Consider the following 72089-nt stretch of genomic DNA (forward strand, 5'->3'; position numbering starts at 1 on the left):
CAACAATTCCCCTGCATGGGTTTCTGTGAAAGCTCCAAATACTGCATTTGACTCCGTGAGGAGGCCATTTATGAACTGTACTTTGTTGTTTGTTCTTGTTTTCAGGCCTTGTATGTTGGCAAAGATGAATGAGGTTACTCTATTAGTGATAGTTTGAATGGGAGACTTTTTCGGCAAGTCCATTATTCGTGGACATAATGAGTTTGTTCTGACCAGTACTGATTGTTGTAGGGCAGTTTTCTGTCGTAGTTGTAGTTCCCTTTCGGTGGGTAATTGTATCTGTAATTCTGGAATGCAAGTGGATCTGGCATCCAGTTCCATACACTCTCCATGCTGCTCCTTTTGAATTTTCTGCCGGTCTGGTATAAAAAATTTATAGAGTTTCCTCCAAATTCATTATCCTGCTTTCCACTCTTTATGTAGCGTTCCGTGCCTTTCACGTGAAAGTGTGGGCAGCTAAGGTCATAGCATTTTCTGTCCTCCAGTGAGGTTTGGCACATGTCAGGATGGAAAAACCTACATATTGATCCAAATCGACACTCACCTGTCCTAAGCATATTTAAACATTTTTTGGGATGTTGGTAACTGCATTCTAATCCTTTCTTATTACCAGCATATCTATGTCTGCATATGCCCTTTGCATAAAATTTGCATAAGTCTGTCCTTCTGTTCTGAATTGCTCTATCGAGAACCATCGTGGTGTCTGTACCTATCGAGCTGTCAGCCAGAAAAGAGTCATGGAAAAGAGCGGAGGTTTCCACACTGCAGTCTACACTAAGGAAACGAACATAGGAATGTGCCTAAATGCCAAAAGCGACTGCCCAGATAGGTACAAGAGGAGTGTTGTTAACGCATATGTCGACCGTGCTCTCAGCCACAGCTCAGAATGGAAGCAAGTCGACGAAGAACTCTGTAGGGTAAGGCAGGTCCTAGTCAACAACGGCTTCTCCAATGGTTTCGTCGAAGACATCATAAGAAGGAAAGTGAAACGCCATGCAACCTCTGAAGAGACAACCAACACAACACCTATATCCCCTATTAGACTATTTTACAGGAACTTCTTTTCCACAGCTCATAAAACGGAGGAAAGGGTCCTGAAAGATATTGTTAATAGAAACGTTATCCCTACAGACAAAAATCAGAGGATACAACTGACGATTTACTATAAAACCAGAAAAACGGCCAGCCTACTCATGAGAAACTCTCCAGACACAAAACAGAACGCTTTAAAAGAGACCAACGTCGTCTATGCCTTCAAATGCCCTCTTGGGGACTGTAAGCTCCAAAAAAACAATATATAGGCAAGACAACATCTCTTTCTAGGCGTTTAACGATGCATAAGCAACAGGGCTCCATTAAGGAACATATATTCTCTTCCCACAACCAAACCATCGCCAGAGAAATCCTAGTAAACAACACAGAAATCATCGATAGATACAGCGATAGCAGGCGGCTTGACGTTTGCGAGGCACTACACATCAAGAAGTCAACACCAGCAATCAACAGCCAATTAATGCACAACTATATTCTACCCACCTCAAGACTCCGCTCCAATATAGAAGCATCAAGAAATATGGACCAATAGGCTTTCTACAATCACTTCTATTCAATACCCATTGTTTCGTGTTCTGTCTTGTGTTGATGAAATTAATACCTTATTAAATACCACCTCACTCCATCCACCTCACTCAAAAGTAGATATAAACAAATCGGAGATGTGTAAGTTCTATTCAGTTGTGTATGTTTAAACTAAAGTCTTTGAAAATGTAATAAGCTTTACGAAACGCGCTCAAGTGTCGCGTCAGACTAGAAATAAAAATGAATTTTGGAGAATTGATTTTTGAATTACCACCAACAGTGAAAAGAAATGTACGAAAGATTGAGAAAATTCGTGTTAGAATTATTAATCTTACTTTTTCGGTCATATTTAATAATATATGTCTACAGGAAAGACTGCTACCAAAATATACTAATATTAAAACGCACGACCCAGCAGCAAGGAATCAAGCCTTCACGATAAAATATCGCCAGGATCTGATTCGTGATCAGATATACAAGGCAGAGAATGAAATCAAAGACAACAAAACGCAACTACTTCATGCTACGAACGAGTGGAGAAATAGCAACATCGACGAAAGTATCCGTACCCGCATTGAACAAAACCTCGACATCCTCACAGACCGACATAACCTCATCACTGAAACAAGGATTATCAAGAAACTAACAACGTTATATGGAGGACCTATGGCAATTCCACGACCAAGAGATGGCTTCCTGAACCTTGCAGGAATTAACCTCATAGAGGACCAAGTCACTCTCCTAAATCTGGGCATTAACTGTCACGTTATGTCCAGACCGAGTGAGAAGGCCCGGAAAGTGGAGTTGGAAATTCTGTTGGACGACATATTCGACCTCGAGACACAAAAGAAGGTCACTACCAAAGACACCTTACAAGCAGAACTTATTGCGGAAGGAGGAAAGAATCGAGGCAATTACAGAAGCACCATACTGTCCCCCGAGCTCAAAGCGGCAGCCAAAAGCCTTCGTGAGAACAAGGAGATAGTTGTCAGGAGAGGTGACAAGTCGCCAATATACGTCATTCTTAAAAAAGACGAATATCTGGCGAAAATGAACCTCATACTCTCTGACCAAACTAAATTCCAAAGGGTAACGAAGGACACTACAGCCGAATTGAAAGCAAAGGTCAACAAACTAATCGAAACTGTGAATGCCAAGAAATCAGAACTCCACCTGCCAAAGATTATTGGGGAATATAAACCTGGATATGCGTATGGAATTGTCAAGACACACAAGCCTGAAAACCCACTTCGGCCAATCATTAGCCAGATACCCACACCCACGTACAGACTAGCGAAGCGACTCAATGGCCTGCTGACTCCTTATGTCCCTTGAGCCTTCAGCCTGAAGTCGCCAAAGGAATTTGTTGACATACTGCGGGGCACACGGGCCACAGGAATAAGAGCCTCGTTGGACGTAGAATCGCTGTTCACCAACGTACCAGTGGACGAGACAATCTGGATGATAGCCGACAGAGTGTATCGTGATCCAGCCTGTACTCCTCTTGACATACCAGAAAATATCCTAAGGAAACTACTCCAAGCTTGTACTAAAGAGGCACCCTTCTTGAGCCCGGATGGGCACATGTATAAGCAAGTAGATGGGGTCGCCATGGGTTCTCCCCTAGGTGTCCTGTTTTCAAACTTCTACATGGGTACCATCGAGCAAAAAGTCTTAGTCGACATGAACTTGAAACCTGCCATATACTGCAGGTATGTTGACGACATTTTTACACAGGTATCTGATGTCAGACATCTGCAGGAGCTGAAGGAGGCATTTGAGCGGAGTTCCGTGCTGCGTTTCACTTACGAGATGGAAAAGGATGGGAAGCTGCCCTTTCTAGATGTAACAGTCATGGAAAAGAGCGGAGGTTTCCACACTGCAGTCTACACTAAGGAAACGAACATAGGAATGTGCCTAAATGCCAAAAGCGACTGCCCAGATAGGTACAAGACGAGTGTTGTTAACGCATATGTCGACCGTGCTCTCAGCCACAGCTCAGAATGGAAGCAAGTCGACGAAGAACTCTGTAGGGTAAGGCAGGTCCTAGTCAACAACGGCTTCTCCAATGGTTTCGTCGAAGACATCATAAGAAGGAAAGTGAAACGCCATGCAACCTCTGAAGAGACAACCAACACAACACCTATACCCCCTATTAGACTATTTTACAGGAATTTCTTTTCCACAGCTCATAAAACGGAGGAAAGGGTCCTGAAAAATATTGTTAATAGAAACGTTATCCCTACAGACAAAAATCAGAGGATACAACTGACGATTTGCTATAAAACCAGAAAAACGGCCAGCCTACTCATGAGAAACTCTCCAGACACAAAACAGAACGCTTTAAAAGAGACCAACGTCGTCTATGCCTTCAAATGCCCTCTTGGGGACTGTAAGCTCCAAAAAAAACAGTATATAGGCAAGACAACAACATCTCTTTCTAGGCGTTTAACGATGCATAAGCAACAGGGCTCCATTAAGGAACATATATTCTCTTCCCACAACCAAACCATCGCCAGAGAAATCCTAGTAAACAACACAGAAATCATCGATAGATACAGCGATAGCAGGCGGCTTGACGTTTGCGAGGCACTACACATCAAGAAGTCAACACCAGCAATCAACAGCCAATTATTGCACAACTATATTCTACCCACCTCAAGACTCCACTCCAATATAGAAGCATCAAGAAATATGGACCAATAGGCTTTCTACAAACACTTCTATTCAATATCCATTGTTTCGTGTTCTGTCTTGTGTTGATGAAATTAATACCCTATTAATACTCTTGTTCTGTCTTGTGTTGATGAAATTAATACCCTATTAATGTTACATCTTGTTCTGTCTTGTGTTAATGCCACATCACCCCTTCCACCTCACTCAAATGTAGATATAAAATCGGAGATGCGTAAGTTCTATTCAGTTGTGTATTTGTGAACTAAAGTCTTTGAAAATGTAATAAGTTTTACGAAACGCGCTCGTGTCGCGTCAGACTAGAAATAAAAATGAATTTTGGAGAATTGATTTTTGATTTACCTCCAACAGTGAAAAGAAATGTACGAAAGATTGAGAAAATTCGTGTTAGAATTATTAATCTTACTTTTTCGGTCATATTTAATGATATATATATATAATCACACACAATATATGTGAGGGACTAATTTTAAAATGTGTACCAAGGACGAGCATGTGAATAAGTGACATGAAATGAGAGGTCGATATTATGCTGACATGATGTGAGGCACGCAAGGACGTCTTGACCCTTGAGCAAAAGAGGTCGTGAGAAGGGGTAGTGCTGTGCTGAGCACTAGGAGGCAGAGGAAGAAAACCCCTAGTTGTGTGCTCCTACAAGAGGCGGTAATCAAGCAGGGGATTATGTGTGAGGCCTGAGGACAATTTAAAGTGTTAAAGTCAGGACTAGAAGAAGCCTTGTGAGGCAGTTCTATAGCGATTTTGTGGACGACATGTGTGGGCGTCATTGTGAGGACCAGGACCTGAGAGCCCTAGAAACACAAATGTTGTGGTAAGCTATTATACCAGTTGTTGCAGTGGTTGCCTGTGTTTGATCGTGTTCCCAGCGATCATGGCAAGTTTTTGTATATATATTTTATTAAGGCAGTGAGCTGAAATAAGAGAGTAAAGATAGAACATCCCCTCGCCAGAGGTCAGTGGCTGACTGAGTGAGGGAGGCCCCTGCCTCGCAACCAGGGCAGGCGGCGGCCTGCAACATAAGAACATAAGAACAAAGGTAACTGCAGAAGGCCTATTGGCCCATACGAAGCAGCTCCTATTTATAACCACCCAATCTTACTCATATACATGTCCAACCCTCGCTTGAAACAATCAAGGGATCCCACCTCCACCACGCTACGCGGTAATTGGTTCCACAAATCAACAACCCTGTTACCGAACCAGTATTTACCCACGTCTTTCCTAAATCTAAACTTATCCAACTTATACCTATTGTTTCGTGTTCTGTGTTGTGTTGATACTTTTAATACCCTATTAATATCCCATTTGCTACGTCCATTCATCCACTTGTAAACCTCTATCATGTCACCCCTAACTCTTCGCCTTTCCAGTGAATGCAATTTAAGCTTTATTAATCTTTCTTCATATGAAAGATTTCTAATTTGGGGAATTAACTTAGTCATCCTACGCTGGACACGTTCTAATGAATTTATATCCATTCTATAGTACGGCGACCAAAACTGAACTGCATAATCTAAATGGGGCCTAACCAGAGCAAGATATAGCTGAAGAACCACACCAGGTGTCTTGTTATTAATGCTTCGATTAATAAATCCGAGTGTCCTATTTGCCTTATTACGAACATTCATGCATTCATCCTTTTGTTTTAAATTCTTACTAATCATAACTCCCAGATCCCTTTTGCAATCTCAACACCATCTAGCTCGTATTTTGTAACTCTATCATCATTACATAAGAACAAAGGCAACTGCAGAAGGCCTGTTGGCCCATGCGAGGCAGCTTCTATTTATAACCACCCAATCCCACTCATATACATGTCCAACCCATGCTTGAAACAATCGAGGGACCCCACCTCCACAATGTTACACCGCAATTGGTTCCACAAATCAACAACCCTGGTACTGAACCAGTATTTACCCAAGTCTTTCCTAAATCTAAACTTATCCAATTTATACCCATTGTTTCGTGTTCTGTCTTGTGTTGATACTTTTAATACCCTATTAATATCCCCTTTGTTATGTCCATTCACCCACTTGTAAACCTCTATCATGTCACCCCTAACTCTTCGCCTTTCCAGTGAATGCAACTTAAGCTTTGTTAATCTTTCTTCATATGAAAGATTTCTAATTTGGGGAATTAACTTAGTCATCCTACGCTGGACACGTTCAAGAAAATTTATATCCATTCTATAATATGGCGACCAAAACTGAACTGAATAATCTAAATGGGGCCTAACAAGAACATAAGAACATAAGAACAAAGGTAACTGCAGAAGGCCTATTGGCCCATACGAGGCAGCTCCTATTCTATAACCACCCAATCCCACTCATATACTTGTCCAACCCGTGCTTGAAACAATCGAGGGACCCCACCTCCACAATGTTACGCGGCAATTGGTTCCACAAATCAACAACCCTGTTACTGAACCAGTATTTACCCAAGTCTTTCCTAAATCTAAACTTATCCAATTTATATCCATTGTTCCATGTTCTGTCCTGTGTTGATACTTTTAATACCCTATTAATATCCCCCCGGTTATGTCCATTCATCCACTTGTAAACCTCTATCATGTCACCCCTAACTCTTCGCCTTTCCAGTGAATGCAACTTAAGCTTTGTTAATCTTTCTTCATATGAAAGATTTCTAATTTGGGGAATTAACTTAGTCATCCTACGCTGGACACGTTCAAGAAAATTTATATCCATTCTATAATATGGCGACCAAAACTGAACTGAATAATCTAAATGGGGCCTAACAAGAACATAAGAACATAAGAACAAAGGTAACTGCAGAAGGCCTATTGGCCCATACGAGGCAGCTCCTATTCTATAACCACCCACAAATCAACAACCCTGTTACTGAACCAGTATTTACCCAAGTCTTTCCTAAATCTAAACTTATCCAATTTATATCCATTGTTCCATGTTCTGTCCTGTGTTGATACTTTTAATACCCTATTAATATCCCCCCGGTTATGTCCATTCATCCACTTGTAAACCTCTATCATGTCACCCCTAACTCTTCGCCTTCGCTTAACATTTATCAGCATTAAACTGCATCTGCCAATCCTTTGACCATTTCAAAACCCTATCTAGATCAACTTGAAGTGATAGTGAGTCCTCCTCCGAATTAATTTCCCTACCGATTTTCGTATCATCGGCAAATTTGCAAATGTTGCTACTCAAACCTGAATCTAAATCATTTATATATATTATAAACAACAGAGGTCCCAGGACAGAGCCTTGAGGCACTCCACTTACAACATTTTCCCACTCTGACTTGATTCCATTTATACTAACTCTCTGTTTCCTTTGGTATAGCCATGCCCTAATCCAGCTTAATATAGCACCCCCAATACCATGAGACTCTATTTTTTTAATCAGTCTTTCATGTGGCACTGTATCAAAAGCTTTGCTAAAGTCAAGGTATACAACATCGCAATCCTTACCACTATCAACTGCCTCAACAATGCTAGAATAAAAAGATAACAAATTTGTTAAACATGAACGGCCATTTATAAAACCATGTTGCGACTCAATTATTAATTTATGTTTTTCAAGATGAAGACGAATTTTATTTGCTATTATAGATTCGAGTAACTTTCCCACAATAGACGTTAGGCTAATTGGTCGATAGTTAGACGCAAGTGATCTATCTTTACCAGCAGTAAAGGGACCTCGTCTTGGAGAGTTACGAAAGACAGGGGCCTTAAGAAGACTTTGATAAAGCCGCCTTCAAACGCCATAGCAACTTCAAATTCATTTGACGTTTTGGAGGACGAGTGCTGTGGAGAGACTGTGGATCGCGCAAAAGGGAAAGCAACGAAGAGAAAGGAAGCGCAGGCCCCTCAGAAAGTAAAGGAAGTACCTAAGCAAACATTAGTTGTGGGAGATTCCCAGATAAGGTATTTGGATAGAACGTTTTGTGCTAGAGATAGGGGGAACAGGTTAAGGGTTTGCTATCCCGGAGCTGGCATTGGTGATATTATAAACAACATGAATGATATTATGGCTGGTAATGGGAACAATCCCATTATTTGCATTAGCGTGGGAGGAAATGATGTTGGTCGAGTCAGGAGTGAGGAACTGATTCAGAGGTATAAAACAGCCATAGAGTTAGTTAGGAGCAAGGGAGGAATCCCGATCATATGTGGCATTCTTCCAAGAAAGGGAGTGGGAAATGAATGGATATCGAGGGCACTTGGTGTCAATTGCCGGCAGGAAAGATATTGCAAATCAAATGCAATATCTTTCATAGACAACTGGGAACACTTCTATGGAAGAAATGAAATGTATGCTCGTGATGGGGTGCATCTATCGAGAGCTGGGGTTGTTGCTGTTGCGAACTCGCTAGAAGAAGTGGTTAGAGGTGTTTGTTTGGGTTTAAACTGTTAGTAGATAGAGGTATGGGAATTGATTTGGAGGAAGGAGGTAATAAAAGTATGTGTTTGTGGGAGAAAGGAATTGGCAAAACGATCAGGGAAAGAGAAGGTCCGCAAAATAACAATTCACTTAGGGTATATTACACTAACAGTAGAAGTCTAAGAAATAAAATTAACGAATTAAATGCTCTTGTCTGCACAGAAAAAATAGATATTATTGCACTTACCGAAACGTGGATGAATGTAGAAAATAGAGAACTATTAGCTGAATATCAAATATATGGATTTAAACTATTTCACACAGATAGATATATTAGACGAGGAGGTGGAGTAGCCATATATGTTAGGGACAATTTGAAATGTAGTCTCAAAGAGGGAATCAAAACAGAGCCACACACAGAAACTATTTGGATTGAATTAAACGAAAAAGCTAATAATATTATAATAGGAGTAATATATAGGCCACCAAATTTATACAGAATGGAAGCAAAGCATCTATGGGATGAAATATCTAGAGCATCTAGATCTAACAGTATTTATGTCATGGGTGACTTTAATTTTAGCGGAATAAACTGGTTGAACAAAACAGGGAATAGTGAAGCAGAAGATTTTCTAGAATTAATTGACGATTGCTTTCTTACGCAACACATTAAGGAACCAACACGGGAAAATAATATTTTAGATTTAGTGTTAACTAACAGGGAAACGCAAATTAATGACATCGAAATAGGGAGTGAGCTAGGGAGCAGTGATCACAAAGAAATCAGATTTAGCATAGAATGGAATAGACCAGTAGGAAAAAATTCTGTTAAAGTGCCAGATTTTCGAAAAGCTGATTTTAATAGCCTAAGAAATTTTTTGGGTCAAATTGATTGGAAAAGCTTGGGTATGGGGTGTGGGCCGGTCTTGGAGCGAGACATGAACCCAGCGATAGGTGACTTAAATGGGGATTTCGATGTGGATTCAATATATAACTTATTTAAGAATATTCTAAACAAAGCACAGGAACGTAGTATACCATACAAATTGAATAGATCGTATACTAATGACCCAAAGTGGATAACAAAGAATTTGAAGAACCTTATAGGTAAAAAGAGAGCTTGGTACAAAAGGATTAAAAATGGGGAGGTCACTTTAGAACAGGAATTCGTACAACTGGTTAGAAATGTTAAAAAAGAGATAAGGAAAGCAAAAAGAAACTATGAAGTTCGCATAGCAGGGCAAGCAAAGACAAATCCTAAAGGGTTTTTTCAGTTATATCGTACTAAGACTAGGGAAAGGATAGGTCCATTAAAAACTGAGACAGGTCAAATAACAGATAGTGATGAAGAGATGAGTAGTATTTTTAATAAATATTTTGTATCTGTATTTACTAAAGAGGAACTTAACAATATGCCTTCAGCCGAACAAGTCTATGTGGGTGGGGACGAGGACAGGTTGACGAGTTTAGCAGTTACCAGGGAGGATGTTCTTAAACAAATAGTAAAACTCAAACCAAACAAATCCCCAGGGCCGGATGAAGTGTTTGCTAGGGTGCTTAAAGAATGCAAAGAGGAGCTTTGTGACCCACTGTCAACCATATTTAATAAATCAATAGAGTCAGGCAGAGTGCCAGAGTTTTGGAAAGTTGCTAATGTGATACCAGTTTTTAAGAAAGGAGATAGATCACTTGCGTCTAACTATCGACCAATTAGCCTAACGTCTATTGTGGGAAAGTTACTCGAATCTATAATAGCAAATAAAATTCGTCTTCATCTTGAAAAACATAAATTAATAATTGAGTCGCAACATGGTTTTATAAATGGCCGTTCATGTTTAACAAATTTGTTATCTTTTTATTCTAGCATTGTTGAGGCAGTTGATAGTGGTAAGGATTGCGATGTTGTATACCTTGACTTTAGCAAAGCTTTTGATACAGTGCCACATGAAAGACTGATTAAAAAAATAGTCTCATGGTATTGGGGGTGCTATATTAAGCTGGATTAGGGCATGGCTATACCAAAGGAAACAGAGAGTTAGTATAAATGGAATCAAGTCAGAGTGGGAAAATGTTGTAAGTGGAGTGCCTCAAGGCTCTGTCCTGGGACCTCTGTTGTTTATAATATATATAAATGATTTAGATTCAGGTTTGAGTAGCAACATTTGCAAATTTGCCGATGATACGAAAATCGGTAGGGAAATTAATTCGGAGGAGGACTCACTATCACTTCAAGTTGATCTAGATAGGGTTTTGAAATGGTCAAAGGATTGGCAGATGCAGTTTAATGCTGATAAATGTAAAGTTCTGAGGTTAGGTAATGATGATAGAGTTACAAGATACGAGCTAGATGGTGTTGTGATTGCGAAAGGGATCTGGGAGTTATGATTAGTAAAAATTTAAAACAAAAGGATCAATGCATAAATGTTCGTAATAAGGCAAATCGGACACTTGGATTTATTAATCGCAGCGTTAGTAACAAGACACCTGGTGTGGTTCTCAAGCTATATCTTGCTCTAGTTAGGCCCCATTTAGATTATGCAGTTCAGTTTTGGTCGCCATATTATAGAATAGATATAAATTCACTTGAACGTGTCCAGCGTAGGATGACTAAGTTAATTCCCCAAATTAGAAATCTTTCATATGAAGAAAGATTAACAAAGCTTAAGTTGCATTCACTGGAAAGGCAAAGAGTTAGGGGTGACATGATAGAGGTTTACAAGTGGATGAATGGACATAACCGGGGGGATATTAATAGGGTATTAAAAGTATCAACACAGGACAGAACACGAAACAATGGATATAAATTGGATAAGTTTAGATTTAGGAAAGACTTGGGTAAATACTGGTTCAGTAACAGGGTTGTTGATTTGTGGAACCAATTGCCGCGTAACATTGTGGAGGTGGGGTCCCTCGATTGTTTCAAGCACGGGTTGGACAAGTATATGAGTGGGATTGGGTGGTTATAGAATAGGAGCTGCCTCGTATGGGCCAATAGGCCTTCTGCAGTTACCTTTGTTCTTATGTTCTTATGTTCTCCTTTCTTAAAAACTGGTATCACATTAGCAACTTTCCAAAACTCTGGCACTCTGCCTGACTCTATTGATTTATTAAATATGGTTGACAGTGGGTCACAGAGCTCCTCTTTGCATTCTTTAAGCACCCTAGCAAACACTTCATCCGGCCCTGGGGATTTGTTTGGTTTGAGTTTTACTATTTGTTTAAGAACATCCTCCCTGGTAACTGCTAAACTCGTCAACCTGTCCTCGTCCCCACCCACATAGACTTGTTCGGCTGAAGGCATATTGTTAAGTTCCTCTTTAGTAAATACAGATACAAAATATTTATTAAAAATACTACTCATCTCTTCATCACTATCTGTTATTTGACCTGTCTCAGTTTTTAATGGACCTATCCTTTCCCTAGTCTTAGTACGATATAACTGAAAAAACCCTTTAGGATTTGTCTTTGCTTGCCCTGCTATGCGAACTTCATAGTTTCTTTTTGCTTTCCTTATCTCTTTTTTAACATTTCTAACCAGTTGTACGAATTCCTGTTCTAAAGTGACCTCCCCATTTTTAATCCTTTTGTACCAAGCTCTCTTTTTACCTATAAGGTTCTTCAAATTCTTTGTTATCCACTTTGGGTCATTAGTATACGATCTATTCAATTTGTATGGTATACTACGTTCCTGTGCTTTGTTTAGAATATTCTTAAATAAGTTATATATTGAATCCACATCGAAATCCCCATTTAAGTCACCTATCGCTGGGTTCATGTCTCGCTCCAAGACCGGCCCACACCCCATACCCAAGCCATTCCAATCAATTTGACCCAAAAAATTTCTTAGGCTATTAAAATCAGCTTTTCGAAAATCTGGCACTTTAACAGAATTTTCTCCTACTGGTCTATTCCATTCTATGCTAAATCTGATTTCTTTGTGATCACTGCTCCCTAGCTCACTCCCTATTTCGATGTCATTAATTTGCGTTTCCCTGTTAGTTAACACTAAATCTAAAATATTATTTTCCCGTGTTGGTTCCTTAATGTGTTGCGTAAGAAAGCAATCGTCAATTAATTCTAGAAAATCTTCTGCTTCACTATTCCCTGTTTTGTTCAACCAGTTTATTCCGCTAAAATTAAAGTCACCCATGACATAAATGAAGAGCAAGATATAGCTTGAGAACCACACCAGGTGCCTTGTTACTAATGCTACCATTAATAAATCCAAGTGTCCGATTTGCCTTATTACGAACATTTATGCATTGATCCTTTTGTTTTAAATTCTTACTAATCATAACTCCCAGATCCCTTTCGCAATCCGACTTCGCAATATCAACACCATCTAGCTCGTATCTTGTAACTCTATCATCATTACCTAGCCTCGGAACTTTACATTTATCAGCATTAAACAGCATTTGCCAATCCTTTGACCATTTTAAAACCCTATCTAGATCAACTTGAAGTGATAGTGAGTCCTCCTCCGAATTAATTTCCCTACCGATTTTCGTATCATCGGCAAACTTTCCCACAATAGACGTTAGGCTAATTGGTCGATAGTTAGATGCAAGTGATCTATCTCCTTTCTTAAAAACTGGTATCACATTAGCAACTTTCCAAAACTCTGGCACTCTGCCTGACTCTATTGATTTATTAAATATGGTTGACAGTGGGTCACAAAGCTCCTCTTTGCATTCTTTAAGCACCCTGGCAAACACTTCATCCGGCCCTGGGAATTTGTTTGGTTTGAGTTTTACTATTTGTTTAAGAACATCCTACCTGGTAACTGCAAAACTCGTCAACCTGTCCTCGTCCCCACCCACATAGACTTGTTCGGCTGAAGGCATATTGTTAAGTTCCTCTTTAGTAAATACAGGTACAAAATATTTATTAAAAATACTACTCATCTCTTCATCACTATCTGTTATTTGACCTGTCTCAGTTTTTAATGGACCAATCCTTTCCCTAGTCTTAGTACGATTTAACTGAAAAAACCCTGTAGGATTTGTCTTTGCTTGCCCTGCTATGCGAACTTCATAGTTTCTTTTTGCTTTCCTCATCTCTTTTTTAACATTTCTAACAGTTGTACGAATTCCTGCTCTAAAGGGACCTCCCCATTTTTAATCCTTTTGTACCAAGCTCTCTTTTTACCTATAAGGTTCTTCAAATTCTTTGTTATCCACTTTGGGTCATTAGTATTCGATCTGTTCAATTTGTATGGTATACTACGTTCCTGTGCTTTGTTTAGAATATTCTTAAATAAGTTATATATTGAATCCACATCGAAATCCCCATTTAAGTCACCTATCGCTGGGTTCATGTCTCGCTCCAAGACCGGCCCACACCCCATACCCAAATACAGATACCAATCATTTCCCTTTCCAATGAATTTGACCAAAAAAAATTCTTAGGCTATTAAAATCAGCTTTTCGAAAATCTGGCACTTTAACAGAATTTTCTCCTACAGGTCTATTCCATTCTATGCTAAATCTGATTTCTTTGTGATCACTGTTCCCTAGCTCACTCCCTATTTCGATGTCATTAAATTAATTTGTGTTTCCCTGTTAGTTAACACTAAATCTAAAATATTATTTTCCCGTGTTGGCTCCTTAATGTGTTGCGTAAGAAAGCAATCGTCAATTAATTCTAGAAAATCTTCTGCTTCACTATTCCCTGTTTTGTTCAACCAATTTATTCCACTAAAATTGAAGTCACCCACGACATAAATACTGTTAGATCTAGATGCTCTAGATATTTCATCCCATAGATGCTTTGCTTCCATTCTGTCTAAATTTGGTGGCCTATATATAACTCCTATTATAATATTATTAGTTTTTTCGTTTAATTCTATCCAAATAGTTTCTGTGTGTGGCTCAGTTTTGATTCCCTCTTTGAGACTACATTTCAAAATGTCCCTAACATATATGGCTACTCCACCTCCTCGTCTAATATATCTATCTGTGTGAAATAGTTTAAATCCATTTATTTGATATTCAGCTAATAGTTCTCTATTTTCTACATTCATCCACGTTTCATTCATTAATTTTATTTTTTAGACTTCTACTGTTAGTGTAATATACCCTAAGTGAATTGTTATTTTGAGGCCCTTCACTTTCCCCGATCATTTTGCCAATTCCTTTCTCCCACAAACACATACTTTTATTACCTCCTTTCTCCAAATCAATTCCCATACCTCTATCTACTAACAGTTTAAACCCAAACAAACACCTCTAACCACTTCTTCCAACGAGTTCGCAACAGCAACAACCCCAGCCCTCGATAGATGCACCTTATCACGAGCATACATTTCATTTCTTCCATAGAAGTGTTCCCAGTTGTCTATGAAAGATATTGCATTTGATTTGCAATATCTTTCCAGCCGGCAATTGACACCAAGTGCCCTCGACATCCATTCATTTCCCACTCCTTTTCTTGGAAGAATGCCACATATGATCGGGATTCCTCCCTTGCTCCTAACTAATTCAATGGCTGTCCTGAATCTCTGTATTAGTTCCTCACTCCTAACTCGCCCAACATCATTACCCCCTGCACTAATTTGTTCCATTTCCATTTCTAGTTTGTTTCCATTTCCCGTCATAATATCATTCATAAGAACATAAGAACATAAGAACAAAGGTAACTGCAGAAGGCCTATTGGCCCATACGAGGCAGCTCCTATTCTATAACCACCCAATCCCACTCATATACTTGTCCAACCCGTGCTTGAAACAATCGAGGGACCCCACCTCCACAATGTTACGCGGCAATTGGTTCCACAAATCAACAACCCTGTTACTGAACCAGTATTTACCCAAGTCTTTCCTAAATCTAAACTTATCCAATTTATACCCATTGTTTCGTGTTCTGTCCTGTGTTGATACTTTTAATACCCTATTAATATCCCCCCGGTTATGTCCATTCATCCACTTGTAAACCTCTATCATGTCACCCCTAACTCTTCGCCTTTCCAGTGAATGCAACTTAAGCTTTGTTAATCTTTCTTCATATGAAAGATTTCTAATTTGGGGAATTAACTTAGTCATCCTACGCTGGACACGTTCAAGTGAATTTATATCCATTCTATAATATGGCGACCAAAACTGAACTGCATAATCTAAATGGGGCCTAACTAGAGCAAGATATAGCTGAAGAACCACACCAGGTGTCTTGTTACTAACGCTGCGATTAATAAATCCAAGTGTCCGATTTGCCTTATTACGAACATTTATGCATTGATCCTTTTGTTTTAAATTCTTACTAATCATAACTCCCAGATCCCTTTCGCAATCCGACTTCGCAATCACAACACCATCTAGCTCGTATCTTGTAACTCTATCATCCTTACCTAACCTCAGAACTTTACATTTATCAGCATTAAACTGCATCTGCCAATCCTTTGACCATTTCAAAACCCTATCTAGATCAACTTGAAGTGATAGTGAGTCCTCCTCCGAATTAATTTCCCTACCGATTTTCGTATCATCGGCAAATTTGCAAATGTTGCTACTCAAACCTGAATCTAAATCATTTATATATATTATAAACAACAGAGGTCCCAGGACAGAGCCTTGAGGCACTCCACTTACAACATATTTCCACTCTGACTTGATTCCATTTATACTAACTCTCTGTTTCCTTTGGTATAGCCATGCCCTAATCCAGCTTAATATAGCACCCCCAATACCATGAGACTCTATCTTTTTAATCAGTCTTTCATGTGGCACTGTATCAAAAGCTTTGCTAAAGTCAAGGTATACAACATCGCAATCCTTACCACTATCAACTGCCTCAACAATGCTAGAATAAAAAGATAACAAATTTGTTAAACATGAACGGCCATTTATAAAACCATGTTGCGACTCAATTATTAATTTATGTTTTTCAAGATGAAGACGAATTTTATTTGCTATTATGGATTCGAGTAACTTTCCCACAATAGACGTTAGGCTAATTGGTCGATAGTTAGACGCAAGTGATCTATCTCCTTTCTTAAAAACTGGTATCACATTAGCAACTTTCCAAAACTCTGGCACTCTGCCTGACTCTATTGATTTATTAAATATGGTTGACAGTGGGTCACAAAGCTCCTCTTTGCATTCTTTAAGCACCCTGGCAAACACTTCATCCGGCCCTGGGGCTTTGTTTGGTTTGAGTTTTACTATTTGTTTAAGAACATCCTCCCTGGTAACTGTTAAACTCGTCAACCTGTCCTCGTCCCCACCCACATAGACTTGTTCGGCTGAAGGCATATTGTTAAGTTCCTCTTTAGTAAATACAGATACAAAATATTTATTAAAAATACTACTCATCTCTTCATCACTATCTGTTATTTGACCTGTCTCAGTTTTTAATGGACCTATCCTTTCCCTAGTCTTAGTACGATATAACTGAAAAAACCCTTTAGGATTTGTCTTTGCTTGCCCTGCTATGCGAACTTCATAGTTTCTTTTTGCTTTCCTTATCTCTTTTTTAACATTTCTAACCAGTTGTACGAATTCCTGTTCTAAAGTGACCTCCCCATTTTTAATCCTTTTGTACCAAGCTCTCTTTTTACCTATAAGGTTCTTCAAATTCTTTGTTATCCACTTTGGGTCATTTGTATTCGATCTATTCAATTTGTATGGTATACTACGTTCCTGTGCTTTGTTTAGAATATTCTTAAATAAGTTATATATTGAATCCACATCGAAATCCCCATTTAAGTCACCTATCGCTGGGTTCATGTCTCGCTCCAAGACCGGCCCACACCCCATACCCAAGACTTTCCAATCAATTTGACCCAAAAAATTTCTTAGGCTATTAAAATCAGCTTTTCGAAAATCTGGCACTTTAACAGAATTTTCTCCTACTGGTCTATTCCATTCTATGCTAAATCTGATTTCTTTGTGATCACTGCTCCCTAGCTCACTCCCTATTTCGATGTCATTAATTTGCGTTTCCCTGTTAGTTAACACTAAATCTAAAATATTATTTTCCCGTGTTGGTTCCTTAATGTGTTGCGTAAGAAAGCAATCGTCAATTAATTCTAGAAAATCTTCTGCTTCACTATTCCCTGTTTTGTTCAACCAGTTTATTCCGCTAAAATTAAAGTCACCCATGACATAAATACTGTTAGATCTAGATGCTCTAGATATTTCATCCCATAGGTGCTTTGCTTCCATTCTGTCTAAATTTGGTGGCCTATATATTACTCCTATTATAATATTATTTGCTTTTTCGTTTAATTCTATCCAAATAGTTTCTGTGTGTGGCTCTGTTTTGATTCCCTCTTTGAGACTACATTTCAAATTGTCCCTAACATATATGGCTACTCCCCCTCCTCGTCTAATATATCTATCTGAGTGAAATAGTTTAAATCCATATATTTGATATTCAGCTAATAGTTCTCTATTTTCTACATTCATCCACGTTTCGGTAAGTGCAATAATATCTATTTTTTCTGTGCAGACAAGAGCATTTAATTCGTTAATTTTATTTCTTAGACTTCTACTGATTAGCTGTTCTTGAATGTGCCACTGGAGTGACAGTAAAGTAACGTAAATTCACTGTGTAGTAGTTTTAGTCTTGTTTTGTGAATAAATTGTTTTGTTATAGAAAACGGTCGTTTACGTCAAACCTTCCAATATTACTGCCCCACATTTTATGTTCTGCAACGCTTTGCCTGCTTATGTTCATATCAAGTCTGTATCTAAAGCTCGAGTCCATTGCACAGCACCACACTTCTATAAATAAGAAGTGAGAATCCGTCGGCTACCCTTTATTAGTTGTCAAACTAGGAGGAGCCAGCGACCTAAGTGACAGGTGTTACCCGTGTGGTTTCGCCTGGCGGTTTGCTCCCGCGGTCCTATGATCTTAGGCTTTAAGATTAAATATCTGCCACTGGCAGCTCTTGCTGTTTAAGGTCTACCTCTCTTGCGAGATAGTTACGATTAACGTAACATCAATAGGACTTAATTCTTTTGATAAAATGTCAAAGAAAAAAATCTCACAACTTGTGTCAAACTATCGGCCAATTAGCCTAACGTCTATTGTGGGAAAGTTACTTGAATCAATAATTGTAAATACAATTCGTCTCCATCTTTAAAAACATAAATTAATAAATGAGTCGCAACATGGCTTTACAAATTGCCGTTCATGTTTAACAAATTTGCTAACTTTTTATTCCAGCATAGTTGAGGCAGTTGATAGTGGTCTGGATTGTGATGTTGTGTTCCTTGACTTTAGCAAAGCTTTTGATACAGTGCCACATGAAAGACTAATTAAAAAAATAGAAGCTCATGGTATTGGGGTTGCTATATTAAGTTGGATTAGGGCATAGCTATTCCAAAGGAAACAGAGAGTTAGTATAAATGGGGCTAAGTCAGAGTGGGAAAATGTTGTTAGTGGAGTACCTCAGGGCTCTGTCCTGGGACCTCTGTTGTTTATAATATATATAAATGATTTAGATTCAGGTTTGAGTAGCAACATTTGCAAATTTGCCGATGATACGAAAATCGGTAGGGAAATTAATTCGGAGGACTCACTATCACTTCAAGTTGATCTAGATAGGGTTTTGAAATGGTCAAAGGATTGGCAAATGCAGTTTAATGCTGATAAATGTAAATTTCTGAAGCTAGGTAATGATGATAGAGTTACAAGATACGAGCTAGATGGTGTTGAGATTGCGAAGTCGGATTGCGAAAGGGATCTGGGAGTTATGATTAGTAAGAATTTAAAACAAAAGGATCAATGCATGAATGTTCGTAATAAGGCGAATAGGACACTGGGATTTATTAATTAATCGAAGCGTTAGTAACAAGACACCTGGTGTGGTTCTTAAGCTATATCTTGCGCTGGTTAGGCCCCATTTAGATTATGCAGTTCAGTTTTGGTCGCCGTATTATAGAATGGATATAAATTCACTTGAACGTGTCCAACGTAGGATGACTAAGTTTAAAATTAGAAATCTTTCATATGAAGAGAGATTAACAAAGCTTAAGTTGCATTCACTGGAAAGGCGAAGAGTTAGGGGTGACATGATAGAGGTTTACAAGTGGATGAATGGACATAAGAGGGGGGATATTAATAGGGTATCAAAAATATCAATACAAGACAGAACACGAAACAATAGATATAAATTGGATAAGTTTAGATTTAGGAAAGACTTGGGTAAATACTGGTTCAGTAACAGGGTTGTTGATTTGTGGAACCAATTGCCGCGTAACGTGGTGGAGGTGGGGTCCCTCGATTGTTTCAAGGCGGGTTGGACAAGTATATGAGTGGGATTGGGTGGTTATAGATAGGAGCTGCCTCGTATGGGCCAATAGGCCTTCTGCAGTTACCTTTGTTCTTATGTTCTTAAATAGATTGGAAAGTCTTGGGTATGGGGTGTGGGCCGCTTTTAGAGCGAGACATGAACCCAGCGATAGGTGACGTAAAAGGGGATTTCGATGTGGATTTATTTTTTAACTTATTTAAGAATATTCTAAACAAAGCACAGGAAAGTAGTATACCATACAAATTGAATAGATCGAATACTAATGACCCAAAGTGGATAACAAATAATTTAAAGAACCTTATAGGTAAAAGGAGAGCTTGGTACAAAAGGGTTAAGAATGGGGAAGTCAGTTTAGAGCAGGAATTCATACAACTGGTTAGAAATGTTAAAAAAGAAATTAGGAAAGCAAAAAAAAACTATGAAGTTCGCATAGCAGAGCAAGTCAAATCCTAAATTGTTTTTTCAGTTATATCGAACTAAGACTTGGGAAAGGATAGGTCCATTAAAATCTGAGACAGGTCAAATAACGGATAATGACAAGAACATAAGAACAAAGGCAACTGCAGAAGGCCTATTGGCCCATACGAGGCAGCTCCTATTTATAACCACCCAATCCCACTCATTTACTTGTCCAACCCGCGCTTTAAACAATAGAGGGACCCCACCTCCAGCACGTTACGCAATAATTGGTTCCACATATCAACAACCCTGTTACTGGACCAGTATTTACCCAAGTCTTTCCTAAATCTAAACTTATCCAATTTATACATATTGTTTCATGTTCTGTCTTGTGTTGATACTTTTAATACCCTATTAATATCCCCTTTGTTATGTCCATTCACCCACTTGTAAACCTCTATCATGTCACCCCTAACTCTTCGTCTAACTCGATCTAGATCAACTTGAAGTGATAGTGAGTCCTCCTCCGAATTAATTTCCCTACCGATTTTAGTATCATCGGCAAATTTGCAAATGTTGCTACTCAAACCTGAATCTAAATCATTTATATATATTATAAACAACAGACGTCCAAGGACAGAGCCTTGAGGCACTCCACTTACAACATTTTCCCACTCTGACTTGACTCCATTTATACTAGCTCTCTGTTTCCTTTGGAATAGCCATGCCCTAATCCAGCTTAATATAGCACCCCCAATACCATGAGACTCTATCTTTTTAATTAGTCTTTCATGTGGCACTGTATCAAAAGCTTTGCTAAAGTCAAGGTACACAACATCACAATCCTTACCACTATCAACTGCCTCAACTATGCTAGAATAAAAAGATAACAAATTTGTTAAACATGAACGGCCATTTATAAAACCATATTGCGACTCAATTATTAATTTATGTTTTTCAAGATGAAGACGAATTTTATTTGCTATTATACATTCGAGTAACTTTCTCACAATAGACGTTAGGCTAATAGACGTTAGGCTACGCCTACTGACGCCCTAAGGACGGCAAATTCATTTGCCGTGTTGGAGGATGAGTGCTGTAGTGCGCCTGCAGCGAGGAAATCAGCGAGGAACGGCGGAGCGCAGGCCCCTTAGGCTGCTCAGAAAGTTAAGGCGGTACCGAAGCGAATTTTGGTTGTGGGAGATTCCCAGGTGAGGTATTTAGACAGAACGTTTTGTGCCAGAGATAGGGGGAACAGGTTAAGGGTTTGCTATCCGGGAGCTGGAATTGGTGATATTGTTGAAAACATGAACGATATTATGACGGGAAATGGGAACAAACCCATTATTTGTATTAGTGCAGGGGGTAATGATGTTGGGCGAGTTAGGAGTGAGGAACTAATACAGAGATTTAGGACAACCATTGAATTAGTTAGGAGCAAGGGAGGAATCCCGATCATATGTGGCATTCTTCCAAGAAAGGGAGTGGGAAATGAATGGATGTCGAGGGCACTTGGTGTCAATTGCCGGCTGGAAAGATATTGCAAATCAAATGCAATATCTTTCATAGACAACTGGGAATGATTCTATGGAAGAAATGAAATGTATGCTCGTGATGGGGTGCATCTATCGAGGGCTGGGGTTGTTGCTGTTGCGAACTCGTTGGAACCAGTGGTTAGAGGTGTTTGTTTGGGTTTAAACTGTTAGTAGATAGTGGTATGGGAATTGATTTGGAGGAAGGAGGTAATAAAAGTATGTGTTCGTGGGAGAAAAGAATTGGCAAAATGATCAGGGAAAGAAAAGGGCCTCAAAATAACAATTCACTTAGGATATATTACACTAACAGTAGAAGTCTAAGAAATAAAATTAATGAATTAAATAAGAACATAAGAACATAAGAACAAAGGTAACTGCAGAAGGCCTATTGGCCCATACGAGGCAGCTCCTATTCTATAACCACCCAATCCCACTCATATACTTGTCCAACCCGTGCTTGAAACAATCGAGGGACCCCACCTCCACAATGTTACGCGGCAATTGGTTCCACAAATCAACAACCCTGTTACTGAACCAGTATTTACCCAAGTCTTTCCTAAATCTAAACTTATCCAATTTATATCCATTGTTTCGTGTTCTGTCCTGTGTTGATACTTTTAATACCCTATTAATATCCCCCCGGTTATGTCCATTCATCCACTTGTAAACCTCTATCATGTCACCCCTAACTCTTCGCCTTTCCAGTGAATGCAACTTAAGCTTTGTTAATCTTTCTTCATATGAAAGATTTCTAATTTGGGGAATTAACTTAGTCATCCTACGCTGGACACGTTCAAGTGAATTTATATCCATTCTATAATATGGCGACCAAAACTGAACTGCATAATCTAAATGGGGCCTAACTAGAGCAAGATATAGCTTGAGAACCACACCAGGTGTCTTGTTACTAACGCTGCGATTAATAAATCCAAGTGTCCGATTTGCCTTATTACGAACATTTATGCATTGATCCTTTTGTTTTAAATTCTTACTAATCATAACTCCCAGATCCCTTTCGCAATCCGACTTCGCAATCACAACACCATCTAGCTCGTATCTTGTAACTCTATCATCATTACCTAACCTCAGAACTTTACATTTATCAGCATTAAACTGCATCTGCCAATCCTTTGACCATTTCAAAACCCTATCTAGATCAACTTGAAGTGATAGTGAGTCCTCCTCCGAATTAATTTCCCTACCGATTTTCGTATCATCGGCAAATTTGCAAATGTTGCTACTCAAACCTGAATCTAAATCATTTATATATATTATAAACAACAGAGGTCCCAGGACAGAGCCTTGAGGCACTCCACTTACAACATTTTCCCACTCTGACTTGATTCCATTTATACTAACTCTCTGTTTCCTTTGGTATAGCCATGCCCTAATCCAGCTTAATATAGCACCCCCAATACCATGAGACTCTATTTTTTTAATCAGTCTTTCATGTGGCACTGTATCAAAAGCTTTGCTAAAGTCAAGGTATACAACATCGCAATCCTTACCACTATCAACTGCCTCAACAATGCTAGAATAAAAAGATAACAAATTTGTTAAACATGAACGGCCATTTATAAAACCATGTTGCGACTCAATTATTAATTTATGTTTTTCATGCTCTAGTCTGCACAGAAAAAATAGATGTTATTGCACTTACCGAAACGTGGATGAATGTAGAAAATAGAGAACTATTAGCTGAATATCAGATAAATGGATTTAAAATATTTCACACAGATAGATATATTAGACGAGGAGGAGGAGTAGCCATATATGTTAGGGACAATTTGAAATGTAGTCTCAAATAGGGAATCAAAACTGAGCCACACACAGAAACTATTTGGATAGAATTAAACGAAAAAGCAAATAATATTATAATAGGAGCTATATATAGGCCACCAAATTTAGACAGAATTGAATTAAAGCATCTATGGGATGAAATATCTAGAGCATCTAGATCTAACAGTATTTATGTCATGGGTGACTTTAATTTTAGTGGAATAAACTGGGTGAACAAAACAGGGAATAGTGAAGCAGAAGATTTTCTAGAATTAATTGACGATTGCTTTCTTACGCAACACATTAAGGAACCAACGCGGGAAAATAATATTTTAGATTTAGTGTTAACTAACAGGGAAACACAAATTAATGACATCGAAATAGGGAGTGAGCTAGGGAACAGTGATCACAAAGAAATCAAATTTAGCATAGAATGAAATAGAATGGAATAGACCTGTAGGAGAAAATTCTGTTAAAGTGCCAGATTTTCGAAAAGCTGATTTTATTAGCCTAAGAAATTTTTTGGGTCAAATAGATTGGAAAGTCTTGGGTATGGGGTGTGGGCCGGTCTTAGAGCGAGACATGAACCCAGCGACAGGTGACGTAAAAGGGGATTTCGATGTGGATTTAATATATAACTTATTTAAGAATATTCTAAACAAAGCACAGGAACGTAGTATATCATACAAATTGAATAGATCGAACACTAATGACCCAAAGTGGATAACAAATAATTTAAAGAACCTTATAGGTAAAAAGAGAGCTTGGTACAAAAGGGTTAAGAATGGGGAAGTCAGTTTAGAGCAGGAATTCATACAACTGGTTAGAAATGTTAAAAAAGAAATTAGGAAAGCAAAAAAAAACTATGAAATTCGCATAGCAGAGCAAGCAAAGTCAAATCCTAAATTGTTTTTTCAGTTATATCGAACTAAGACTTGGGAAAGGATAGGTCCATTAAAATCTGAGACAGGTCAAATAACGGATAATGACAAGAACATAAGAACAAAGGCAACTGCAGAAGGCCTATTGGCCCATACGAGGCAGCTCCTATTTATAACCACCCAATCCCACTCATTTACTTGTCCAACCCGCGCTTTAAACAATAGAGGGACCCCACCTCCAGCACGTTACGCAATAATTGGTTCCACATATCAACAACCCTGTTACTGGACCAGTATTTACCCAAGTCTTTCCTAAATCTAAACTTATCCAATTTATACATATTGTTTCATGTTCTGTCTTGTGTTGATACTTTTAATACCCTATTAATATCCCCTTTGTTAGGTCCATTCACCCACTTGTAAACCTCTATCATGTCACCCCTAACTCTTCGTCTAACTCGATCTAGATCAACTTGAAGTGATAGTGAGTCCTCCTCCGAATTAATTTCCCTACCGATTTTCGTATCATCGGCAAATTTGCAAATGTTGCTACTCAAACCTGAATCTAAATCATTTATATATATTATAAACAACAGACGTCCAAGGACAGAGCCTTGAGGCACTCCACTTACAACATTTTCCCACTCTGACTTGACTCCATTTATACTAGCTCTCTGTTTCCTTTGGAATAGCCATGCCCTAATCCAGCTTAATATAGCACCCCCAATACCATGAGACTCTATCTTTTTAATTAGTCTTTCATGTGGCACTGTATCAAAAGCTTTGCTAAAGTCAAGGTACACAACATCACAATCCTTACCACTATCAACTGCCTCAACTATGCTAGAATAAAAAGATAACAAATTTGTTAAACATGAACGGCCATTTATAAAACCATATTGCGACTCAATTATTAATTTATGTTTTTCAAGATGAAGACGAATTTTATTTGCTATTATACATTCGAGTAACTTTCTCACAATAGACGTTAGGCTAATAGACGTTAGGCTACGCCTACTGACGCCCTAAGGACGGCAAATTCATTTGCCGTGTTGGAGGATGAGTGCTGTAGTGCGCCTGCAGCGAGGAAATCAGCGAGGAACGGCGGAGCGCAGGCCCCTTAGGCTGCTCAGAAAGTTAAGGCGGTACCGAAGCGAATTTTGGTTGTGGGAGATTCCCAGGTGAGGTATTTAGACAGAACGTTTTGTGCCAGAGATAGGGGGAACAGGTTAAGGGTTTGCTATCCGGGAGCTGGAATTGGTGATATTGTTGAAAACATGAACGATATTATGACGGGAAATGGGAACAAACCCATTATTTGTATTAGTGCAGGGGGTAATGATGTTGGGAGAGTTAGGAGTGAGGAACTAATACAGAGATTTAGGACAACCATTGAATTAGTTAGGAGCAAGGGAGGAATCCCGATCATATGTGGCATTCTTCCAAGAAAGGGAGTGGGAAATGAATGGATGTCGAGGGCACTTGGTGTCAATTGCCGGCTGGAAAGATATTGCAAATCAAATGCAATATCTTTCATAGACAACTGGGAATGATTCTATGGAAGAAATGAAATGTATGCTCGTGATGGGGTGCATCTATCGAGGGCTGGGGTTGTTGCTGTTGCGAACTCGTTGGAACCAGTGGTTAGAGGTGTTTGTTTTGGTTTAAACTGTTAGTAGATAGTGGTATGGGAATTGATTTGGAGGAAGGAGGTAATAAAAGTATGTGTTCGTGGGAGAAAAGAATTGGCAAAATGATCAGGGAAAGAAAAGGGCCTCAAAATAACAATTCACTTAGGATATATTACACTAACAGTAGAAGTCTAAGAAATAAAATTAATGAAATAAATGCTCTAGTCTGCACAGAAAAAATAGATGTTATTGCACTTACCGAAACGTGGATGAATGTAGAAAATAGAGAACTATTAGCTGAATATCAGATAAATGGATTTAAAATATTTCACACAGATAGATATATTAGACGAGGAGGAGGAGTAGCCATATATGTTAGGGACAATTTGAAATGTAGTCTCAAATAGGGAATCAAAACTGAGCCACACACAGAAACTATTTGGATAGAATTAAACGAAAAAGCAAATAATATTATAATAGGAGCTATATATAGGCCACCAAATTTAGACAGAATTGAATTAAAGCATCTATGGGATGAAATATCCAGAGCATCTAGATCTAACAGTATTTATGTCATGGGTGACTTTAATTTTAGTGGAATAAACTGGGTGAACAAAACAGGGAATAGTGAAGCAGAAGATTTTCTAGAATTAATTGACGATTGCTTTCTTACGCAACACATTAAGGAACCAACGCGGGAAAATAATATTTTAGATTTAGTGTTAACTAACAGGGAAACACAAATTAATGACATCGAAATAGGGAGTGAGCTAGGGAACAGTGATCACAAAGAAATCAAATTTAGCATAGAATGAAATAGAATGGAATAGACCTGTAGGAGAAAATTCTGTTAAAGTGCCAGATATTCGAAAAGCTGATTTTATTAGCCTAAGAAATTTTTTGGGTCAAATAGATTGGAAAGTCTTGGGTATGGGGTGTGGGCCGGTCTTAGAGCGAGACATGAACCCAGCGACAGGGGACGTAAAAGGGGATTTCGATGTGGATTTATTATATAACTTATTTAAGAATATTCTAAACAAAGCACAGAAACGTAGTATATCATACAAATTGAATAGATCGAACACTAATGACCCAAAGTGGATAACAAATAATTTAAAGAACCTTATAGGTAAAAAGAGAGCTTGGTACAAAAGGGTTAAGAATGGGGAAGTCAGTTTAGAGCAGGAATTCATACAACTGGTTAGAAATGTTAAAAAAGAAATTAGGAAAGCAAAAAAAAACTATGAAATTCGCATAGCAGAGCAAGCAAAGTCAAATCCTAAATTGTTTTTTCAGTTATATCGAACTAAGACTTGGGAAAGGATAGGTCCATTAAAATCTGAGACAGGTCAAATAACGGATAATGACAAGAACATAAGAACAAAGGCAACTGCAGAAGGCCTATTGGCCCATACGAGGCAGCTCCTATTTATAACCACCCAATCCCACTCATTTACTTGTCCAACCCGCGCTTTAAACAATAGAGGGACCCCACCTCCAGCACGTTACGCAATAATTGGTTCCACATATCAACAACCCTGTTACTGGACCAGTATTTACCCAAGTCTTTCCTAAATCTAAACTTATCCAATTTATACATATTGTTTCATGTTCTGTCTTGTGTTGATACTTTTAATACCCTATTAATATCCCCTTTGTTAGGTCCATTCACCCACTTGTAAACCTCTATCATGTCACCCCTAACTCTTCGTCTAACTCGATCTAGATCAACTTGAAGTGATAGTGAGTCCTCCTCCGAATTAATTTCCCTACCGATTTTCGTATCATCGGCAAATTTGCAAATGTTGCTACTCAAACCTGAATCTAAATCATTTATATATATTATAAACAACAGACGTCCAAGGACAGAGCCTTGAGGCACTCCACTTACAACATTTTCCCACTCTGACTTGACTCCATTTATACTAGCTCTCTGTTTCCTTTGGAATAGCCATGCCCTAATCCAGCTTAATATAGCACCCCCAATACCATGAGACTCTATCTTTTTAATTAGTCTTTCATGTGGCACTGTATCAAAAGCTTTGCTAAAGTCAAGGTACACAACATCACAATCCTTACCACTATCAACTGCCTCAACTATGCTAGAATAAAAAGATAACAAATTTGTTAAACATGAACGGCCATTTATAAAACCATATTGCGACTCAATTATTAATTTATGTTTTTCAAGATGAAGACGAATTTTATTTGCTATTATACATTCGAGTAACTTTCTCACAATAGACGTTAGGCTAATAGACGTTAGGCTACGCCTACTGACGCCCTAAGGACGGCAAATTCATTTGCCGTGTTGGAGGATGAGTGCTGTAGTGCGCCTGCAGCGAGGAAATCAGCGAGGAACGGCGGAGCGCAGGCCCCTTAGGCTGCTCAGAAAGTTAAGGCGGTACCGAAGCGAATTTTGGTTGTGGGAGATTCCCAGGTGAGGTATTTAGACAGAACGTTTTGTGCCAGAGATAGGGGGAACAGGTTAAGGGTTTGCTATCCGGGATCTGGAATTGGTGATATTGTTGAAAACTTGAACGATATTATGACGGGAAATGGGAACAAACCCATTATTTGTATTAGTGCAGGAGGTAATGATGTTGGGAGAGTTAGGAGTGAGGAACTAATACAGAGATTTAGGACAACCATTGAATTAGTTAGGAGCAAGGGAGGAATCCCGATCATATGTGGCATTCTTCCAAGAAAGGGAGTGGGAAATGAATGGATGTCGAGGGCACTTGGTGTCAATTGCCGGCTGGAAAGATATTGCAAATCAAATGCAATATCTTTCATAGACAACTGGGAATGATTCTATGGAAGAAATGAAATGTATGCTCGTGATGGGGTGCATCTATCGAGGGCTGGGGTTGTTGCTGTTGCGAACTCGTTGGAACCAGTGGTTAGAGGTGTTTGTTTAGGTTTAAACTGTTAGTAGATAGTGGTATGGGAATTGATTTGGAGGAAGGAGGTAATAAAAGTATGTGTTCGTGGGAGAAAAGAATTGGCAAAATGATCAGGGAAAGAAAAGGGCCTCAAAATAACAATTCACTTAGGATATATTACACTAACAGTAGAAGTCTAAGAAATAAAATTAATGAAATAAATGCTCTAGTCTGCACAGAAAAAATAGATGTTATTGCACTTACCGAAACGTGGATGAATGTAGAAAATAGAGAACTATTAGCTGAATATCAGATAAATGGATTTAAAATATTTCACACAGATAGATATATTAGACGAGGAGGAGGAGTAGCCATATATGTTAGGGACAATTTGAAATGTAGTCTCAAATCGGGAATCAAAACTGAGCCACACACAGAAACTATTTGGATAGAATTAAACGAAAAAGCAAATAATATTATAATAGGAGCTATATATAGGCCACCAAATTTAGACAGAATTGAATTAAAGCATCTATGGGATGAAATATCCAGAGCATCTAGATCTAACAGTATTTATGTCATGGGTGACTTTAATTTTAGTGGAATAAACTGGGTGAACAAAACAGGGAATAGTGAAGCAGAAGATTTTCTAGAATTAATTGACGATTGCTTTCTTACGCAACACATTAAGGAACCAACGCGGGAAAATAATATTTTAGATTTAGTGTTAACTAACAGGGAAACACAAATTAATGACATCGAAATAGGGAGTGAGCTAGGGAACAGTGATCACAAAGAAATCAAATTTAGCATAGAATGAAATAGAATGGAATAGACCTGTAGGAGAAAATTCTGTTAAAGTGCCAGATATTCGAAAAGCTGATTTTATTAGCATAAGAAATTTTTTGGGTCAAATAGATTGGAAAGTCTTGGGTATGGGGTGTGGGCCGGTCTTAGAGCGAGACATGAACCCAGCGACAGGGGACGTAAAAGGGGATTTCGATGTGGATTTATTATATAACTTATTTAAGAATATTCTAAACAAAGCACAGAAACGTAGTATATCATACAAATTGAATAGATCGAACACTAATGACCCAAAGTGGATAACAAATAATTTAAAGAACCTTATAGGTAAAAAGAGAGCTTGGTACAAAAGGGTTAAGAATGGGGAAGTCAGTTTAGAGCAGGAATTCATACAACTGGTTAGAAATGTTAAAAAAGAAATTAGGAAAGCAAAAAAAAACTATGAAGTTCGCATAGCAGAGCAAGCAAAGTCAAATCCTAAATTGTTTTTTCAGTTATATCGAACTAAGACTTGGGAAAGGATAGGTCCATTAAAATCTGAGACAGGTCAAATAACGGATAATGACAAGAACATAAGAACAAAGGCAACTGCAGAAGGCCTATTGGCCCATACGAGGCAGCTCCTATTTATAACCACCCAATCCCACTCATTTACTTGTCCAACCCGCGCTTTAAACAATAGTGGGACCCCACCTCCAGCACGTTATGCAATAATTGGTTCCACATATCAACAACCCTGTTACTGGACCAGTATTTACCCAAGTCTTTCCTAAATCTAAACTTATCCAATTTATACATATTGTTTCATGTTCTGTCTTGTGTTGATACTTTTAATACCCTATTAATATCCCCTTTGTTATGTCCATTCACCCACTTGTAAACCTCTATCATGTCACCCCTAACTCTTCGTCTAACTCGATCTAGATCAACTTGAAGTGATAGTGAGTCCTCCTCCGAATTAATTTCCCTACCGATTTTCGTATCATCGGCAAATTTGCAAATGTTGCTACTCAAACCTGAATCTAAATCATTTATATATATTATAAACAACAGACGTCCAAGGACAGAGCCTTGAGGCACTCCACTTACAACATTTTCCCACTCTGACTTGACTCCATTTATACTAGCTCTCTGTTTCCTTTGGAATAGCCATGCCCTAATCCAGCTTAATATAGCACCCCCAATACCATGAGACTCTATTTTTTAATTAGTCTTTCATGTGGCACTGTATCAAAAGCTTTGCTAAAGTCAAGGTACACAACATCACAATCCTTACCACTATCAACTGCCTCAACTATGCTAGAATAAAAAGATAACAAATTTGTTAAACATGAACGGCCATTTATAAAACCATATTGCGACTCAATTATTAATTTATGTTTTTCAAGATGAAGACGAATTTTATTTGCTATTATACATTCGAGTAACTTTCTCACAATAGACGTTAGGCTACGCCTACTGACGCCCTAAGGACAGCAAATTCATTTGCCGTGTTGGATGATGAGTGCTGTAGTGCGCCTGCAGCGAGGAAATCAGCGAGGAACGGCGGAGCGCAGGCCCCTTAGGCTGCTCAGAAAGTTAAGGCGGTACCGAAGCGAATTTTGGTTGTGGGAGATTCCCAGGTGAGGTATTTAGACAGAACGTTTTGTGCCAGAGATAGGGGGAACAGGTTAAGGGTTTGCTATCCGGGAGCTGGAATTGGTGATATTGTTGAAAACATGAACGATATTATGACGGGAAATGGGAACAAACCCATTATTTGTATTAGTGCAGGGGGTAATGATGTTGGGCGAGTTAGGAGTGAGGAACTAATACAGAGATTTAGGACAACCATTGAATTAGTTAGGAGCAAGGGAGGAATCCCGATCATATGTGGCATTCTTCCAAGAAAGGGAGTGGGAAATGAATGGATGTCGAGGGCACTTGGTGTCAATTGCCGGCTGGAAAGATATTGCAAATCAAATGCAATATCTTTCATAGACAACTGGGAATGATTCTATGGAAGAAATGAAATGTATGCTCGTGATAGGGTGCATCTATCGAGGGCTGGGGTTGTTGCTGTTGCGAACTCGTTGGAACCAGTGGTTAGAGGTGTTTGTTTGGGTTTAAACTGTTAGTAGATAGTGGTATGGGAATTGATTTGGAGGAAGGAGGTAATAAAAGTATGTGTTCGTGGGAGAAAAGAATTGGCAAAATGACCAGGGAAAGAAAAGGGCCTCAAAATAACAATTCACTTAGGATATATTACACTAACAGTAGAAGTCTAAGAAATAAAATTAATGAATTAAATGCTCTAGTCTGCACAGAAAAAATAGATGTTATTGCACTTACCGAAACGTGGATGAATGTAGAAAATAGAGAACTATTAGCTGAATATCAGATAAATGGATTTAAAATATTTCACACAGATAGATATATTAGACGAGGAGGAGGAGTAGCCATATATGTTAGGGACAATTTGAAATGTAGTCTCAAATAGGGAATCAAAACTGAGCCACACACAGAAACTATTTGGATAGAATTAAACGAAAAAGCAAATAATATTATAATAGGAGCTATATATAGGCCACCAAATTTAGACAGAATTGAATTAAAGCATCTATGGGATGAAATATCTAGAGCATCTAGATCTAACAGTATTTATGTCATGGGTGACTTTAATTTTAGTGGAATAAACTGGGTGAACAAAACAGGGAATAGTGAAGCAGAAGATTTTCTAGAATTAATTGACGATTGCTTTCTTACGCAACACATTAAGGAACCAACGCGGGAAAATAATATTTTAGATTTAGTGTTAACTAACAGGGAAACACAAATTAATGACATCGAAATAGGGAGTGAGCTAGGGAACAGTGATCACAAAGAAATCAAATTTAGCATAAAATGAAATAGAATGGAATAGACCTGTAGGAGAAAATTCTGTTAAAGTGCCAGATTTTCGAAAAGCTGATTTTATTAGCCTAAGAAATTTTTTGGGTCAAATAGATTGGAAAGTCTTGGGTATGGGGTGTGGGCCGGTCTTAGAGCGAGACATGAACCCAGCGACAGGTGACGTAAAAGGGGATTTCGATGTGGATTTAATATATAACTTATTTAAGAATATTCTAAACAAAGCACAGGAACGTAGTATATCATACAAATTGAATAGATCGAACACTAATGACCCAAAGTGGATAACAAATAATTTAAAGAACCTTATAGGTAAAAAGAGAGGTTGGTACAAAAGGGTTAAGAATGGGGAAGTCAGTTTAGAGCAGGAATTCATACAACTGGTTAGAAATGTTAAAAAAGAAATTAGGAAAGCAAAAAAAAACTATGAAGTTCGCATAGCAGAGCAAGCAAAGTCAAATCCTAAATTGTTTTTTCAGTTATATCGAACTAAGACTTGGGAAAGGATAGGTCCATTAAAATCTGAGACAGGTCAAATAACGGATAATGACAAGAACATAAGAACAAAGGCAACTGCAGAAGGCCTATTGGCCCATACGAGGCAGCTCCTATTTATAACCACCCAATCCCACTCATTTACTTGTCCAACCCGCGCTTTAAACAATAGAGGGACCCCACCTCCAGCACGTTACGCAATAATTGGTTCCACATATCAACAACCCTGTTACTGGACCAGTATTTACCCAAGTCTTTCCTAAATCTAAACTTATCCAATTTATACTGGGAAAATGTTGTAAGTGGAGTGCCTCAAGGCTCTGTCCTGGGACCTCTGTTGTTTATAATATATATAAATGATTTAGATTCAGGTTTGAACATAAGAACATAAGAACAAAGGTAACTGCAGAAGGCCTATTGACCCATACGAGGCAGCTCCTATTCTATAACCACCCAATCCCACTCATATACTTGTCCAACCCGTGCTTGAAACAATCGAGGGACCCCACCTCAACAATGTTACGCGGCAATTGGTTCCACAAATCAACAACCCTGTTACTGAACCAGTATTTACCCAAGTCTTTCCTAAATCTAAACTTATCCAATTTATATCCATTGTTTCGTGTTCTGTCCTGTGTTGATACTTTTAATACCCTATTAATATCCCCCCGGTTATGTCCATTCATCCACTTGTAAACCTCTATCATGTCACCCCTAACTCTTCGCCTTTCCAGTGAATGCAACTTAAGCTTTGTTAATCTTTCTTCATATGAAAGATTTCTAATTTGGGGAATTAACTTAGTCATCCTACGCTGGACACGTTCAAGTGAATTTATATCCATTCTATAATATGGCGACCAAAACTGAACTGCATAATCTAAATGGGGCCTAACTAGAGCAAGATATAGCTTGAGAACCACACCAGGTGTCTTGTTACTAACGCTGCGATTAATAAATCCAAGTGTCCGATTTGCCTTATTACGAACATTTATGCATTGATCCTTTTGTTTTAAATTCTTACTAATCATAACTCCCAGATCCCTTTCGCAATCCGACTTCGCAATCACAACACCATCTAGCTCGTATCTTGTAACTCTATCATCATTACCTAACCTCAGAACTTTACATTTATCAGCATTAAACTGCATCTGCCAATCCTTTGACCATTTCAAAACCCTATCTAGATCAACTTGAAGTGATAGTGAGTCCTCCTCCGAATTAATTTCCCTACCGATTTTCGTATCATCGGCAAATTTGCAAATGTTGCTACTCAAACCTGAATCTAAATCATTTATATATATTATAAACAACAGAGGTCCCAGGACAGAGCCTTGAGGCACTCCACTTACAACATTTTCCCACTCTGACTTGATTCCATTTATACTAACTCTCTGTTTCCTTTGGTATAGCCATGCCCTAATCCAGCTTAATATAGCACCCCCAATACCATGAGACTCTATTTTTTTAATCAGTCTTTCATGTGGCACTGTATCAAAAGCTTTGCTAAAGTCAAGGTATACAACATCGCAATCCTTACCACTATCAACTGCCTCAACAATGCTAGAATAAAAAGATAACAAATTTGTTAAACATGAACGGCCATTTATAAAACCATGTTGCGACTCAATTATTAATTTATGTTTTTCAAGATGAAGACGAATTTTATTTGCTATTATAGATTCGAGTAACTTTCCCACAATAGACGTTAGGCTAATTGGTCGATAGTTAGACGCAAGTGATCTATCTCCTTTCTTAAAAACTGGTATCACATTAGCAACTTTCCAAAACTCTGGCACTCTGCCTGACTCTATTGATTTATTAAATATGGTTGACAGTGGGTCACAAAGCTCCTCTTTGCATTCTTTAAGCACCCTAGCAAACACTTCATCTGGCCCTGGGGATTTGTTTTTTTTGAGTTTTACTATTTGTTTAAGAACATCCTCCCTGGTAACTGCTAAACTTGTCAACCTGTCCTCGTCCCCACCCACATAGACTTGTTCGGCTGAAGGCATATTGTTAAGTTCCTCTTTAGTAAATACAGATACAAAATATTTATTAAAAATACTACTCATCTCTTCATCACTATCTGTTATTTGACCTGTCTCAGTTTTTAATGGACCTATCCTTTCCCTAGTCTTAGTACGATATAACTGAAAAAACCCTTTAGGATTTGTCTTTGCTTGCCCTGCTATGCGAACTTCATAGTTCCTTTTTGCTTTCCTTATCTCTTTTTTAACATTTCTAACCAGTTGTACGAATTCCTGTTCTAAAGTGACCTCCCCATTTTTAATCCTTTTGTAGCCAGAGTTTTGGAAAGTTGCTAATGTGATACCAGTTTTTAAGAAAGGAGATAGATCACTTGCGTCTAACTATCGACCAATTAGCCTAACGTCTATTGTGGGAAAGTTACTCGAATCTATAATAGCAAATAAAATTCGTCTTCATCTTGAAAAACATAAATTAATAATTGAGTCGCAACATGGTTTTATAAATGGCCGTTCATGTTTAACAAATTTGTTATCTTTTTATTCTAGCATTGTTGAGGCAGTTGATAGTGGTAAGGATTGCGATGTTGTATACCTTGACTTTAGCAAAGCTTTTGATACAGTGCCACATGAAAGACTGATTAAAAAAATAGAGTCTCATGGTATTGGGGGTGCTATATTAAGCTGGATTAGGGCATGGCTATACCAAAGGAAACAGAGAGTTAGTATAAATGGAATCAAGTCAGAGTGGGAAAATGTTGTAAGTGGAGTGCCTCAAGGCTCTGTCCTGGGACCTCTGTTGTTTATAATATATATAAATGATTTAGATTCAGGTTTGAGTAGCAACATTTGCAAATTTGCCGATGATACGAAAATCGGTAGGGAAATTAATTCGGAGGAGGACTCACTATCACTTCAAGTTGATCTAGATAGGGTTTTGAAATGGTCAAAGGATTGGCAGATGCAGTTTAATGCTGATAAATGTAAAGTTCTGAGGTTAGGTAATGATGATAGAGTTACAAGATACGAGCTAGATGGTGTTGTGATTGCGAAGTCGGATTGCGAAAGGGATCTGGGAGTTATGATTAGTAAGAATTTAAAACAAAAGGATCAATGCATAAATGTTCGTAATAAGGCAAATCGGACACTTGGATTTATTAATCGCAGCGTTAGTAACAAGACACCTGGTGTGGTTCTCAAGCTATATCTTGCTCTAGTTAGGCCCCATTTAGATTATGCAGTTCAGTTTTGGTCGCCATATTATAGAATGGATATAAATTCACTTGAACGTGTCCAGCGTAGGATGACTAAGTTAATTCCCCAAATTAGAAATCTTTCATATGAAGAAAGATTAACAAAGCTTAAGTTGCATTCACTGGAAAGGCGAAGAGTTAGGGGTGACATGATAGAGGTTTACAAGTGGATGAATGGACATAACCGGGGGGATATTAATAGGGTATTAAAAGTATCAACACAGGACAGAACACGAAACAATGGATATAAATTGGATAAGTTTAGATTTAGGAAAGACTTGGGTAAATACTGGTTCAGTAACAGGGTTGTTGATTTGTGGAACCAATTGCCGCGTAACATTGTGGAGGTGGGGTCCCTCGATTGTTTCAAGCACGGGTTGGACAAGTATATGAGTGGGATTGGGTGGTTATAGAATAGGAGCTGCCTCGTATGGGCCAATAGGCCTTCTGCAGTTACCTTTGTTCTTATGTTCTTATGTTCTTCTTATGTACCAACCTCTCTTTTTACCTATAAGGTTCTTCAAATTCTTTGTTATCCACTTTGGGTCATTAGTATACGATCTATTCAATTTGTATGGTATACTACGTTCCTGTGCTTTGTTTAGAATATTCTTAAATAAGTTATATATTGAATCCACATCGAAATCCCCATTTAAGTCACCTAACGCTGGGTTCATGTCTCGCTCCAAGACCGGCCCACACCCCATACCCAAGCCTTTCCAATCAATTTGACCCAAAAAATTTCTTAGGCTATTAAAATCAGCTTTTCGAAAATCTGGCACTTTAACAGAATTTTCTCCTACTGGTCTATTCCATTCTATGCTAAATCTGATTTCTTTGTGATCACTGCTCCCTAGCTCACTCCCTATTTCGATGTCATTAATTTGCGTTTCCCTGTTAGTTAACACTAAATCTAAAATATTATTTTCCCGTGTTGGTTCCTTAATGTGTTGCGTAAGAAAGCAATCGTCAATTAATTCTAGAAAATCTCCTGCTTCACTATTTCCTGTTTTGTTCAACCAGTTTATTCCGCTAAAATTAAAGTCACCCATGACATAAATACTGTTAGATCTAGATGCTCTAGATATTTCATCCCATAGATGCTTTGCTTCCATTCTGTCTAAATTTGGTGGCCTATATATTACTCCTATTATAATATTATTAGCTTTTTCGTTTAATTCAATCCAAATAGTTTCTGTGTGTGGCTCTGTTTTGATTCCCTCTTTGAGACTACATTTCAAATTGTCCCTAACATATATGGCTACTCCACCTCCTCGTCTAATATATCTATCTGTGTGAAATAGTTTAAATCCATATATTTGATATTCAGCTAATAGTTCTCTATTTTCTACATTCATCCACGTTTCGGTAAGTGCAATAATATCTATTTTTTCTGTGCAGACAAGAGCATTTAATTCGTTAATTTTATTTCTTAGACTTCTACTGTTAGTGTAATATACCCTAAGTGAATTGTTATTTTGCGGACCTTCTCTTTCCCTGATCGTTTTGCCAATTCCTTTCTCCCACAAACACATACTTTTATTACCTCCTTCCTCCAAATCAATTCCCATACCTCTATCTACTAACAGTTTAAACCCAAACAAACACCTCTAACCACTTCTTCTAGCGAGTTCGCAACAGCAACAACCCCAGCTCTCGATAGATGCACCCCATCACGAGCATACATTTCATTTCTTCCATAGAAGTGTTCCCAGTTGTCTATGAAAGATATTGCATTTGATTTGCAATATCTTTCCAGCCGGCAATTGACACCAAGTGCCCTCGATATCCATTCATTTCCCACTCCCTTTCTTGGAAGAATGCCACATATGATCGGGATTCCTCCCTTGCTCCTAACTAACTCTATGGCTGTTTTATACCTCTGAATCAGTTCCTCACTCCTGACTCGACCAACATCATTTCCTCCCACGCTAATGCAAATAATGGGATTGTTCCCATTACCAGCCATAATATCATTCATGTTGTTTATAATATCACCAATGCCAGCTCCGGGATAGCAAACCCTTAACCTGTTCCCCCTATCTCTAGCACAAAACGTTCTATCCAAATACCTTATCTGGGAATCTCCCACAACTAATGTTTGCTTAGGTACTTCCTTTACTTTCTGAGGGGCCTGCGCTTCCTTTCTCTTCGTTGCTTTCCCTTTTGCGCGATCCACAGTCTCTCCACAGCACTCGTCCTCCAAAACGTCAAATGAATTTGAAGTTGCTATGGCGTTTGAAGGCGGCTTTATCAAAGTCTTCTTAAGGCCCCTGTTTGAGTAGCAACATTTGCAAATTGGCCGATGATACGAAAATCGGTAGGGAAATTAATTCGGAGGAGGACTCACTATCACTTCAAGTTGATCTAGATAGGGTTTTGAAATGGTCAAAGGATTGGCAGATGCAGTTTAATGCTGATAAATGTAAAGTTCTGAGGTTAGGTAATGATGATAGAGTTACAAGATACGAGCTAGATGGTGTTGTGATTGCGAAGTCGGATTGCGAAAGGGATCTGGGAGTTATGATTAGTAAGAATTTAAAACAAAAGGATCAATGCATAAATGTTCGTAATAAGGCAAATCGGACACTTGGATTTATTAATCGCAGCGTTAGTAACAAGACACCTGGTGTGGTTCTCAAGCTATATCTTGCTCTAGTTAGGCCCCATTTAGATTATGCAGTTCAGTTTTGGTCGCCATATTATAGAATGGATATAAATTCACTTGAACGTGTCCAGCGTAGGATGACTAAGTTAATTCCCCAAATTAGAAATCTTTCATATGAAGAAAGATTAACAAAGCTTAAGTTGCATTCACTGGAAAGGCGAAGAGTTAGGGGTGACATGATAGAGGTTTACAAGTGGATGAATGGACATAACCGGGGGGATATTAATAGGGTATTAAAAGTATCAACACAGGACAGAACACGAAACAATGGATATAAATTGGATAAGTTTAGATTTAGGAAAGACTTGGGTAAATACTGGTTCAGTAACAGGGTTGTTGATTTGTGGAACCAATTGCCGCGTAACATTGTGGAGGTGGGGTCCCTCGATTGTTTCAAGCACGGGTTGGACAAGTATATGAGTGGGATTGGGTGGTTATAGAATAGGAGCTGCCTCGTATGGGCCAATAGGCCTTCTGCAGTTACCTTTGTTCTTATGTTCTTATGTTCTTATGTTAGCCTAACGTCTATTGTGGGAAAGTTACTCGAATCTATAATAGCAAATAAAATTCGTCTTCATCTTGAAAAACATAAATTAATAATTGAGTCGCAACATGGTTTTATAAATGGCCGTTCATGTTTAACAAATTTGTTATCTTTTTATTCTAGCATTGTTGAGGCAGTTGATAGTGGTAAGGATTGCGATGTTGTATACCTTGACTTTAGCAAAGCTTTTGATACAGTGCCACATGAAAGACTGATTAAAAAAATAGAGTCTCATGGTATTGGGGGTGCTATATTAAGCTGGATTAGGGCATGGCTATACCAAAGGAAACAGAGAGTTAGTATAAATGGAATCAAGTCAGAGTGGGAAAATGTTGTAAGTGGAGTGCCTCAAGGCTCTGTCCTGGGACCTCTGTTGTTTATAATATATATAAATGATTTAGATTCAGGTTTGAGTAGCAACATTTGCAAATTTGCCGATGATACGAAAATCGGTAGGGAAATTAATTCGGAGGAGGACTCACTATCACTTCAAGTTGATCTAGATAGGGTTTTGAAATGGTCAAAGGATTGGCAGATGCAGTTTAATGCTGATAAATGTAAAGTTCTGAGGTTAGGTAATGATGATAGAGTTACAAGATACGAGCTAGATGGTGTTGTGATTGCGAAGTCGGATTGCGAAAGGGATCTGGGAGTTATGATTAGTAAGAATTTAAAACAAAAGGATCAATGCATAAATGTTCGTAATAAGGCAAATCGGACACTTGGATTTATTAATCGCAGCGTTAGTAACAAGACACCTGGTGTGGTTCTCAAGCTATATCTTGCTCTAGTTAGGCCCCATTTAGATTATGCAGTTCAGTTTTGGTCGCCATATTATAGAATGGATATAAATTCACTTGAACGTGTCCAGCGTAGGATGACTAAGTTAATTCCCCAAATTAGAAATCTTTCATATGAAGAAAGATTAACAAAGCTTAAGTTGCATTCACTGGAAAGGCGAAGAGTTAGGGGTGACATGATAGAGGTTTACAAGTGGATGAATGGACATAACCGGGGGGATATTAATAGGGTATTAAAAGTATCAACACAGGACAGAACACGAAACAATGGATATAAATTGGATAAGTTTAGATTTAGGAAAGACTTGGGTAAATACTGGTTCAGTAACAGGGTTGTTGATTTGTGGAACCAATTGCCGCGTAACATTGTGGAGGTGGGGTCCCTCGATTGTTTCAAGCACGGGTTGGACAAGTATATGAGTGGGATTGGGTGGTTATAGAATAGGAGCTGCCTCGTATGGGCCAATAGGCCTTCTGCAGTTACCTTTGTTCTTATGTTCTTATGTTCTTAATCTATAATAGCAAATAAAATTCGTCTTCATCTTGAAAAACATAAATTAATAATTGAGTCGCAACATGGTTTTATAAATGGCCGTTCATGTTTAACAAATTTGTTATCTTTTTATTCTAGCATTGTTGAGGCAGTTGATAGTGGTAAGGATTGCGATGTTGTATACCTTGACTTTAGCAAAGCTTTTGATACAGTGCCACATGAAAGACTGATTAAAAAAATAGAGTCTCATGGTATTGGGGGTGCTATATTAAGCTGGATTAGGGCATGGCTATACCAAAGGAAACAGAGAGTTAGTATAAATGGAATCAAGTCAGAGTGGGAAAATGTTGTAAGTGGAGTGCCTCAAGGCTCTGTCCTGGGACCTCTGTTGTTTATAATATATATAAATGATTTAGATTCAGGTTTGAGTAGCAACATTTGCAAATTTGCCGATGATACGAAAATCGGTAGGGAAATTAATTCGGAGGAGGACTCACTATCACTTCAAGTTGATCTAGATAGGGTTTTGAAATGGTCAAAGGATTGGCAGATGCAGTTTAATGCTGATAAATGTAAAGTTCTGAGGTTAGGTAATGATGATAGAGTTACAAGATACGAGCTAGATGGTGTTGTGATTGCGAAGTCGGATTGCGAAAGGGATCTGGGAGTTATGATTAGTAAGAATTTAAAACAAAAGGATCAATGCATAAATGTTCGTAATAAGGCAAATCGGACACTTGGATTTATTAATCGCAGCGTTAGTAACAAGACACCTGGTGTGGTTCTCAAGCTATATCTTGCTCTAGTTAGGCCCCATTTAGATTATGCAGTTCAGTTTTGGTCGCCATATTATAGAATGGATATAAATTCACTTGAACGTGTCCAGCGTAGGATGACTAAGTTAATTCCCCAAATTAGAAATCTTTCATATGAAGAAAGATTAACAAAGCTTAAGTTGCATTCACTGGAAAGGCGAAGAGTTAGGGGTGACATGATAGAGGTTTACAAGTGGATGAATGGACATAACCGGGGGGATATTAATAGGGTATTAAAAGTATCAACACAGGACAGAACACGAAACAATGGATATAAATTGGATAAGTTTAGATTTAGGAAAGACTTGGGTAAATACTGGTTCAGTAACAGGGTTGTTGATTTGTGGAACCAATTGCCGCGTAACATTGTGGAGGTGGGGTCCCTCGATTGTTTCAAGCACGGGTTGGACAAGTATATGAGTGGGATTGGGTGGTTATAGAATAGGAGCTGCCTCGTATGGGCCAATAGGCCTTCTGCAGTTACCTTTGTTCTTATGTTCTTATGTTCTTATACATATTGTTTCATGTTCTGTCTTGTGTTGATACTTTTAATACCCTATTAATATCCCCTTTGTTATGTCCATTCACCCACTTGTAAACCTCTATCATGTCACCCCTAACTCTTCGTCTAACTCGATCTAGATCAACTTGAAGTGATAGTGAGTCCTCCTCCGAATTAATTTCCCTACCGATTTTCGTATCATCGGCAAATTTGCAAATGTTGCTACTCAAACCTGAATCTAAATCATTTATATATATTATAAACAACAGACGTCCAAGGACAGAGCCTTGAGGCACTCCACTTACAACATTTTCCCACTCTGACTTGACTCCATTTATACTAGCTCTCTGTTTCCTTTGGAATAGCCATGCCCTAATCCAGCTTAATATAGCACCCCCAATACCATGAGACTCTATCTTTTTAATTAGTCTTTCATGTGGCACTGTATCAAAAGCTTTGCTAAAGTCAAGGTACACAACATCACAATCCTTACCACTATCAACTGCCTCAACTATGCTAGAATAAAAAGATAACAAATTTGTTAAACATGAACGGCCATTTATAAAACCATATTGCGACTCAATTATTAATTTATGTTTTTCAAGATGAAGACGAATTTTATTTGCTATTATACATTCGAGTAACTTTCTCACAATAGACGTTAGGCTAATAGACGTTAGGCTACGCCTACTGACGCCCTAAGGACGGCAAATTCATTTGCCGTGTTGGAGGATGAGTGCTGTAGTGCGCCTGCAGCGAGGAAATCAGCGAGGAACGGCGGAGCGCAGGCCCCTTAGGCTGCTCAGAAAGTTAAGGCGGTACCGAAGCGAATTTTGGTTGTGGGAGATTCCCAGGTGAGGTATTTCGACAGAACGTTTTGTGCCAGAGATAGGGGGAACAGGTTAAGGGTTTGCTATCCGGGAGCTGGAATTGGTGATATTGTTGAAAACATGAACGATATTATGACGGGAAATGGGAACAAACCCATTATTTGTATTAGTGCAGGGGGTAATGATGTTGGGCGAGTTAGGAGTGAGGAACTAATACAGAGATTTAGGACAACCATTGAATTAGTTAGGAGCAAGGGAGGAATCCCGATCATATGTGGCATTCTTCCAAGAAAGGGAGTGGGAAATGAATGGATGTCGAGGGCACTTGGTGTCAATTGCCGGCTGGAAAGATATTGCAAATCAAATGCAATATCTTTCATAGACAACTGGGAATGATTCTATGGAAGAAATGAAATGTATGCTCGTGATGGGGTGCATCTATCGAGGGCTGGGGTTGTTGCTGTTGCGAACTCGTTGGAACCAGTGGTTAGAGGTGTTTGTTTGGGTTTAAACTGTTAGTAGATAGTGGTATGGGAATTGATTTGGAGGAAGGAGGTAATAATGGGGAGGTCACTTTAGAACAGGAATTCGTACAACTGGTTAGAAATGTTAAAAAAGAGATAAGGAAAGCAAAAAGAAACTATGAAGTTCGCATAGCAGGGCAAGCAAAGACAAATCCTAAAGGGTTTTTTCAGTTATATCGTACTAAGACTAGGGAAAGGATAGGTCCATTAAAAACTGAGACAGGTCAAATAACAGATAGTGATGAAGAGATGAGTAGTATTTTTAATAAATATTTTGTATCTGTATTTACTAAAGTGGAACTTAACAATATGCCTTCAGCCGAACAAGTCTATGTGGCTGGGGACGAGGACAGGTTGACGAGTTTAGCAGTTACCAGGGAGGATGTTCTTAAACAATTAGTAAAACTCAAACCAAACAAATCCCCAGGGCCGGATGAAGTGTTTGCTAGGGTGCTTAAAGAATGCAAAGAGGAGCTTTGTGACCCACTGTCAACCATATTTAATAAATCAATAGAGTCAGGCAGAGTGCCAGAGTTTTGGAAAGTTGCTAATGTGATACCAGTTTTTAAGAAAGGAGATAGATCACTTGCGTCTAACTATCGACCAATTAGCCTAACGTCTATTGTGGGAAAGTTACTCGAATCTATAATAGCAAATAAAATTCGTCTTCATCTTGAAAAACATAAATTAATAATTGAGTCGCAACATGGTTTTATAAATGGCCGTTCATGTTTAACAAATTTGTTATCTTTTTATTCTAGCATTGTTGAGGCAGTTGATAGTGGTAAGGATTGCGATGTTGTATACCTTGACTTTAGCAAAGCTTTTGATACAGTGCCACATGAAAGACTGATTAAAAAAATAGAGTCTCATGGTATTGGGGGTGCTATATTAAGCTGGATTAGGGCATGGCTATACCAAAGGAAACAGAGAGTTAGTATAAATGGAATCAAGTCAGAGTGGGAAAATGTTGTAAGTGGAGTGCCTCAAGGCTCTGTCCTGGGACCTCTGTTGTTTATAATATATATAAATGATTTAGATTCAGGTTTGAGTAGCAACATTTGCAAATTTGCCGATGATACGAAAATCGGTAGGGAAATTAATTCGGAGGAGGACTCACTATCACTTCAAGTTGATCTAGATAGGGTTTTGAAATGGTCAAAGGATTGGCAGATGCAGTTTAATGCTGATAAATGTAAAGTTCTGAGGTTAGGTAATGATGATAGAGTTACAAGATACGAGCTAGATGGTGTTGTGATTGCGAAGTCGGATTGCGAAAGGGATCTGGGAGTTATGATTAGTAAGAATTTAAAACAAAAGGATCAATGCATAAATGTTCGTAATAAGGCAAATCGGACACTTGGATTTATTAATCGCAGCGTTAGTAACAAGACACCTGGTGTGGTTCTCAAGCTATATCTTGCTCTAGTTAGGCCCCATTTAGATTATGCAGTTCAGTTTTGGTCGCCATATTATAGAATGGATATAAATTCACTTGAACGTGTCCAGCGTAGGATGACTAAGTTAATTCCCCAAATTAGAAATCTTTCATATGAAGAAAGATTAACAAAGCTTAAGTTGCATTCACTGGAAAGGCGAAGAGTTAGGGGTGACATGATAGAGGTTTACAAGTGGATGAATGGACATAACCGGGGGGATATTAATAGGGTATTAAAAGTATCAACACAGGACAGAACACGAAACAATGGATATAAATTGGATAAGTTTAGATTTAGGAAAGACTTGGGTAAATACTGGTTCAGTAACAGGGTTGTTGATTTGTGGAACCAATTGCCGCGTAACATTGTGGAGGTGGGGTCCCTCGATTGTTTCAAGCACGGGTTGGACAAGTATATGAGTGGGATTGGGTGGTTATAGAATAGGAGCTGCCTCGTATGGGCCAATAGGCCTTCTGCAGTTACCTTTGTTCTTATGTTCTTATAAAAGTATGTGTTCGTGGGAGAAAAGAATTGGCAAAATGACCAGGGAAAGAAAAGGGCCTCAAAATAACAATTCACTTAGGATATATTACACTAACAGTAGAAGTCTAAGAAATAAAATTAATGAATTAAATGCTCTAGTCTGCACAGAAAAAATAGATGTTATTGCACTTACCGAAACGTGGATGAATGTAGAAAATAGAGAACTATTAGCTGAATATCAGATAAATGGATTTAAAATATTTCACACAGATAGATATATTAGACGAGGAGGAGGAGTAGCCATATATGTTAGGGACAATTTGAAATGTAGTCTCAAATAGGGAATCAAAACTGAGCCACACACAGAAACTATTTGGATAGAATTAAACGAAAAAGCAAATAATATTATAATAGGAGCTATATATAGGCCACCAAATTTAGACAGAATTGAATTAAAGCATCTATGGGATGAAATATCTAGAGCATCTAGATCTAACAGTATTTATGTCATGGGTGACTTTAATTTTAGTGGAATAAACTGGGTGAACAAAACAGGGAATAGTGAAGCAGAAGATTTTCTAGAATTAATTGACGATTGCTTTCTTACGCAACACATTAAGGAACCAACGCGGGAAAATAATATTTTAGATTTAGTGTTAACTAACAGGGAAACACAAATTAATGACATCGAAATAGGGAGTGAGCTAGGGAACAGTGATCACAAAGAAATCAAATTTAGCATAGAATGAAATAGAATGGAATAGACCTGTAGGAGAAAATTCTGTTAAAGTGCCAGATTTTCGAAAAGCTGATTTTATTAGCCTAAGAAATTTTTTGGGTCAAATAGATTGGAAAGTCTTGGGTATGGGGTGTGGGCCGGTCTTAGAGCGAGACATGAACCCAGCGACAGGTGACGTAAAAGGGGATTTCGATGTGGATTTAATATATAACTTATTTAAGAATATTCTAAACAAAGCACAGGAACGTAGTATATCATACAAATTGAATAGATCGAACACTAATGACCCAAAGTGGATAACAAATAATTTAAAGAACCTTATAGGTAAAAAGAGAGCTTGGTACAAAAGGGTTAAGAATGGGGAAGTCAGTTTAGAGCAGGAATTCATACAACTGGTTAGAAATGTTAAAAAAGAAATTAGGAAAGCAAAAAAAAACTATGAAGTTCGCATAGCAGAGCAAGCAAAGTCAAATCCTAAATTGTTTTTTCAGTTATATCGAACTAAGACTTGGGAAAGGATAGGTCCATTAAAATCTGAGACAGGTCAAATAACGGATAATGACAAGAACATAAGAACAAAGGCAACTGCAGAAGGCCTATTGGCCCATACGAGGCAGCTCCTATTTATAACCACCCAATCCCACTCATTTACTTGTCCAACCCGCGCTTTAAACAATAGAGGGACCCCACCTCCAGCACGTTACGCAATAATTGGTTCCACATATCAACAACCCTGTTACTGGACCAGTATTTACCCAAGTCTTTCCTAAATCTAAACTTATCCAATTTATACATATTGTTTCATGTTCTGTCTTGTGTTGATACTTTTAATACCCTATTAATATCCCCTTTGTTATGTCCATTCACCCACTTGTAAACCTCTATCATGTCACCCCTAACTCTTCGTCTAACTCGATCTAGATCAACTTGAAGTGATAGTGAGTCCTCCTCCGAATTAATTTCCCTACCGATTTTAGTATCATCGGCAAATTTGCAAATGTTGCTACTCAAACCTGAATCTAAATCATTTATATATATTATAAACAACAGACGTCCAAGGACAGAGCCTTGAGGCACTCCACTTACAACATTTTCCCACTCTGACTTGACTCCATTTATACTAGCTCTCTGTTTCCTTTGGAATAGCCATGCCCTAATCCAGCTTAATATAGCACCCCCAATACCATGAGACTCTATCTTTTTAATTAGTCTTTCATGTGGCACTGTATCAAAAGCTTTGCTAAAGTCAAGGTACACAACATCACAATCCTTACCACTATCAACTGCCTCAACTATGCTAGAATAAAAAGATAACAAATTTGTTAAACATGAACGGCCATTTATAAAACCATATTGCGACTCAATTATTAATTTATGTTTTTCAAGATGAAGACGAATTTTATTTGCTATTATATATTCGAGTAACTTTCTCACAATAGACGTTAGGCTAATAGACGTTAGGCTACGCCTACTGACGCCCTAAGGACGGCAAATTCATTTGCCGTGTAGGAGGATGAGTGCTGTAGTGCGCCTGCAGCGAGGAAATCAGCGAGGAACGGCGGAGCGCAGGCCCCTTAGGCTGCTCAGAAAGTTAAGGCGGTACCGAAGCGAATTTTGGTTGTGGGAGATTCCCAGGTGAGGTATTTAGACAGAACGTTTTGTGCCAGAGATAGGGGGAACAGGTTAAGGGTTTGCTATCCGGGAGCTGGAATTGGTGATATTGTTGAAAACATGAACGATATTATGACGGGAAATGGGAACAAACCCATTATTTGTATTAGTGCAGGGGGTAATGATGTTGGGCGAGTTAGGAGTGAGGAACTAATACAGAGATTTAGGACAACCATTGAATTAGTTAGGAGCAAGGGAGGAATCCCGATCATATGTGGCATTCTTCCAAGAAAGGGAGTGGGAAATGAATGGATGTCGAGGGCACTTGGTGTCAATTGCCGGCTGGAAAGATATTGCAAATCAAATGCAATATCTTTCATAGACAACTGGGAATGATTCTATGGAAGAAATGAAATGTATGCTCGTGATGGGGTGCATCTATCGAGGGCTGGGGTTGTTGCTGTTGCGAACTCGTTGGAACCAGTGGTTAGAGGTGTTTGTTTGGGTTTAAACTGTTAGTAGATAGTGGTATGGGAATTGATTTGGAGGAAGGAGGTAATAAAAGTATGTGTTCGTGGGAGAAAAGAATTGGCAAAATGACCAGGGAAAGAAAAGGGCCTCAAAATAACAATTCACTTAGGATATATTACACTAACAGTAGAAGTCTAAGAAATAAAATTAATGAATTAAATGCTCTAGTCTGCACAGAAAAAATAGATGTTATTGCACTTACCGAAACGTGGATGAATGTAGAAAATAGAGAACTATTAGCTGAATATCAGATAAATGGATTTAAAATATTTCACACAGATAGATATATTAGACGAGGAGTAGCCATATATGTTAGGGACAATTTGAAATGTAGTCTCAAATAGGGAATCAAAACTGAGCCACACACAGAAACTATTTGGATAGAATTAAACGAAAAAGCAAATAATATTATAATAGGAGCTATATATAGGCCACCAAATTTAGACAGAATTGAATTAAAGCATCTATGGGATGAAATATCTAGAGCATCTAGATCTAACAGTATTTATGTCATGGGTGACTTTAATTTTAGTGGAATAAACTGGGTGAACAAAACAGGGAATAGTGAAGCAGAAGATTTTCTAGAATTAATTGACGATTGCTTTCTTACGCAACACATTAAGGAACCAACGCGGGAAAATAATATTTTAGATTTAGTGTTAACTAACAGGGAAACACAAATTAATGACATCGAAATAGGGAGTGAGCTAGGGAACAGTGATCACAAAGAAATCAAATTTAGCATAGAATGAAATAGAATGGAATAGACCTGTAGGAGAAAATTCTGTTAAAGTGCCAGATTTTCGAAAAGCTGATTTTATTAGCCTAAGAAATTTTTTGGGTCAAATAGATTGGAAAGTCTTGGGTATGGGGTGTGGGCCGGTCTTAGAGCGAGACATGAACCCAGCGACAGGTGACGTAAAAGGGGATTTCGATGTGGATTTAATATATAACTTATTTAAGAATATTCTAAACAAAACACAGGAACGTAGTATATCATACAAATTGAATAGATCGAACACTAATGACCCAAAGTGGATAACAAATAATTTAAAGAACCTTATAGGTAAAAAGAGAGCTTGGTACAAAAGGGTTAAGAATGGGGAAGTCAGTTTAGAGCAGGAATTCATACAACTGGTTAGAAATGTTAAAAAAGAAATTAGGAAAGCAAAAAAAAACTATGAAGTTCGCATAGCAGAGCAAGCAAAGTCAAATCCTAAATTGTTTTTTCAGTTATATCGAACTAAGACTTGGGAAAGGATAGGTCCATTAAAATCTGAGACAGGTCAAATAACGGATAATGACAAGAACATAAGAACAAAGGCAACTGCAGAAGGCCTATTGGCCCATACGAGGCAGCTCCTATTTATAACCACCCAATCCCACTCATTTACTTGTCCAACCCGCGCTTTAAACAATAGAGGGACCCCACCTCCAGCACGTTACGCAATAATTGGTTCCACATATCAACAACCCTGTTACTGGACCAGTATTTACCCAAGTCTTTCCTAAATCTAAACTTATCCAATTTATACATATTGTTTCATGTTCTGTCTTGTGTTGATACTTTTAATACCCTATTAATATCCCCTTTGTTATGTCCATTCACCCACTTGTAAACCTCTATCATGTCACCCCTAACTCTTCGTCTAACTCGATCTAGATCAACTTGAAGTGATAGAGAGTCCTCCTCCGAATTAATTTCCCTACCGATTTTAGTATCATCGGCAAATTTGCAAATGTTGCTACTCAAACCTGAATCTAAATCATTTATATATATTATAAACAACAGACGTCCAAGGACAGAGCCTTGAGGCACTCCACTTACAACATTTTCCCACTCTGACTTGACTCCATTTATACTAGCTCTCTGTTTCCTTTGGAATAGCCATGCCCTAATCCAGCTTAATATAGCACCCCCAATACCATGAGACTCTATCTTTTTAATTAGTCTTTCATGTGGCACTGTATCAAAAGCTTTGCTAAAGTCAAGGTACACAACATCACAATCCTTACCACTATCAACTGCCTCAACTATGCTAGAATAAAAAGATAACAAATTTGTTAAACATGAACGGCCATTTATAAAACCATATTGCGACTCAATTATTAATTTATGTTTTTCAAGATGAAGACGAATTTTATTTGCTATTATACATTCGAGTAACTTTCTCACAATAGACGTTAGGCTAATAGACGTTAGGCTACGCCTACTGACGCCCTAAGGACGGCAAATTCATTTGCCGTGTTGGAGGATGAGTGCTGTAGTGCGCCTGCAGCGAGGAAATCAGCGAGGAACGGCGGAACGCAGGCCCCTTAGGCTGCTCAGAAAGTTAAGGCGGTACCGAAGCGAATTTTGGTTGTGGGAGATTCCCAGGTGAGGTATTTAGACAGAACGTTTTGTGCCAGAGATAGGGGGAACAGGTTAAGGGTTTGCTATCCGGGAGCTGGAATTGGTGATATTGTTGAAAACATGAACGATATTATGACGGGAAATGGGAACAAACCCATTATTTGTATTAGTGCAGGGGGTAATGATGTTGGGCGAGTTAGGAGTGAGGAACTAATACAGAGATTTAGGACAACCATTGAATTAGTTAGGAGCAAGGGAGGAATCCCGATCATATGTGGCATTCTTCCAAGAAAGGGAGTGGGAAATGAATGGATGTCGAGGGCACTTGGTGTCAATTGCCGGCTGGAAAGATATTGCAAATCAAATGCAATATCTTTCATAGACAACTGGGAATGATTCTATGGAAGAAATGAAATGTATGCTCGTGATGGGGTGCATCTATCGAGGGCTGGGGTTGTTGCTGTTGCGAACTCGTTGGAACCAGTGGTTAGAGGTGTTTGTTTGGGTTTAAACTGTTAGTAGATAGTGGTATGGGAATTGATTTGGAGGAAGGAGGTAATAAAAGTATGTGTTCGTGGGAGAAAAGAATTGGCAAAATGACCAGGGAAAGAAAAGGGCCTCAAAATAACAATTCACTTAGGATATATTACACTAACAGTAGAAGTCTAAGAAATAAAATTAATGAATTAAATGCTCTAGTCTGCACAGAAAAAATAGATGTTATTGCACTTACCGAAACGTGGATGAATGTAGAAAATAGAGAACTATTAGCTGAATATCAGATAAATGGATTTAAAATATTTCACACAGATAGATATATTAGACGAGGAGGAGTAGCCATATATGTTAGGGACAATTTGAAATGTAGTCTCAAATAGGGAATCAAAACTGAGCCACACACAGAAACTATTTGGATAGAATTAAACGAAAAAGCAAATAATATTATAATAGGAGCTATATATAGGCCACCAAATTTAGACAGAATTGAATTAAAGCATCTATTGTATGAAATATCTAGAGCATCTAGATCTAACAGTATTTATGTCATGGGTGACTTTAATTTTAGTGGAATAAACTGGGTGAACAAAACAGGGAATAGTGAAGCAGAAGATTTTCTAGAATTAATTGACGATTGCTTTCTTACGCAACACATTAAGGAACCAACGCGGGAAAATAATATTTTAGATTTAGTGTTAACTAACAGGGAAACACAAATTAATGACATCGAAATAGGGAGTGAGCTAGGGAACAGTGATCACAAAGAAATCAAATTTAGCATAGAATGAAATAGAATGGAATAGACCTGTAGGAGAAAATTCTGTTAAAGTGCCAGATTTTCGAAAAGCTGATTTTATTAGCCTAAGAAATTTTTTGGGTCAAATAGATTGGAAAGTCTTGGGTATGGGGTGTGGGCCGGTCTTAGAGCGAGACATGAACCCAGCGACAGGTGACGTAAAAGGGGATTTCGATGTGGATTTAATATATAACTTATTTAAGAATATTCTAAACAAAGCACAGGAACGTAGTATATCATACAAATTGAATAGATCGAACACTAATGACCCAAAGTGGATAACAAATAATTTAAAGAACCTTATAGGTAAAAAGAGAGCTTGGTACAAAAGGGTTAAGAATGGGGAAGTCAGTTTAGAGCAGGAATTCATACAACTGGTTAGAAATGTTAAAAAAGAAATTAGGAAAGCAAAAAAAAACTATGAAGTTCGCATAGCAGAGCAAGCAAAGTCAAATCCTAAATTGTTTTTTCAGTTATATCGAACTAAGACTTGGGAAAGGATAGGTCCATTAAAATCTGAGACAGGTCAAATAACGGATAATGACAAGAACATAAGAACAAAGGCAACTGCAGAAGGCCTATTGGCCCATACGAGGCAGCTCCTATTTATAACCACCCAATCCCACTCATTTACTTGTCCAACCCGCGCTTTAAACAATAGAGGGACCCCACCTCCAGCACGTTACGCAATAATTGGTTCCACATATCAACAACCCTGTTACTGGACCAGTATTTACCCAAGTCTTTCCTAAATCTAAACTTATCCAATTTATACATATTGTTTCATGTTCTGTCTTGTGTTGATACTTTTAATACCCTATTAATATCCCCTTTGTTATGTCCATTCACCCACTTGTAAACCTCTATCATGTCACCCCTAACTCTTCGTCTAACTCGATCTAGATCAACTTGAAGTGATAGTGAGTCCTCCTCCGAATTAATTTCCCTACCGATTTTCGTATCATCGGCAAATTTGCAAATGTTGCTACTCAAACCTGAATCTAAATCATTTATATATATTATAAACAACAGACGTCCAAGGACAGAGCCTTGAGGCACTCCACTTACAACATTTTCCCACTCTGACTTGACTCCATTTATACTAGCTCTCTGTTTCCTTTGGAATAGCCATGCCCTAATCCAGCTTAATATAGCACCCCCAATACCATGAGACTCTATCTTTTTAATTAGTCTTTCATGTGGCACTGTATCAAAAGCTTTGCTAAAGTCAAGGTACACAACATCACAATCCTTACCACTATCAACTGCCTCAACTATGCTAGAATAAAAAGATAACAAATTTGTTAAACATGAACGGCCATTTATAAAACCATATTGCGACTCAATTATTAATTTATGTTTTTCAAGATGAAGACGAATTTTATTTGCTATTATACATTCGAGTAACTTTCTCACAATAGACGTTAGGCTACGCCTACTGACGCCCTAAGGACGGCAAATTCATTTGCCGTGTTGGAGGATGAGTGCTGTAGTGCGCCTGCAGCGAGGAAATCAGCGAGGAACGGCGGAGCGCAGGCCCCTTAGGCTGCTCAGAAAGTTAAGGCGGTACCGAAGCGAATTTTGGTTGTGGGAGATTCCCAGGTGAGGTATTAGTTGCATTCACTGGAAAGGCGAAGAGTTAGGGGTGACATGATAGAGGTTTACAAGTGGATGAATGGACATAACCGGGGGGATATTAATAGGGTATTAAAAGTATCAACACAGGACAGAACACGAAACAATGGATATAAATTGGATAAGTTTAGATTTAGGAAAGACTTGGGTAAATACTGGTTCAGTAACAGGGTTGTTGATTTGTGGAACCAATTGCCGCGTAACATTGTGGAGGTGGGGTCCCTCGATTGTTTCAAGCACGGGTTGGACAAGTATATGAGTGGGATTGGGTGGTTATAGAATAGGAGCTGCCTCGTATGGGCCAATAGGCCTTCTGCAGTTACCTTTGTTCTTATGTTCTTATGTTCTTATGTATTTAGACAGAACGTTTTGTGCCAGAGATAGGGGGAACAGGTTAAGGGTTTGCTATCCGGGAGCTGGAATTGGTGATATTGTTGAAAACATGAACGATATTATGACGGGAAATGGGAACAAACCCATTATTTGTATTAGTGCAGGGGGTAATGATGTTGGGCGAGTTAGGAGTGAGGAACTAATACAGAGATTTAGGACAACCATTGAATTAGTTAGGAGCAAGGGAGGAATCCCGATCATATGTGGCATTCTTCCAAGAAAGGGAGTGGGAAATGAATGGATGTCGAGGGCACTTGGTGTCAATTGCCGGCTGGAAAGATATTGCAAATCAAATGCAATATCTTTCATAGACAACTGGGAATGATTCTATGGAAGAAATGAAATGTATGCTCGTGATGGGGTGCATCTATCGAGGGCTGGGGTTGTTGCTGTTGCGAACTCGTTGGAACCAGTGGTTAGAGGTGTTTGTTTGGGTTTAAACTGTTAGTAGATAGTGGTATGGGAATTGATTTGGAGGAAGGAGGTAATAAAAGTATGTGTTCGTGGGAGAAAAGAATTGGCAAAATGACCAGGGAAAGAAAAGGGCCTCAAAATAACAATTCACTTAGGATATATTACACTAACAGTAGAAGTCTAAGAAATAAAATTAATGAATTAAATGCTCTAGTCTGCACAGAAAAAATAGATGTTATTGCACTTACCGAAACGTGGATGAATGTAGAAAATAGAGAACTATTAGCTGAATATCAGATAAATGGATTTAAAATATTTCACACAGATAGATATATTAGACGAGGAGGAGGAGTAGCCATATATGTTAGGGACAATTTGAAATGTAGTCTCAAATAGGGAATCAAAACTGAGCCACACACAGAAACTATTTGGATAGAATTAAACGAAAAAGCAAATAATATTATAATAGGAGCTATATATAGGCCACCAAATTTAGACAGAATTGAATTAAAGCATCTATGGGATGAAATATCTAGAGCATCTAGATCTAACAGTATTTATGTCATGGGTGACTTTAATTTTAGTGGAATAAACTGGGTGAACAAAACAGGGAATAGTGAAGCAGAAGATTTTCTAGAATTAATTGACGATTGCTTTCTTACGCAACACATTAAGGAACCAACGCGGGAAAATAATATTTTAGATTTAGTGTTAACTAACAGGGAAACACAAATTAATGACATCGAAATAGGGAGTAAGCTAGGGAACAGTGATCACAAAGAAATCAAATTTAGCATAAAATGAAATAGAATGGAATAGACCTGTAGGAGAAAATTCTGTTAAAGTGCCAGATTTTCGAAAAGCTGATTTTATTAGCCTAAGAAATTTTTTGGGTCAAATAGATTGGAAAGTCTTGGGTATGGGGTGTGGGCCGGTCTTAGAGCGAGACATGAACCCAGCGACAGGTGACGTAAAAGGGGATTTCGATGTGGATTTAATATATAACTTATTTAAGAATATTCTAAACAAAGCACAGGAACGTAGTATATCATACAAATTGAATAGATCGAACACTAATGACCCAAAGTGGATAACAAATAATTTAAAGAACCTTATAGGTAAAAAGAGAGCTTGGTACAAAAGGGTTAAGAATGGGGAAGTCAGTTTAGAGCAGGAATTCATACAACTGGTTAGAAATGTTAAAAAAGAAATTAGGAAAGCAAAAAAAAACTATGAAGTTCGCATAGCAGAGCAAGCAAAGTCAAATCCTAAATTGTTTTTTCTGTTATATCGAACTAAGACTTGGGAAAGGATAGGTCCATTAAAATCTGAGACAGGTCAAATAACGGATAATGACAAGAACATAAGAACAAAGGCAACTGCAGAAGGCCTATTGGCCCATACGAGGCAGCTCCTATTTATAACCACCCAATCCCACTCATTTACTTGTCCAACCCGCGCTTTAAACAATAGAGGGACCCCACCTCCAGCACGTTACGCAATAATTGGTTCCACATATCAACAACCCTGTTACTGGACCAGTATTTACCCAAGTCTTTCCTAAATCTAAACTTATCCAATTTATACATATTGTTTCATGTTCTGTCTTGTGTTGATACTTTTAATACCCTATTAATATCCCCTTTGTTATGTCCATTCACCCACTTGTAAACCTCTATCATGTCACCCCTAACTCTTCGTCTAACTCGATCTAGATCAACTTGAAGTGATAGTGAGTCCTCCTCCGAATTAATTTCCCTACCGATTTTCGTATCATCGGCAAATTTGCAAATGTTGCTACTCAAACCTGAATCTAAATCATTTATATATATTATAAACAACAGACGTCCAAGGACAGAGCCTTGAGGCACTCCACTTACAACATTTTCCCACTCTGACTTGACTCCATTTATACTAGCTCTCTGTTTCCTTTGGAATAGCCATGCCCTAATCCAGCTTAATATAGCACCCCCAATACCATGAGACTCTATCTTTTTAATTAGTCTTTCATGTGGCACTGTATCAAAAGCTTTGCTAAAGTCAAGGTACACAACATCACAATCCTTACCACTATCAACTGCCTCAACTATGCTAGAATAAAAAGATAACAAATTTGTTAAACATGAACGGCCATTTATAAAACCATATTGCGACTCAATTATTAATTTATGTTTTTCAAGATGAAGACGAATTTTATTTGCTATTATACATTCGAGTAACTTTCTCACAATAGACGTTAGGCTACGCCTACTGACGCCCTAAGGACGGCAAATTCATTTGCCGTGTTGGAGGATGAGTGCTGTAGTGCGCCTGCAGCGAGGAAATCAGCGAGGAACGGCGGAGCGCAGGCCCCTTAGGCTGCTCAGAAAGTTAAGGCGGTACCGAAGCGAATTTTGGTTGTGGGAGATTCCCAGGTGAGGTATTTAGACAGAACGTTTTGTGCCAGAGATAGGGGGAACAGGTTAAGGGTTTGCTATCCGGGAGCTGGAATTGGTGATATTGTTGAAAACATGAACGATATTATGACGGGAAATGGGAACAAACCCATTATTTGTATTAGTGCAGGGGGTAATGATGTTGGGCGAGTTAGGAGTGAGGAACTAATACAGAGATTTAGGACAACCATTGAATTAGTTAGGAGCAAGGGAGGAATCCCGATCATATGTGGCATTCTTCCAAGAAAGGGAGTGGGAAATGAATGGATGTCGAGGGCACTTGGTGTCAATTGCCGGCTGGAAAGATATTGCAAATCAAATGCAATATCTTTCATAGACAACTGGGAATGATTCTATGGAAGAAATGAAATGTATGCTCGTGATGGGGTGCATCTATCGAGGGCTGGGGTTGTTGCTGTTGCGAACTCGTTGGAACCAGTGGTTAGAGGTGTTTGTTTGGGTTTAAACTGTTAGTAGATAGTGGTATGGGAATTGATTTGGAGGAAGGAGGTAATAAAAGTATGTGTTCGTGGGAGAAAAGAATTGGCAAAATGACCAGGGAAAGAAAAGGGCCTCAAAATAACAATTCACTTAGGATATATTACACTAACAGTAGAAGTCTAAGAAATAAAATTAATGAATTAAATGCTCTAGTCTGCACAGAAAAAATAGATGTTATTGCACTTACCGAAACGTGGATGAATGTAGAAAATAGAGAACTATTAGCTGAATATCAGATAAATGGATTTAAAATATTTCACACAGATAGATATATTAGACGAGGAGGAGGAGTAGCCATATATGTTAGGGACAATTTGAAATGTAGTCTCAAATAGGGAATCAAAACTGAGCCACACACAGAAACTATTTGGATAGAATTAAACGAAAAAGCAAATAATATTATAATAGGAGCTATATATAGGCCACCAAATTTAGACAGAATTGAATTAAAGCATCTATGGGATGAAATATCTAGAGCATCTAGATCTAACAGTATTTATGTCATGGGTGACTTTAATTTTAGTGGAATAAACTGGGTGAACAAAACAGGGAATAGTGAAGCAGAAGATTTTCTAGAATTAATTGACGATTGCTTTCTTACGCAACACATTAAGGAACCAACGCGGGAAAATAATATTTTAGATTTAGTGTTAACTAACAGGGAAACGCAAATTAATGACATCGAAATAGGGAGTGAGCTAGGGAGCAGTGATCACAAAGAAATCAGATTTAGCATAGAATGGAATAGACCAGTAGGAGAAAATTCTGTTAAAGTGCCAGATTTTCGAAAAGCTGATTTTAATAGCCTAAGAAATTTTTTGGGTCAAATTGATTGGAAAGGCTTGGGTATGGGGTGTGGGCCGGTCTTGGAGCGAGACATGAACCCAGCGATAGGTGACTTAAATGGGGATTTCGATGTGGATTCAATATATAACTTATTTAAGAATATTCTAAACAAAGCACAGGAACGTAGTATACCATACAAATTGAATAGATCGTATACTAATGACCCAAAGTGGATAACAAAGAATTTGAAGAACCTTATAGGTAAAAAGAGAGCTTGGTACAAAAGGATTAAAAATGGGGAGGTCACTTTAGAACAGGAATTCGTACAACTGGTTAGAAATGTTAAAAAAGAGATAAGGAAAGCAAAAAGAAACTATGAAGTTCGCATAGCAGGGCAAGCAAAGACAAATCCTAAAGGGTTTTTTCAGTTATATCGTACTAAGACTAGGGAAAGGATAGGTCCATTAAAAACTGAGACAGGTCAAATAACAGATAGTGATGAAGAGATGAGTAGTATTTTTAATAAATATTTTGTATCTGTATTTACTAAAGAGGAACTTAACAATATGCCTTCAGCCGAACAAGTCTATGTGGGTGGGGACGAGGACAGGTTGACGAGTTTAGCAGTTACCAGGGAGGATGTTCTTAAACAAATAGTAAAACTCAAACCAAACAAATCCCCAGGGCCGGATGAAGTGTTTGCTAGGGTGCTTAAAGAATGCAAAGAGGAGCTTTGTGACCCACTGTCAACCATATTTAATAAATCAATAGAGTCAGGCAGAGTGCCAGAGTTTTGGAAAGTTGCTAATGTGATACCAGTTTTTAAGAAAGGAGATAGATCACTTGCGTCTAACTATCGACCAATTAGCCTAACGTCTATTGTGGGAAAGTTACTCGAATCTATAATAGCAAATAAAATTCGTCTTCATCTTGAAAAACATAAATTAATAATTGAGTCGCAACATGGTTTTATAAATGGCCGTTCATGTTTAACAAATTTGTTATCTTTTTATTCTAGCATTGTTGAGGCAGTTGATAGTGGTAAGGATTGCGATGTTGTATACCTTGACTTTAGCAAAGCTTTTGATACAGTGCCACATGAAAGACTGATTAAAAAAATAGAGTCTCATGGTATTGGGGGTGCTATATTAAGCTGGATTAGGGCATGGCTATACCAAAGGAAACAGAGAGTTAGTATAAATGGAATCAAGTCAGAGTGGGAAAATGTTGTAAGTGGAGTGCCTCAAGGCTCTGTCCTGGGACCTCTGTTGTTTATAATATATATAAATGATTTAGATTCAGGTTTGAGTAGCAACATTTGCAAATTTGCCGATGATACGAAAATCGGTAGGGAAATTAATTCGGAGGAGGACTCACTATCACTTCAAGTTGATCTAGATAGGGTTTTGAAATGGTCAAAGGATTGGCAGATGCAGTTTAATGCTGATAAATGTAAAGTTCTGAGGTTAGGTAATGATGATAGAGTTACAAGATACGAGCTAGATGGTGTTGTGATTGCGAAGTCGGATTGCGAAAGGGATCTGGGAGTTATGATTAGTAAGAATTTAAAACAAAAGGATCAATGCATAAATGTTCGTAATAAGGCAAATCGGACACTTGGATTTATTAATCGCAGCGTTAGTAACAAGACACCTGGTGTGGTTCTCAAGCTATATCTTGCTCTAGTTAGGCCCCATTTAGATTATGCAGTTCAGTTTTGGTCGCCATATTATAGAATGGATATAAATTCACTTGAACGTGTCCAGCGTAGGATGACTAAGTTAATTCCCCAAATTAGAAATCTTTCATATGAAGAAAGATTAACAAAGCTTAAGTTGCATTCACTGGAAAGGCGAAGAGTTAGGGGTGACATGATAGAGGTTTACAAGTGGATGAATGGACATAACCGGGGGGATATTAATAGGGTATTAAAAGTATCAACACAGGACAGAACTCGAAACAATGGATATAAATTGGATAAGTTTAGATTTAGGAAAGACTTGGGTAAATACTGGTTCAGTAACAGGGTTGTTGATTTGTGGAACCAATTGCCGCGTAACATTGTGGAGGTGGGGTCCCTCGATTGTTTCAAGCACGGGTTGGACAAGTATATGAGTGGGATTGGGTGGTTATAGAATAGGAGCTGCCTCGTATGGGCCAATAGGCCTTGTGCAGTTACCTTTGTTCTTATGTTCTTATGTTCTTAGTGTTAACTAACAGGGAAACACAAATTAATGACATCGAAATAGGGAGTAAGCTAGGGAACAGTGATCACAAAGAAATCAAATTTAGCATAAAATGAAATAGAATGGAATAGACCTGTAGGAGAAAATTCTGTTAAAGTGCCAGATTTTCGAAAAGCTGATTTTATTAGCCTAAGAAATTTTTTGGGTCAAATAGATTGGAAAGTCTTGGGTATGGGGTGTGGGCCGGTCTTAGAGCGAGACATGAACCCAGCGACAGGTGACGTAAAAGGGGATTTCGATGTGGATTTAATATATAACTTATTTAAGAATATTATAAACAAAGCACAGGAACGTAGTATATCATACAAATTGAATAGATCGAACACTAATGACCCAAAGTGGATAACAAATAATTTAAAGAACCTTATAGGTAAAAAGAGAGCTTGGTACAAAAGGGTTAAGAATGGGGAAGTCAGTTTAGAGCAGGAATTCATACAACTGGTTAGAAATGTTAAAAAAGAAATTAGGAAAGCAAAAAAAAACTATGAAGTTCGCATAGCAGAGCAAGCAAAGTCAAATCCTAAATTGTTTTTTCTGTTATATCGAACTAAGACTTGGGAAAGGATAGGTCCATTAAAATCTGAGACAGGTCAAATAACGGATAATGACAAGAACATAAGAACAAAGGCAACTACAGAAGGCCTATTGGCCCATACGAGGCAGCTCCTATTTATAACCACCCAATCCCACTCATTTACTTGTCCAACCCGCGCTTTAAACAATAGAGGGACCCCACCTCCAGCACGTTACGCAATAATTGGTTCCACATATCAACAACCCTGTTACTGGACCAGTATTTACCCAAGTCTTTCCTAAATCTAAACTTATCCAATTTATACTGGGAAAATGTTGTAAGTGGAGTGCCTCAAGGCTCTGTCCTGGGACCTCTGTTGTTTATAATATATATAAATGATTTAGATTCAGGTTTGAGTAGCAACATTTGCAAATTGGCCGATGATACGAAAATCGGTAGGGAAATTAATTCGGAGGAGGACTCACTATCACTTCAAGTTGATCTAGATAGGGTTTTGAAATGGTCAAAGGATTGGCAGATGCAGTTTAATGCTGATAAATGTAAAGTTCTGAAGTTAGGTAATGATGATAGAGTTACAAGATACGAGCTAGATGGTGTTGTGATTGCGAAGTCGGATTGCGAAAGGGATCTGGGAGTTATGATTAGTAAGAATTTAAAACAAAAGGATCAATGCATAAATGTTCGTAATAAGGCAAATCGGACACTTGGATTTATTAATCGCAGCGTTAGTAACAAGACACCTGGTGTGGTTCTCAAGCTATATCTTGCTCTAGTTAAGCCCCATTTAGATTATGCAGTTCAGTTTTGGTCGCCATATTATAGAATGGATATAAATTCACTTGAACGTGTCCAGCGTAGGATGACTAAGTTAATTCCCCAAATTAGAAATCTTTCATATGAAGAAAGATTAACAAAGCTTAAGTTGCATTCACTGGAAAGGCGAAGTGTTAGGGGTGACATGATAGAGGTTTACAAGTGGATGAATGGACATAACCGGGGGGATATTAATAGGGTATTAAAAGTATCAACACAGGACAGAACACGAAACAATGGATATAAATTGGATAAGTTTAGATTTAGGAAAGACTTGGGTAAATACTGGTTCAGTAACAGGGTTGTTGATTTGTGGAACCAATTGCCGCGTAACATTGTGGAGGTGGGGTCCCTCGATTGTTTCAAGCACGGGTTGGACAAGTATATGAGTGGGATTGGGTGGTTATAGAATAGGAGCTGCCTCGTATGGGCCAATAGGCCTTCTGCAGTTACCTTTGTTTTTATGTTCTTATACATATTGTTTCATGTTCTGTCTTGTGTTGATACTTTTAATACCCTATTAATATCCCCTTTGTTATGTCCATTCACCCACTTGTAAACCTCTATCATGTCACCCCTAACTCTTCGTCTAACTCGATCTAGATCAACTTGAAGTGATAGTGAGTCCTCCTCCGAATTAATTTCCCTACCGATTTTCGTATCATCGGCAAATTTGCAAATGTTGCTACTCAAACCTGAATCTAAATCATTTATATATATTATAAACAACAGACGTCCAAGGACAGAGCCTTGAGGCACTCCACTTACAACATTTTCCCACTCTGACTTGACTCCATTTATACTAGCTCTCTGTTTCCTCATGCCCTAATCCATGCCCTAATCCAGCTTAATATAGCACCCCCAATACCATGAGACTCTATCTTTTTAATTAGTCTTTCATGTGGCACTGTATCAAAAGCTTTGCTAAAGTCAAGGTACACAACATCACAATCCTTACCACTATCAACTGCCTCAACTATGCTAGAATAAAAAGATAACAAATTTGTTAAACATGAACGGCCATTTATAAAACCATATTGCGACTCAATTATTAATTTATGTTTTTCAAGATGAAGACGAATTTTATTTGCTATTATACATTCGAGTAACTTTCTCACAATAGACGTTAGGCTACGCCTACTGACGCCCTAAGGACGGCAAATTCATTTGCCGTGTTGGAGGATGAGTGCTGTAGTGCGCCTGCAGCGAGGAAATCAGCGAGGAACGGCGGAGCGCAGGCCCCTTAGGCTGCTCAGAAAGTTAAGGCGGTACCGAAGCGAATTTTGGTAGTGGGAGATTCCCAGGTGAGGTATTTCGACAGAACGTTTTGTGCCAGAGATAGGGGGAACAGGTTAAGGGTTTGCTATCCGGGAGCTGGAATTGGTGATATTGTTGAAAACATGAACGATATTATGACGGGAAATGGGAACAAACCCATTATTTGTATTAGTGCAGGGGGTAATGATGTTGGGCGAGTTAGGAGTGAGGAACTAATACAGAGATTTAGGACAACCATTGAATTAGTTAGGAGCAAGGGAGGAATCCCGATCATATGTGGCATTCTTCCAAGAAAGGGAGTGGGAAATGAATGGATGTCGAGGGCACTTGGTGTCAATTGCCGGCTGGAAAGATATTGCAAATCAAATGCAATATCTTTCATAGACAACTGGGAATGATTCTATGGAAGAAATGAAATGTATGCTCGTGATGGGGTGCATCTATCGAGGGCTGGGGTTGTTGCTGTTGCGAACTCGTTGGAACCAGTGGTTAGAGGTGTTTGTTTGGGTTTAAACTGTTAGTAGATAGTGGTATGGGAATTGATTTGGAGGAAGGAGGTAATAATGGGGAGGTCACTTTAGAACAGGAATTCGTACAACTGGTTAGAAATGTTAAAAAAGAGATAAGGAAAGCAAAAAGAAACTATGAAGTTCGCATAGCAGGGCAAGCAAAGACAAATCCTAAAGGGTTTTTTCAGTTATATCGTACTAAGACTAGGGAAAGGATAGGTCCATTAAAAACTGAGACAGGTCAAATAACAGATAGTGATGAAGAGATGAGTAGTATTTTTAATAAATATTTTGTATCTGTATTTACTAAAGTGGAACTTAACAATATGCCTTCAGCCGAACAAGTCTATGTGGCTGGGGACGAGGACAGGTTGACGAGTTTAGCAGTTACCAGGGAGGATGTTCTTAAACAATTAGTAAAACTCAAACCAAACAAATCCCCAGGGCCGGATGAAGTGTTTGCTAGGGTGCTTAAAGAATGCAAAGAGGAGCTTTGTGACCCACTGTCAACCATATTTAATAAATCAATAGAGTCAGGCAGAGTGCCAGAGTTTTGGAAAGTTGCTAATGTGATACCAGTTTTTAAGAAAGGAGATAGATCACTTGCGTCTAACTATCGACCAATTAGCCTAACGTCTATTGTGGGAAAGTTACTCGAATCTATAATAGCAAATAAAATTCGTCTTCATCTTGAAAAACATAAATTAATAATTGAGTCGCAACATGGTTTTATAAATGGCCGTTCATGTTTAACAAATTTGTTATCTTTTTATTCTAGCATTGTTGAGGCAGTTGATAGTGGTAAGGATTGCGATGTTGTATACCTTGACTTTAGCAAAGCTTTTGATACAGTGCCACATGAAAGACTGATTAAAAAAATAGAGTCTCATGGTATTGGGGGTGCTATATTAAGCTGGATTAGGGCATGGCTATACCAAAGGAAACAGAGAGTTAGTATAAATGGAATCAAGTCAGAGTGGGAAAATGTTGTAAGTGGAGTGCCTCAAGGCTCTGTCCTGGGACCTCTGTTGTTTATAATATATATAAATGATTTAGATTCAGGTTTGAGTAGCAACATTTGCAAATTTGCCGATGATACGAAAATCGGTAGGGAAATTAATTCGGAGGAGGACTCACTATCACTTCAAGTTGATCTAGATAGGGTTTTGAAATGGTCAAAGGATTGGCAGATGCAGTTTAATGCTGATAAATGTAAAGTTCTGAGGTTAGGTAATGATGATAGAGTTACAAGATACGAGCTAGATGGTGTTGTGATTGCGAAGTCGGATTGCGAAAGGGATCTGGGAGTTATGATTAGTAAGAATTTAAAACAAAAGGATCAATGCATAAATGTTCGTAATAAGGCAAATCGGACACTTGGATTTATTAATCGCAGCGTTAGTAACAAGACACCTGGTGTGGTTCTCAAGCTATATCTTGCTCTAGTTAGGCCCCATTTAGATTATGCAGTTCAGTTTTGGTCGCCATATTATAGAATGGATATAAATTCACTTGAACGTGTCCAGCGTAGGATGACTAAGTTAATTCCCCAAATTAGAAATCTTTCATATGAAGAAAGATTAACAAAGCTTAAGTTGCATTCACTGGAAAGGCGAAGAGTTAGGGGTGACATGATAGAGGTTTACAAGTGGATGAATGGACATAACCGGGGGGATATTAATAGGGTATTAAAAGTATCAACACAGGACAGAACACGAAACAATGGATATAAATTGGATAAGTTTAGATTTAGGAAAGACTTGGGTAAATACTGGTTCAGTAACAGGGTTGTTGATTTGTGGAACCAATTGCCGCGTAACATTGTGGAGGTGGGGTCCCTCGATTGTTTCAAGCACGGGTTGGACAAGTATATGAGTGGGATTGGGTGGTTATAGAATAGGAGCTGCCTCGTATGGGCCAATAGGCCTTCTGCAGTTACCTTTGTTCTTATGTTCTTATAAAAGTATGTGTTCGTGGGAGAAAAGAATTGGCAAAATGACCAGGGAAAGAAAAGGGCCTCAAAATAACAATTCACTTAGGATATATTACACTAACAGTAGAAGTCTAAGAAATAAAATTAATGAATTAAATGCTCTAGTCTGCACAGAAAAAATAGATGTTATTGCACTTACCGAAACGTGGATGAATGTAGAAAATAGAGAACTATTAGCTGAATATCAGATAAATGGATTTAAAATATTTCACACAGATAGATATATTAGACGAGGAGGAGGAGTAGCCATATATGTTAGGGACAATTTGAAATGTAGTCTCAAATAGGGAATCAAAACTGAGCCACACACAGAAACTATTTGGATAGAATTAAACGAAAAAGCAAATAATATTATAATAGGAGCTATATATAGGCCACCAAATTTAGACAGAATTGAATTAAAGCATCTATGGGATGAAATATCTAGAGCATCTAGATCTAACAGTATTTATGTCATGGGTGACTTTAATTTTAGTGGAATAAACTGGGTGAACAAAACAGGGAATAGTGAAGCAGAAGATTTTCTAGAATTAATTGACGATTGCTTTCTTACGCAACACATTAAGGAACCAACGCGGGAAAATAATATTTTAGATTTAGTGTTAACTAACAGGGAAACACAAATTAATGACATCGAAATAGGGAGTGAGCTAGGGAACAGTGATCACAAAGAAATCAAATTTAGCATAGAATGAAATAGAATGGAATAGACCTGTAGGAGAAAATTCTGTTAAAGTGCCAGATTTTCGAAAAGCTGATTTTATTAGCCTAAGAAATTTTTTGGGTCAAATAGATTGGAAAGTCTTGGGTATGGGGTGTGGGCCGGTCTTAGAGCGAGACATGAACCCAGCGACAGGTGACGTAAAAGGGGATTTCGATGTGGATTTAATATATAACTTATTTAAGAATATTCTAAACAAAGCACAGAAACGTAGTATATCATACAAATTGAATAGATCGAACACTAATGACCCAAAGTGGATAACAAATAATTTAAAGAACCTTATAGGTAAAAAGAGAGCTTGGTACAAAAGGTTTAAGAATGGGGAAGTCAGTTTAGAGCAGGAATTCATACAACTGGTTAGAAATGTTAAAAAAGAAATTAGGAAAGCAAAAAAAAACTATGAAGTTCGCATAGCAGAGCAAGCAAAGTCAAATCCTAAATTGTTTTTTCAGTTATATCGAACTAAGACTTGGGAAAGGATAGGTCCATTAAAATCTGAGACAGGTCAAATAACGGATAATGACAAGAACATAAGAACAAAGGCAACTGCAGAAGGCCTATTGGCCCATACGAGGCAGCTCCTATTTATAACCACCCAATCCCACTCATTTACTTGTCCAACCCGCGCTTTAAACAATAGAGGGACCCCACCTCCAGCACGTTACGCAATAATTGGTTCCACATATCAACAACCCTGTTACTGGACCAGTATTTACCCAAGTCTTTCCTAAATCTAAACTTATCCAATTTATACATATTGTTTCATGTTCTGTCTTGTGTTGATACTTTTAATACCCTATTAATATCCCCTTTGTTATGTCCATTCACCCACTTGTAAACCTCTATCATGTCACCCCTAACTCTTCGTCTAACTCGATCTAGATCAACTTGAAGTGATAGTGAGTCCTCCTCCGAATTAATTTCCCTACCGATTTTCGTATCATCGGCAAATTTGCAAATGTTGCTACTCAAACCTGAATCTAAATCATTTATATATATTATAAACAACAGACGTCCAAGGACAGAGCCTTGAGGCACTCCACTTACAACATTTTCCCACTCTGATTTGACTCCATTTATACTAGCTCTCTGTTTCCTTTGGAATAGCCATGCCCTAATCCAGCTTAATATAGCACCCCCAATACCATGAGACTCTATTTTTTAATTAGTCTTTCATGTGGCACTGTATCAAAAGCTTTGCTAAAGTCAAGGTACACAACATCACAATCCTTACCACTATCAACTGCCTCAACTATGCTAGAATAAAAAGATAACAAATTTGTTAAACATGAACGGCCATTTATAAAACCATATTGCGACTCAATTATTAATTTATGTTTTTCAAGATGAAGACGAATTTTATTTGCTATTATACATTCGAGTAACTTTCTCACAATAGACGTTAGGCTACGCCTACTGACGCCCTAAGGACGGCAAATTCATTTGCCGTGTTGGAGGATGAGTGCTGTAGTGCGCCTGCAGCGAGGAAATCAGCGAGGAACGGCGGAGCGCAGGCCCCTTAGGCTGCTCAGAAAGTTAAGGCGGTACCGAAGCGAATTTTGGTTGTGGGAGATTCCCAGGTGAGGTATTTAGACAGAACGTTTTGTGCCAGAGATAGGGGGAACAGGTTAAGGGTTTGCTATCCGGGAGCTGGAATTGGTGATATTGTGGAAAACATGAACGATATTATGACGGGAAATGGGAACAAACCCATTACCCAAACAGTCAGTCAGGTGAATTCACAGTGAGAGGTTGTGTTAACCGGAGCTCCTGAGTGTTGTTATATTATCATAGCAATATGGAAGTTGTAGTTAAGGACCTGGTGACTCTAGTGGGAGCCCTGAGGACAGAGTTGGACTTTCTGCGGGAGGAGGTGCGTCAGCTTAAAGAACAACGAGAAGTAACGAAGGAGGAGACCAGCAGTAAAGGGACCTCGTCTTGGAGAGTTGTGAAAGACAGGGGCCTTAAGAAGACTTTGATAAAGCCGCCTTCAAACGCCATAGCAACCTCTAATTCATTTGACGTTTTGGAGGACGAGTGCTGTGGAGAGACTGTGGATCGCGCAAAAGGGAAAGCAACGAAGAGAAAGGAAGCGCAGGCCCCTCAGAGGGTAAAGGAAGTACCTAAGCAAACATTAGTTGTGGGAGATTCCCAGATAAGGTATTTGGATAGAACGTTTTGTGCTAGAGATAGGGGGAACAGGTTAAGGGTTTGCTATCCCGGAGCTGGCATTGGTGATATTATAAACAACATGAATGATATTATGGCTGGTAATGGGAACAATCCCATTATTTGCATTAGCGTGGGAGGAAATGATGTTGGTCGAGTTAGGAGTGAGGAACTGATTCAGAGGTATAAAACAGCCATAGAGTTAGTTAGGAGCAAGGGAGGAATCCCGATCATATGTGGCATTCTTCCAAGAAAAGGAGTGGGAAATGAATGGATATCGAGGGCACTTGGTGTCAATTGCCGGCTGGAAAGATATTGCAAATCAAATGCAATATCTTTCATAGACAACTGGGAACACTTCTATGGAAGAAATGAAATGTATGCTCGTGATGGGGTGCATCTATCGAGAGCTGGGGTTGTTGCTGTTGCGAACTCGTTAGAAGAAGTGGTTAGAGGTGTTTGTTTGGGTTTAAACTGTTAGTAGATAGAGGTATGGGAATTGATTTGGAGAAAGGAGGTAATAAAAGTATGTGTTTGTGGGAGAAAGGAATTGGCAAAACGACCAGGGAAAGAGAAGGTCCGCAAAATAACAATTCACTTAGGGTATATTACACTAACAGTAGAAGTCTAAGAAATAAAATTAACGAATTAAATGCTCTTGTCTGCACAGAAAAAATAGATATTATTGCACTTACCGAAACGTGGATGAATGTAGAAAATAGAGAACTATTAGCTGAATATCAAATATATGGATTTAAACTATTTCACACAGATAGATATATTAGACGAGGAGGTGGAGTAGCCATATATGTTAGGGACAATTTGAAATGTAGTCTCAAAGAGGGAATCAAAACAGAGCCACACACAGAAACTATTTGGATTGAATTAAACGAAAAAGCTAATAATATTATAATAGGAGTAATATATAGGCCACCAAATTTAGACAGAATGGAAGCAAAGCATCTATGGGATGAAATATCTAGAGCATCTAGATCTAACAGTATTTATGTCATGGGTGACTTTAATTTTAGCGGAATAAACTGGTTGAACAAAACAGGGAATAGTGAAGCAGAAGCTTTTCTAGAATTAATTGACGATTGCTTTCTTACGCAACACATTAAGGAACCAACACGGGAAAATAATATTTTAGATTTAGTGTTAACTAACAGGGAAACGCAAATTAATGACATCGAAATAGGGAGTGAGCTAGGGAGCAGTGATCACAAAGAAATCAGATTTAGCATAGAATGGAATAGACCAGTAGGAGAAAATTCTGTTAAAGTGCCAGATTTTCGTAAAGCTGATTTTAATAGCCTAAGAAATTTTTTGGGTCAAATTGATTGGAAAGTCTTGGGTATGGGGTGTGGGCCGGTCTTGGAGCGAGACATGAACCCAGCGATAGGTGACTTAAATGGGGATTTCGATGTGGATTCAATATATAACTTATTTAAGAATATTCTAAACAAAGCACAGGAACGTAGTATACCATACAAATTGAATAGATCGAATACTAATGACCCAAAGTGGATAACAAAGAATTTGAAGAACCTTATAGGTAAAAAGAGAGCTTGGTACAAAAGGATTAAAAATGGGGAGGTCACTTTAGAACAGGAATTCGTACAACTGGTTAGAAATGTTAAAAAAGAGATAAGGAAAGCAAAAAGAAACTATGAAGTTCGCATAGCAGGGCAAGCAAAGACAAATCCTAAAGGGTTTTTTCAGTTATATCGTACTAAGACTAGGGAAAGGATAGGTCCATTAAAAACTGAGACAGGTCAAATAACAGATAGTGATGAAGAGATGAGTAGTATTTTTAATAAATATTTTGTATCTGTATTTACTAAAGAGGAACTTAACAATATGCCTTCAGCCGAACAAGTCTATGTGGGTGGGGACGAGGACAGGTTGACGAGTTTAACAGTTACCAGGGAGGATGTTCTTAAACAAATAGTAAAACTCAAACCAAACAAATCCCCAGGGCCGGATGAAGTGTTTGCCAGGGTGCTTAAAGAATGCAAAGAGGAGCTTTGTGACCCACTGTCAACCATATTTAATAAATCAATAGAGTCAGGCAGAGTGCCAGAGTTTTGGAAAGTTGCTAATGTGATACCAGTTTTTAAGAAAGGAGATAGATCACTTGCGTCTAACTATCGACCAATTAGCCTAACGTCTATTGTGGGAAAGTTACTCGAATCTATAATAGCAAATAAAATTCGTCTTCATCTTGAAAAACATAAATTAATAATTGAGTCGCAACATGGTTTTATAAATGGCCGTTCATGTTTAACAAATTTGTTATCTTTTTATTCTAGCATTGTTGAGGCAGTTGATAGTGGTAAGGATTGCGATGTTGTATACCTTGACTTTAGCAAAGCTTTTGATACAGTGCCACATGAAAGACTGATTAAAAAGATAGAGTCTCATGGTATTGGGGGTGCTATATTAAGCTGGATTAGGGCATGGCTATACCAAAGGAAACAGAGAGTTAGTATAAATGGAATCAAGTCAGAGTGGGAAAATGTTGTAAGTGGAGTGCCTCAAGGCTCTGTCCTGGGACCTCTGTTGTTTATAATATATATAAATGATTTAGATTCAGGTTTGAGTAGCAACATTTGCAAATTTGCCGATGATACGAAAATCGGTAGGGAAATTAATTCGGAGGAGGACTCACTATCACTTCAAGTTGATCTAGATAGGGTTTTGAAATGGTCAAAGGATTGGCAGATGCAGTTTAATGCTGATAAATGTAAAGTTCTGAGGTTAGGTAATGATGATAGAGTTACAAGATACGAGCTAGATGGTGTTGTGATTGCGAAGTCGGATTGCGAAAGGGATCTGGGAGTTATGATTAGTAAGAATTTAAAACAAAAGGATCAATGCATAAATGTTCGTAATAAGGCAAATCGGACACTTGGATTTATTAATCGCAGCGTTAGTAACAAGACACCTGGTGTGGTTCTCAAGCTATATCTTGCTCTAGTTAGGCCCCATTTAGATTATGCAGTTCAGTTTTGGTCGCCATATTATAGAATGGATATAAATTCACTTGAACGTGTCCAGCGTAGGATGACTAAGTTAATTCCCCAAATTAGAAATCTTTCATATGAAGAAAGATTAACAAAGCTTAAGTTGCATTCACTGGAAAGGCGAAGAGTTAGGGGTGACATGATAGAGGTTTACAAGTGGATGAATGGACATAACCGGGGGGATATTAATAGGGTATTAAAAGTATCAACACAGGACAGAACACGAAACAATGGGTATAAATTGGATAAGTTTAGATTTAGGAAAGACTTGGGTAAATACTGGTTCAGTAACAGGGTTGTTGATTTGTGGAACCAATTGCCGCGTAACATTGTGGAGGTGGGGTCCCTCGATTGTTTCAAGCACGGATTGGACAAGTATATGAGTGGGATTGGGTGGTTATAGAATAGGAGCTGCCTCGTATGGGCCAATAGGCCTTCTGCAGTTACCTTTGTTCTTATGTTCTTATGTTCTTATTTGTAGGGTAATGATGTTGGGCGAGTTAGGAGTGAGGAACTAATACAGAGATTTAGGACAACCATTGAATTAGTTAGGAGCAAGGGA

This window comes from Procambarus clarkii, chromosome 9 (assembly GCF_040958095.1).
Source record: "Procambarus clarkii isolate CNS0578487 chromosome 9, FALCON_Pclarkii_2.0, whole genome shotgun sequence".
NCBI lineage: Eukaryota > Metazoa > Arthropoda > Malacostraca > Decapoda > Cambaridae > Procambarus > Procambarus clarkii.